The sequence below is a fragment of the Lepidochelys kempii genome, chromosome 9 (assembly GCF_965140265.1).
Source record: "Lepidochelys kempii isolate rLepKem1 chromosome 9, rLepKem1.hap2, whole genome shotgun sequence".
In the NCBI taxonomy this organism is placed as follows: Eukaryota; Metazoa; Chordata; order Testudines; family Cheloniidae; genus Lepidochelys; species Lepidochelys kempii.
This window is the reverse complement of record NC_133264.1, coordinates 81,640,296-81,712,384: the sequence shown is the minus strand read 5'-3', so window position 1 is coordinate 81,712,384 and position 72,089 is coordinate 81,640,296. Positions and strand designations below refer to the sequence as shown.

The 72,089-nt window shown below is 41.8% G+C and overlaps 1 protein-coding gene across 4 annotated transcripts; it reads right to left on the bottom strand.

Annotated features, from left to right (window-relative positions):
* Positions 1–29,729: 29,729 nt before the first annotated feature.
* On the bottom strand, positions 29,730–69,148 carry LOC140917720 (ubiquitin carboxyl-terminal hydrolase 12-like). 4 transcript variants are annotated; one of them, XR_012160960.1, is made up of 10 exons: positions 68,990–69,147; positions 54,038–54,118; positions 48,018–48,231; positions 46,683–46,909; positions 45,265–45,341; positions 44,174–44,257; positions 40,879–41,076; positions 38,231–38,309; positions 32,703–32,826; positions 32,017–32,104 (listed from the first exon to the last, which is right to left on the bottom strand). XR_012160960.1 is itself a non-coding variant. In XM_073361101.1 (10 exons), exons 1-9 carry the CDS (start codon positions 69,035–69,037, stop codon positions 35,206–35,208), a joined length of 1,026 nt encoding a protein of 341 aa, XP_073217202.1. In that variant the 5' UTR covers positions 69,038–69,147; the 3' UTR covers positions 32,017–32,104; positions 35,159–35,205. The 4 variants fall into 4 exon arrangements, 3 of the variants coding, with proteins under 3 accessions (XP_073217199.1, XP_073217201.1, XP_073217202.1); XM_073361101.1 differs by lacking the exon at positions 32,703–32,826 and adding an exon at positions 35,159–35,223; XM_073361098.1 differs by lacking the exon at positions 32,703–32,826 and having other exon boundaries at positions 29,730–32,104.
* Between the last annotated feature and the right edge of the window lie 2,941 nt (positions 69,149–72,089).

Below are 72,089 nucleotides of genomic sequence, written 5' to 3'. Positions count from 1 at the left end.
GGCCCCACTGTACTGGAAGCTCTTCAAATAAAGACATGGTCTCCGGCCTTGAAGAAATTACAGTTAAGATGACAAATGATATAGGAAGGGTGGGGGTAAAGGGCACAATCAAGCTTTTATAGACATAGCTACTGTGATCTCATCAGATCTCTTAAGCAATGTTAAGCTCTTTAATACAGGTATGGGAGCTTATCACGGAAAATCTAGGTAGGCTGTAGCAGGGGTGCTGGAACAATTTGTATAGTTGTGGTGCTGAGAGCCACCCAACCAAACTGTAAACCCTGTATCTGATGGAAATCACTTCAAGGCGGGGGGGGGGGGGCAGGGTGTGCAGCAACACCTCCAGCTGCCCTAGTTCCTATGGGCTGTAGGAAATGATATAAAACAGGTTAGTAGGTGGCATGCTTTCTTCCGAGAATACTATGAAAGCTCTGGAAATGGGGTTTTAATCTGCACCTCTCAACCTCACCAGAGGGCGCTGCAGAGCACTTCTGCTTTGGTTTAGTGAAAATGGGACATTCTGCAAGGGTTTAAGGTTATGACAGTTCTGTATAGTCATAGGAACCTACAATCATTTGAAGATTAGCTTTTTTATAACCTAAGCTGATGGCTTTTTATTTTTCATTTGCATTGACTAACATGGCAGCATATGGAATTTTGTACAAAAAGTAAGATGAGTGGGAGCCTAGGTTAAACTAGAACACAAATAATAATAATAGTAACATGAGGAATCTAGCAAGAGCCTTTAGCACTATGAACTAAACCATATGTCCTGGTTTCTTCCGTTCATCGTGGAAGTGGACTCCTCTCCATACCCTATCTCCCCCAGCCAAAAAATGTATATCCTTGGGTCACACTTGAGATTTAAAAACAACCTGTAAAATATTATCTAGCTGAAATAGCTTTGAATCGTAGATTCAGGGCACAGCTGACGAGGCAAGTCAGCAAGTCCCAGTCATCTGCCTTTGCAACCCTAGCAGACAAGTGGCATCTGACAGAAGCACAAGGAAAAGATAGGGCATGAACTAGTAGTCCCAGTTAGCACGCTAGAGTTAATAGAACAATGAGTAACAATTTTAACTCCGTGCTCTGGGATTTATCAGACCTGTCAGGCATAGGATGTGGAATCTCCATGGACAGTCATATTTTAATGGTGTAATATGACAGTGTTGGAGCAAAGAGCATTGATGCATGTAGCCACAGTGAAACCTTGATCCTTTCTCTCTGCTGTGCGTAGCAATGGGTGCTGAGTAACCAAGAGCCTGAATAATTTTTGTGTACACTGATAGCCTTGATGTTAAGTTGAAAACCTGACTGAAAAGGGTGTCAAACAACCCCTAGTGTGGTGATGGTCTAAAGTGATTTAACTTGCGTCTTTCAGTGTAACAAGTGTTGGTTATGCCTCAAGCTGAGCAAACTTACTAAACCAATTTCTTCTGCGGTTGTCCGCAAATTGCTGCCAGCTACCAGATAATTTTCTTAGGTTTGTTTGTTGTTTGAAATTATTTGCCAATTTTTTTCTGCAGACTGAAGTATTTGCAAAGATTAGTTGCATGATCTTACATTGTATTATTTGAGAAACAGCAGGTTATCATGTAATTATCAATTATGGCCCTGATTTGCCTTTCACTTTGGACTCAATCCTGCAAGGGAAGTAAGTAGGAGAACTGGCAGGGGTTGTGACTGCTCTATTTGGTGGAAGGGTATGTTCGTTCACCCTTTGCCACAGAGGTTCAGAATCTTGGGGTACTTTTGGACCTGACCCTGCTCTTGGTAGCAACAGTGGCTCATATTGCTTTTTTACTTTTCTGCATTGCTGAGGGTTTGCAGCCTTCTCTTGATAAGGCTGGTCTCACCACAGATCTAGATACCTTTGCATCTCCAGGTTGAACTGTTGCACTGAACTCTACTGGGGACAATCCCAAAGACAGCTTGGAAATTACAGCTATGCAAAGTGCAGTGGCCGACTTGCTTACGCGGAATGGGTCATCTATAAAGCAGTATATGGCATGGGACCTACCTCTTGTAGGGACCATCTTTTCCCCTTGAGTACCATTGCAACAGCAAAAGTCCACTGAAGAGCCCCCTCTAGTGGTCCGAAGAGGTGCACTCTTGAGGACTGGAGGCAGGGCATTTTCAGGAGGGGTTCCTGGCTGTGACATCCACTCCCTCTCAGAGCAGAATGCAAGGCACGTCTGCTAGTCTAGCATCGAGAATATAAACCATTGCTAGGTTAGTTACTATGATTGCCTAGGATGTTACAGGAAAGGGAGGTATTGGTGCTACCATTTGTGGGCAGTTTGTGTTCCAACCACAGCAGTGGGTGCATAAAAATTATTCTATCAGTCCAATATGGGAGCACTCTGGGGTCCTTTCAAACACGGATCTGTCTGATGAGACAGTTAAGCACTAGCAGATACTGTAGATAGTGGTTTGTCCTCTCACCAATGGTCCGACCCTGGAGCAGACTTAGCAGGTAGCAGAGTTGTCAACCAGGTGATTAGACTTGCCACACAAATGAGTTGTGCACACTGCCATACCCAGCAAATGAACCAAGAGCCCCGTGGTCCGTAAACAGTTGTTCTGCTGGACGGGAGGGGGCTACTCTCCTTGGCCAAACAGGGAGGTGCTGGTCTTTTCCTGAAGGTGCCCTCGGCATATCTCACAGAGACACATCTGTGAGCTCTCTCCTGGCTGGGGCGTTTGTAGCGCTATCTGAAGAGCTGCGCTACAGCAGTAACAAGCTTTGGCTTTACAGGGTCATCTTCCTGATCCGAGCACATCAGTCAATTCTCTCGTCACACAACTGACACAGGACTAGCTAAGCGGACAGCCATGAATAGAAACCTCTCTCCCTCCCCATAACCAACTTCCAGTCATTCTGGCCAACTCTCCTGGGACTCCAGTGTAAACGGACGTCGGAGGATGCACAGCAGACGTGCTCCTACCTGCTACCACAAGAGCCAGCGTTACCCACCTTTCCAATATGCCTGCTGGGAACAGGAGGTAATTACCGGCAGAGGGAAGAAAAACACTCAGCTAGTGCAACTGCTTTCACCGCTTTCACACTGGCTCTGGCAGACAGACTTCATTTACACTTTGCTCACACTGTCAACTATCTGTCACTTCACTTTCCCTTGTTTCTGCAGCTCTGTGCTGCCATCTCTTTCTTTTCTGAGCAGCTCCTATCTGGGAAACATCACATTTGCTTTGTATAGATGTACAATCTGCAGCAGCTCAGCTGCCAGTCAGACCTGGGATGTATGGCTGTCTGTTAGCAGGGAGGAACATTGGAAGGGCCACGCTGGGTCTCACCATTAGTCCCTCTCGCTCAGCATCCTGGTGTCAGAGGGTGCTATGCCTCCAGCTTTAATTCAGTCTCTCTGTGAGCATCTCCTTTACTGGGCCAGGCCCTAGGCTTCCACTTTTTGCAAGGGTGAGACCTGCAGCTCCATTACCCTGAGACTGGGCTCTCTGGCTTCTGCACTCCTTTTTCTCACCATGGCTCTCCAATGAGTTCAAATGAGTTTAAACCCCAGATAGAGACTTTACTCCTTTGGAGAGCAATTCCACCAGCAGGTCTGTGTAGAAACGCACAGCAGCCTTTTCAAAACAAGCCAGCATTTACTAGTCAACTGGAACACAGGATTCAAGGATCCCTAGGCTAGTCCAGAAAAGCACAACTTCACGGAGAGCCCATGTGGGCAGTGTCACCTGCCTTCTTCTCCAAAACCTCCCAGATTTCATCTCTCTCTGCCCTGGGCAACAGCCATCATGTCTCACAGTCTGCTCACACCCAGCCCTTTGACTCAAGTTGCAGCATGTTGCGCGTGTTCTGCTTCCCTTGGCTTCCATCATTAAATGTTGGTGTCCGATATTTGGCCTCCAGTGTATCTCTGAGACAACTGCTTTCATATGTGGACAGTTCTTGATAGCTCATTCATATGAGTGCAGATATCAATATCCTATCCATTATCTCAAGGTCCCAGAGGATAATCTAACTCTTTCACACCCAGTGGATAACAATACCAAGCAAGTGGGGAAACTGAGTCACACATTATCCATTACAAATATTATTAAAATGTACCAATTCTCCACACCGGGTATAGCCCTTCCTAGGGTCCTGATACTAATTGTCTCACTGGTGTCCTTTTTTACCTTCTTTTCCACTCATCGCTTTTGTTGTTGATGAGAAAAGGGAGAAAAAAAACAGATTCCATTAAGTCTCCCTAGGACCTCCCTATTACTCATCTATTTTACCTGGAAGGTGATAAGGGCCAGATCTTGTCAGATTTAATGGGACTTAGGTGCTTAGGCACTTCAGAAAATCCCCCAAGGTGCCTAGCTGCATCTTTAGCTCCTAAATATCTTCTAAATGTGGCCCTAAAATATGAGGCTGATGGGTGGCAGTACAGTCCAGCCAGCCAACCTCAACTGTTGTATCCTGTTGAATTTAGCCTGTAATCTCTTTGGGAGAAAAGGATCATCTCTTCACTTGTTAATGGGAAGCACCTAGCGTACTTTTGGGCTCTCAAAAGGAATAAAAATGTGTGGCTATGTAGGGGAGGAATGATGTGCTGGGGGGCTGGATACAGGATTTTGGTTTGATCCTGTTTCTAGTTATTGCATCTGTGCTCCATTTCCCCCAACAAGTGACGTTTCCATCCCAAGGAAATGTTTAGAGAAAGTTCTGAGAGACTGGGATGACACAGAACGGCTGCTTGCTCCTTGGCTGATTTGGCGAATGTGGGACGAGTGGGGAGGAGGGAAGTGTAGTCTACTCCTGTGCTATAGTTTTGGAAAATCTGCCTCCCTCTGTTGTAATCATTTCACTCATTCACCTGCAATCTCTGACACCACAGTGTGATTTCTCTGCTACGGAGTGAAACACACAGCCCTGTTACCTTGACTTACTGTTCTAAAAAAATGGAACTCAACTGGCAAATACATTAATAGCCATAGGTGTCCTCATGCTGATTGATGAGATGTCTGTGCCAGCGTGTCAACGTAATTGATCTCTGGGGGCAGATTCATAAATGTGCTTATGAAACTAGAATCATAAAAAATTTCTGCCGGGACAATGTGGCAGGTATTAAGGAGGAAGTCACAAAATCAGCTCAAGTAGCTGCTGCACAGATTCCCAGAGCCTTGTTTAATTTTGTTAAGTGAATTTTATGCCAATGAAAGTTGCCATATTGACAGCACCAGACTGATGTCTTTGGCTTATCCACAGAACAGAGGCATCATGGACAAGGGCAATATAAGCATTCCCTGCACCATTAGACCTGGCTTGGACAGATATACCTCTAGGAAAAGGAAAGTAGTTCAACTGTTGGCCCCTGTACGGAGACAATGCCAGAACTGTGTGTTGCCCGTGTAACCTTAATTCAGCCCCCTTGTGCATATGCATTATGATACAGTCTTAAATTGCATGATCACCTATTATTGTTTCCACAGAACCCCTGACTCATTCAGTACACAGGACAGACAGTGCTTGAATAATGAGCAGCTATTCAATAGGATTTCTCCTCATTGTTCAATGTGTGGCCCCAGGCTATATTTATGGCACACTACTCAGACCCTACTCTGAAGACAGAATTATGAACTTCCTCAGGGCCTTTTCTATGGTGCTCATCCCTATAGTATCTGAGTCCTTCATAAACATTAAGGAATGTCTCTTTACAACACCCCTGTGAGGTGAGGGAGTGGTATTATGCCTATTTTACAGATGGGAAACTAAGGCATGGAGAGATTAAGTATTCACTAATTTCAATTACTCCAAAGTATCCATTAATGTTGGGTGCCGAGTGTGAGACACCTAGGACCTGACTTTTCGGAGTACTAAGCATTATATAGCACTTTATATCCTCAAATCACAGCTTGCAACTGTCAGTGCTCAGCACTTCTGCAAATCAGATCCCTGGGTCTCAGGTAAGGTACCCTGAGAAGAGGAACACACAATTAGTTACACCTGTAAAAAGTTCGGTTTAGATGAGGACGTCTGTGACAGAGGAAGGGGTAGAATCCAGTTCTCCAGGGCAGCAGTTAATTGCCTTAACCTTGAAGCTATCCTTTCTCTTCCTGCAGTTCCCAGCCTCATTCACTACATACCTTCCATTTTTGGCAACAGATGAAGCAGGGGGTCTTACAGACAACAGCCTCCTTCAGTACACAACCCTGATCCATCCCCAGAGCAGATCTGGTTTGTGCACTGAATGAGGTACTTACAGGCTTTGGTACAATGTATGAAGGCGGGCCAAGCCCAGGGTATCTACACAAGTATACTTTTCCCCTGTAAATCAGAACATAGTGATCTTGACCTTTAAATGCACCACATGGTTGGAGATGGAACTGAAGCAAAACCCTCTGATCTGAGCACCCCTGAGCACCAAAGAGCTCCAGACCCCAATCTTGAAGCCCAGGCCCACCTGCATAGCTAAGCTGGCCATTTGAACGGGAAAGTAAAAGTTTTGTCAGGTGTCTCTTTGCTACACGGCAGAGGCATATTTATTCTCTGGGCTGTTCAATCCATCCTTTTAAATAGCCAAGTACACTGGGCAGCCACCAGCCAATGCGCAAGAGTGAAAGCGGGAAACAAACTTCACACAGCTGGCTTTTCAGCTTTGAAGGTCAGCTCTGAAAAGCAGCCTGCTGGAGATTCACACTATAATATTCCAGACAGGCTACCATTGCTCTATTTTTAGCCTCCAAGCCCTCTTAAAACAACAACATCAACATAAAAACCTCACGTATTCTGTCAAAAAGAAAAGACCCAAAATATTTCAAATCTGCTGCATATCAATTCATAATGCACCTCCCATCCCTGTGCAAACAGTGAGTGAGACCCCAAGCCTTTTCCCCAGCAGTTTCAATGAGATCGCTCTGAATTCAGTTTGACAGCACACAGCAAAACATGACCAGTTATAGCAGCTGCACTGCAATCTCTCATCCAAAGGTATTAAAGCAGTGCAAAAGTTGGAAAGCAGGATGTAGAGATAGGCCCAAACCCACACCTTGGCTCCCAACAAACCAGAACTTCAAGGAACTCACTCTGTGGCTCTGGCTATCCTTAATAATATGTGAAATGGTGGGTCCCAGATTGCACACATTATATTTACCTAGGTTAGACAGCCTACTTCTGTGTCCATCTTGATAGCTACAACATGCTCCTCAGAACAGAGGCTGTATCTTCTTCCTTGTGCACAGTGACAAGCTGTAATAAATAACAATGTGATGACAATAATGTGATGACTATGCTCACACGATAAATGGCATCTGATAAATTGCATTCATTGTCCCCTTGTGACTTCCTCACCTGTAGTTATCCCCACCTGTCAATCCCTCCCTCAGAGCACTCATAGCTTTCCAAACCCAGCAAACAGCAAAATGGACAAAGCAGAATTTCCCCAACAACCCTGACCTGGCAGAGGGGAGGTGGAGATCATGACCTAAGCGGTCATGCTCTCTAGCCTCAGGTTCCATGATGTTCTGATCAATTGCCATGCAGACAGGGACAAGATGACCTACTGCATGTCACTTCCAACCCCAGGGTGATGGGGAGGGGTTCAGTGCAAAAAGCTCACGCTGTTTATAAGAAAAGGCACATCTCTTTTGTCTTCTGAATGCCACCTGCAATTATGGTTTTTACAGCTACTGGAGGACATACACACAGCGCTGGCTGGGCTTTGCACACCAAATTGCATTATGCCAGCTGTGATGTTGTGTGACTGAAATATGACCATTTGTATCATTAATATTGCCACTGTTAGATAGTTGCAACAAATCTTGTACAAAATATGTCATGTAAGGTATCAATGGAAAAGTTACAATCTATCAAATATGATTATCCTATTTGTAGGTATGTATCATCTTTGTATCTAAAGTGATGAATATTGACTATGTACCAATATTTCCAATGTGTTTGCTCCTGGGGTAACGCCCACAAGGGAGTTTATATTCAGTCTAGCCAGCACATTGTGAATGAACCATTCAAGTCGATGGCCCCTTAAAGAACACAATAGGACATAGAAGAAGCTTGTCCCCTCCTAGTGAGCCTTCCTCTGGACATTTCAGCCAAAATTTGGGTAATGGCTGCTCTTGTGAGTCCTCAAAGCATGTAAGGGCATGTGACTTGCTCATGTGATCCTGGACTCCATCTTGTGCCTGTAATTTTCCATGAACTAAGATTGAGAGCATCCCCTCCACATGGGAGAAGGTATAAAGGACCTTGGACGCATCTCCATTTTACCTCTTCCCTGCTCTGATATCTGGACTATGGACTTACACTAAAAGGAGCATATTGACTATGGACTGAGGACCTTCCAATCTTTTGGAAATCACCAGAGACTTTATAAGCCAGCAGTCTGTAACATCAGTGCTGCAAACCTGATCCAAGAACTTTGTAATGATTGCAAATATATGACTTCCTAAACCATTTTAACTCTCCTCTTCTTTTTGTTATAAATAAACTTTTAAATTTTAGTTACTAAAGGATTGGCAACAGCATGATTATTGGGTGAGATCTGAGTTATATATTGACTTGGCTATGTGGTTGATCTCTTGGGATTAGAGGACGCTATATGTGATGAAATTGGCTTTCAGTAACCACTCATCATACAGTCCAGTGTCTGGGTAGTAAAGCAGGAAGACTGCATTTTGGACTTCTTGTTAACTAGCGTGGTGAGACAGAAGTTTACTTTTGTTGCTGGTTTGGTATATTTTATGGAAGAATAATCACCAGTTTGGGGTGAATCTTCCCTATTTCTCAGCAGGCTGTCCTGAATCTGGTATTCTCAGCTGTGACCCACTGAGGCACAGTGACACCAGCACCTAAAACTCAAGGGCTATCAGGGACCTGAATCTTGAGAGCAGGAACTAGTGTGTATATCTCTATACTGTATTATCTGTATATATCTACTGTATTATCTATGTTTCTTTAAGAAAGCAAAACGAGACCAGCCCTTCACTCTGTTTACACATGGTAAACTATCTGGAGAATGCCGGTGGCCCACCTACTGCCATGCTACCCATTCTGCTCCTTTATAATGCATCAGCTCAATAAAATCCCAGAGAATCAGAGAGGGAAAAGACCTAGTCAGTACCTACCCATGGCCAATGTCAGACTGTTCCCCATTGTGCCTTTGCCAGGACTTTGTTCAGTCCACTTTTAAATGATGCAAAAGATGGGGACTCCACTGGAGAGACTGGGGCTAATAGCCTTCACTGCTAGGACTGTCTGAGCCAAATTTGTCTTTAATGCGGTTACACTAGAGACAAATTTGGCCCTCTCCCCTGCTGTCTAGCCTATATTTTCCTTTGCTTGGCTTCATCCCAATACTCTTAGTTATATCCCACCCATTCAAGACCACTACAAGCAATGCCCTTTCCTCACCAGTGTTTACACCCTTTGTACCCTTGTGTTCACTGCTCATACACAGCTTTCATTGTCACTTGACCATGCTCTCTCTGTCAGGCAACATATGCTCACCTCTGCTGGGTGGCAGAGACAGGAGCAAATTGCAGCAGTCCAGTACCAATTGCAGTGAGGAGGCCACATGAAGGGTGAAGAGAGCTATGGAGTACATTGCCTAGGCTATATAGCTACCCGCATGCCTTCTGAACACCCCTAGTCTGCTCCCCCATCTTCCTACTCCTGGTCCTCACCATTATGGCATCTGAGTCGCCTTGGTACTCTCTCCCTTTCCCCTTCCACTCATATCCCATACTTCTGCCAGTCCCCATACTCCAAGGGACAGTGTGGTACAACAATGATTCTGCCAAAGTCACAGATCTTGCCCAAATCAGATTTCTGTGGATATTTAATGAGATAATGGTGTCTATATCACTCAGCTCCCTCCTTAGAAGTCATTCCCTCCAGCCCCTTAAATATCTGTGCTGATCTTTCCTCTCAAACCAGTATTGTTCTGGCACAAGAGACAGCTTCAGAACATGTTCTCATCCGAGTCCCCCGCAGATCATTGGGGGGATCCTGCGATGGAAAGTGAGGCACTTATACTTGCGCCAAAGTGCAAAAGCATCATAGAAATACAACTGATGAAACTGATCATCTTTTTTTTTTCCAGTTGTAGTCTCATCCATAATGGGAGTAGTTCATGTGACAGACAAAAAGTGCCAACATTCTCATCTCAAACACACGCACCAAGACAATGACCATTCTGCACACACTCCGACATCCTCAGCTGCAGCTAGTGCTGCTGTCTAAAGCACCCGGGTTTTCCCAGTGCCGTCATTGTTTTCTACATATTCAAAAGGGAAATAATGTAAAGTGTACTTCTCCTGCCTCCCCCTCAAAACTGTTCTCTCTGCCTCCCTGGAGAATGGAAATGGACCAGTCTGTAGAATGTTTCATGGCACAATGGAGGCTGTGATATTTACCAGCTGAATGATCTGGTTAGATGGATAAAAATTCCAGGTGGACATGATTATTGTTGGGTTAGCACCCACGATATGTTTGTATATATAGTATACAAACTATATAGTATACAAAAATAAAAGCAGTCTTTGACCATAAGAGCGCACAGGAAATCTCCATGATACTGCAAAATGCTGCCCAGCGGTGAACCTAAAGACACCGAGGAGAAATGGGTTTAGCACTTTTCAGCAGAGTTGATGGGCTTAAATTCAACTCAAAGAGCTGAACACCACAGCAATGTGGGAACAGATCCAAACTCTCTCAGGTGGGCTGGACCCAAAGCTCTAGCTCTTTTGGAAAGTTCAGATTTGATTTTCAACTGAAACTCAAAACATCTTTGCAGCCTCCAAATAGACATGGATTTTTCAAAATGGAGTGTCGTGGCTTTATTTTGATTTTGTGACAAAAATGGCAATGGCTGGTCATATGTTTGCATCTTCTGGGCTGAATGAGTCCTTGCATCCCTGTATGCAATCCACTGTGATTAGTCCAACTTGTTGGCTTCATTTTGAGTTTTGCCTTTGTGATCATGGGATCAACTGAACCTGAAACTCAAAACAATCCTCAAGGACCGGAATGTAAGGTGTTCTGAAATTGACAGAAGTCTGACAAGTTTTGTATGGCTGTGTTTCCAACCTTGAAAATGACAGCTCTAGTCTCCTGGTTACTGGGAACTGCAGAAATCAAGGCACCAAGACTCAGTAGTAAGGGACATAACTATGATCATGGCTGCTTTTCACGATATCCACAAAGCCCTTTCTAAACTCCCACAGTCCTGTCCCAGACTACCCTGGCCTTAGTGTAAATCCCTAGGACATTGCAATCACATTACTGTATCTTTGTTATAATAGTGGCTACAATAGATACTCCTGAGGGTATTCTGTGCCAAAAAATTAAAAATTCTGCACACAATATTTTAAAATTCTGCAAATTTTATTTGTCAAATAAGTGCGGCGGATCCAGCATGGCATTGGGGAGCATAGGCCACTGGCTGCACAGAGGTGGGAAATCACAGTGCAGCTTCCCCCAGGGACATGGACTCAGTGGTGAAGCTGCACCTAATCCAGAAACACCCCAGGGCCCTGCCCCTCTGTGCTAAGTGTATGAGGTGTAAGCAGGCAGGCAGGCTCAGCAAGGCAGGATGCAAGTGTGGAGAGGCTTGGTGTGGGTTGAGAAGGTTCTGTGTGGGGTAATCTGGGTGCGGGTGGCTCAGTTGGGGGTTCTGGTTGCAACACTACTGGGACTCTGCAGGGGGGTACAGGTGAAAGTGGTTGGGATTCAGTGGGGGGAGGGTGTCTAGATATGGGGGGTATAGAGCTCAGCAGGGGGGTCTGGGTGTGGGGGGCACAGTGATGGGGTCCAGATGCTGGGGGAGTGGGGCTCAGTGGGGTGGGGATCCAGGTGCAGCTGGTTGGGGCTCAGTATGGTGCAGATCTGGGTGCAGGTGGCTTGTCAGGGTGGTCCAGAGGGAGTGGGGCTCGTCAGGGGGGTTCTGGGTATGGGGGGGGTGGAGCTCAGTTGGAGGATCTGGGTATGAGGGGGTCTGGATGGATGGGGGAGCAGCTCCCTGTACAGTGATCCCTTCCTCTGCAGCTGAGGAGCAATGGGTACAGGAAGTGGGGGGGGGCAGGGCGGAATTTGCAGAACTTCCTACAGCCGATGGAGAAATCTGGGTGTGGGTCTGACACAGCCCCAGATGCCATGCAGGGGAAGAGGAAGTCCTGTCTTCCCCAGCCCAGACAGGATTAGCAGCTGAGCCCAGTGCAGGGTAGGAGCCACCAGCTGGGTCTTCCCCAGTCCCGCCCCCTGCCCCACAGTGATTTATCTCTCTGCTGACTGCCCTGGGCACCTGAAAAATACTGCTGGGGAGGGTCACATGACCGCTCTTGTGGCTTCCCTTTGCTTCCCCATCAGAAAGTCATTTTTCTGCGGGGAAGCAAAGAAATCTGCGGGGAACATAAATTCTGTGCATGTGCAGTGGTGCAGAATTCCCACAGGAGTAAATAGAGCCTACCATTGGTGAAATCCTGACCTTATTGAAGTCAATGGAGCCAAGATTTCACCCTTTCACCCCAAGGCTTCTTAACACAGAATTTATTTATTTTTTGTCACTACTTGCTGTAACTAGGAAGTAAATACTCTGAGCAGGAATAGAGAATATCTGTGATTGCATGCAGGCCTGGCTCCTTTGACTGATCAATACCTTCCGTACGTTAATTTGTATCTAAACTAAATCCCTAAGCTAGTACGGTGAGAAAACATCAAAATTGCATTTTAAAAAATGCCAAGCTTATACTATAAATACAGGAGATTCAGAGCTGAAGCATCACTTAGATCTTGACTCATGTCACTAGGGGCGAAGCAATTATTTAAAACTACATACATATAATCTCCATGTACCTACAAGGAACAGGATCCTCAGGCAATTGCTAATGGACAGAAAGACTGTTACCTCTAGGTTATCAGTACAAGGAGGTAGGTCCAGCTCCTCAAACAGACTCAGGCATCTAATTACCATTGAGGATCTGGGCCATAGTGACCAAGAGCCTCCGCCATCCGATGTCTTTTAAGTGTCTTATGTCCAATGGATTTTGGTGACTTCGCTCTGTCATTCAGTAGACAAACATCCACATCGTCATAATCGGCACTCTTGGGCCTGCTTGATGCCTGGCTGAGCAGATGCCAAGTATGGCATGCATCGTTGGGGATTGAATATGCTCCTTTCCCCCACCCCTCCCAGAGGTGGACTCTCTTCTCATTGGGGTGGAATACAGTGATGCCTGGACTGTACCTGCTCTGTAGACAAACTGAGGACATGGGGCCGGAGTCTGATCTCAGCTACACTGGTACAAACTGCAGAGTAGCTTGTTTCACCTCAGCAGGGTTACTTTGGATTTTGGCCAATGTCTCTCAGACTAGAATCAGCCCCTTCAACTACAATCCTGTCAGTCTTGCCCTGTTTACCAGCACTGATTTTATGCACACACATGAGAAAAATGTGCATTATATCCTGTTCACTGATCAATTCTTTAATGTATTTATTAATTAAACTGAAGTCATTTGGTGAATTCAAAAGGTACTTCTGAAACCATTGAAACATCTCACTTTTGCTGCTTCTCATTCATACAAGACTGACGCCTTCCTGGAAGATCAGCTTTAGTCAAACTCAAGTGAATGGACTCAAAACAAGAGTAACTGAATGAAATTCTATGGCCTGTGACATAGAATCATAGGACTGGAAGGGACCTGGAGAGATCATCTAGTCCTGTTCCCTGCACTCATAGCAGGACTAACTATTATCTAGACCAGTGGTTCCCAAACTAGAGTCGCCACTTGTTCAGGGAAAGCCCCTGGTGGGCCGGGCCAGTTTGTTTACCTGCCGCATCTGCAGGTTCAGCCAATCGCAGCTCCCACTGGCTGCGGTTCGCTGTGCCCGGCCAATGGGGGCTGCGGGAAGCGGCGGCCAGTACGTCCCACCCACCTTATAGTAGCTCCATCTAGGTTGCATTTCCCTAGTTTGTTTATGAGAAGGGCATCAGAAGCTTTACTAAAGTCAAGATATACCACGTCTACTGCTTCCCCCCTATCCACAAGGCTTGTTACCCTGTCAAAGAAAGCTATCAGGTTGGTTTGACATAATTTGTTCTTGACAAATCCATGCTGACTGTTACTTATCACCTTATTATCTTCTAGATGTTTGCAAATTGATTGTTTGATTTGCTCCATTATCTTTCCGGGTACAGAAGTTAAGCTGACATACAGTTCAGCCTAGGTGACCTAATAGTCTCTCAAGCTTGGTGAAAACAAATAAACTTGAATCCATGTCCCCCCGCACCCCCAATTACTTTTATACCAAACTTTAGCTTATATTTGTTAGTATGTATTTCTAGAAAGCTTTGACTCACAGGAGTTTATCATGAATCATGAATATCTTATTACAGACAGTAAAGTAATGCTCCTCATTCGTGATTGCAGAAGGTCTGTCATTAACACCCAGGCCTTTGAGAAAGAGGAAAGGATGTTACGCTTGTGATAATGCAATGCTTTTTCTTTTTATGGCTCTTCATTACCAGCCTATCTCCCCTGATATAAAAAACTGGATTCTGATTCAGCTCTAATCAGTGAATGGCATCCTCGCTGACTGCAGGGCAGGGGGAAATAGAAACAGTGCTGGTTGCCAGGTGTTTGTTACAGAGGAGGAAACAGCAAAGATGCTCTGTTTAAAGAAAATGTAGAGCCTGATTCCATTTTCAGTTATGCAATTTAAATGTGAAGGGACTCCACTGATTGCAATACATTTATTCCAGACTTATACCACTGTCACAGAAAGCAACATCTGGTTCAGGAGCTGTATTTTTCCTTTGTTTTGCTTGCTTTGACAATGCATCTTTTAAACCTTTCAATGAGTGGATGCTGATGGCTCCCTATTGGCATCCTTGGTATGACATAGACCACTCAGAAAGCCCTCCCAACCCTGAAGATCCACAGTAGAAAATCTTTTGGGATTGGCCTCTTCTTATTATTGTGTCCTGCTTGGTGAGTGTGCTCACTAGGGCTTAGCATGAAGCAAAAACCTACCTTTGTGGAAGAGGAATGATGTTTCATTAAGAAACACGAAGTGTCAGCTAATGAACAGTCTAGGACACTGGGATGTCACTTCCTGGGCTCCCAGACACACTTGCGTGAGAACTGTATTGTAAAATAAATGAAGTGGAACACAGAAGCCAAATAAGAAACCTTAGGGAAGCATATAAGCATGGGGACAGGTTTATGAGCCTAGTCACATCCACCACTAATTAAGCCTGAAAAAAAGAGATCTCTCAGAACCAGCCCTCCATTAATTTTCATTGGTCCCTCGCTTCCTTTTTACTGCCAGACAACGTCAACCCAGCTTTATTCGTGAGCTGCCAGCACTGTCGAGGAGCTGCTTGCTGCTGTACTTCCTCTCAGACAGCACCGTTAGCAGTGTGGGCACATTGGGCATATCCTACCCAATTCAGATTCACAAAGGAGCCAAAAAGGGATTGGCTGATATAGGTGACAATTATAACTCTGGCTATCATAACAACAAACATTTTGGAAGGGATGCTAAACCTCCTGCCCCCGTGCTTAAGTCAATGTTTCAGTGCAATCAGGATGAGACCTGATGTGAGGGGCAGATTATTCTACATCTGCCTACTGGAGGGTTATCTGGTACTAGCCCTCATTGGAGACTGGGTACTGAACTAGATGGCCCCTGATCCAGTGCAGCAGTGCTTATGTTTTCTATGTTCCTATCCACAGCATGATCACATTTAGACTAGTATAAAATCCCAGATAATCTCACCAAATTCAGTAGTCATCTCTAGTAGAAGCGCTCTTAGAATTAGGCCCTTTCATTTCTGCATGCTGCAGTCAACAGAGTCAGAGTGGCCCTTTTAATATGCCAATTTCAGGTCCCTTCTTAGAGTTCATCAGCCCCACTGATCTTTTTCCAACAACTGGGAGTTTACCAGCATCAGTTCCCTTGTTCTCACGTTCAATGATCCATCAGTTGTGCTGAGACTGGTGCCTTGAATGCCAAGAAGGACAAAGATTTTGGGAAAGTGGAGTGCAGTTAGAGCCAGGTTAAGGCAATACAAGGCCCATGGCACACTACGATCTTGAGTCTCCTGTAGTTCTGCACAAGGAATAATACTTTGCATGTATTTGATTAAATTCTGCCCTCATCTACATCACTGCAACTGCATGAAAGTCAACTAGCTTGAACCAACGTAACAGAGACGCAGCATTTGGCCCAGAGAGTCCTCCCTTTCGTCTGAAACTCCCAAAGCACTTTACAAACAGGAAATATTATTAATACCATTTTACAGATGGTGAAAACTAAGGTGCAGAGAAGTTAAGTGACTTATCAAAGAACAGAGGGAAAATTAATAGCAAATCTGGAGTAGCCTCCAGGTTCACCTGACTCCTGTTTGCCTAATATAGCGCAGTATCCATAATATAGCAGAGTTCACTGATGTAGTACTGTTTCTATCTCTCCTAGCCTTATGGGCATGAGCCCAAACTCAAACTGGAATTTATATGACAGATAAATCCATTTAAATATGAGCCTTTCTTATATTTTCAGCTCATCAACAACCCAACATGTGAACCATTGATTGCACTCATAGGCATCAAGAAGATACTTACAAATTGGTGCAAACTGTGCCATAGGCTAGGTAACAGGTAGTTATTAGATAGTCAAAGGTGTCTGGATTTCCTACGGGGCAGAATGTACCTACTTCATGCATGCAACAGCAGTTTCTGACACCTTGTCAGTTACACATTTGCCACATCTTTGCCAACAGACCTCACTTTTCCAAGCCATTCACTGGGGGAATCTGCCATCTCTGGATACGTAAGAGCCTGGTGTTTGTGAAGTGAAAACTATATATGAGAGAACAATTTGCTTTATGCAGAACAGAGTGCAAAGGAGAAGAACCAACTCCCAAAGTCAGGAGGGCAAGGAGATTAAAACAGCAAGAGGTTACTGGAGAATCAGTCACGCTCTTCAGACTGCCTGAGCAGAACTTGTCTGTCCCTGCAGACCCCCTACACGAGGCACTGTCTTGCCCTTGCTACTCTCTCACGTCTCTCCTTTTCCCCATAAATGTATTCTTAGGGGAAATGTTTATTCTTATTAGCAAGGCAGAAGCTAGTTAACGACACCCTAGCATTAGTGTGATGGGAGTTGTCATACGGAATTGTTACAATTGCCAACAGATGATACCATTTTGTTGATGTTACCATTATTTGAAGAGAATGGTGAGAATTAGAAAAAGGAAGCTGCTAAGGGAAGGATTAGCTTCTGTGTAGCTTGGCTTTATGAAACATGGGAAAAGAATCAGTACTAGCTTCAAACCCTCTGATCCAATCCCCAGCTCACCATCCTATTTCAGGTCTTCCTTGAAGCATCTCATACTGACGACTGCTGGAGGCTGAATACCAGATCAATGGATCATTAGTTGGGTCCGATATGGCAAGCCCTCCATATGACAACTCAGTTCTCCAGGAGTAGAGTTACCACACCAGTGGAATGATGCTCCATGCTTCTATGAGTCTTGGAGCACCTTGCAAGTTATTTCCTTTCACAGGCAGCTTGCCTTACAAAGACACATGGAGAAGTCCGCTGGTAAAGAGATGGACAGCCTGCTACTTTACCTGTTGTGCCTGGGCACCAAGGGGTGGTGAGGGGGAAACTATATGAGAGATGGGATTAGAAAATTAGGATAACTGCTTACTGCTCAGCTCAAGAGTCTAGTAGTGGATTCACATTGGACACTGCAGCCAGAGTGCAAATGAATCTGACTACACTAGCGATTAATCCATTAGCTGAACCCCCTTTAAATACAATTCCCACGCACAGGATCTAAACCTGGCTATTCTGAGTAATGTAGCTCAGGCCTGACCATTTACTGAACAGCTTTCCAACCTAGGATCCAAATCCGTAAAGTAATTAGGTGCCTAAATTGAAATCAATAGTAGACAGACATCTAAATACTTCTGAAGATCTGGGGCTGGTCTCTACCCATGGGAACCAGAGTCATCAGCCTTTAGGCCACATTAGCATGAGCTCTGTTTAAATAATGGTTTACAGTGTTTTAGCAAGCAGTTTTACCCTTGTATAGACAAGGCATTTGTGACCAGACTTCACTAGAAGGACATATCTACCAACAGGGCACCTATCACCTTGATAACTTAACTTGTCCATCCCGTGCTTTGCTGCACATTGGGCTACCCGCATTTGCCATCCTTGCCTGTCAACTTCCCTTCTCTCCAAAGCTTCCCATTTAATGTTGACATGCTTGATGTCATTCAGTTGGCTATCACCCTGATAGCCAAACAGGATTTCATACATACACAGGCCTGGTCTACACTGGCAATTTTGCAGAAGTTTCCCGACATCACTCTAGTTCAGTTCTACTACAGGTACCCAAAATGGGATGATGAAGTGAGCTGTAGCTCACGAAAGCTCATGCTCAAATAAATTGGTTAGTCTCTAAGGTGCCACAAGTACTCCTTTTCTTTTTGCGAATACAGACTAACACGGCTGTTCCTCTGAAACCTGCCAAAATGGGATGTTACTGGAAGATGCATGAGCTGGAAAGAACCCAGCTGCAGTTCCAAAGCTCAGTATGAGTTTGTGGCAGTGAAAGTTAGAAAAACAACAATACATCTCTTTACTTGTAAACTAAGCAAATTCGATACGGGAGTTACCAAGAAACCAGAGCACCTCACAATGCCACCTCATTAAAGGGTGGCAGCATTGTTGAAGGCATGCAACTCAGCTGGAGCCCCTGTGGAAAATCTGGAGTGGAGTTTTGTATGGATTGTCTGAACTTCAGCTGTTCTTAAACCCTGATCAGAGACACGGATGGGATGCGGGGGAAAGAGAATCCGTATGACTGGAAGGGGGTGAGATTCCACCACTGATAGGAGACTCTCAGAAGCTGCTGCAGCAATTTTATGACACCAGAAATCCCAGAACCTGAAGACAGTTGCTCAAAGAAGCAGCACTGGGCTTCCTTCCAGAAAGCTTCTCAAGCCCTTCATGTTATTTTTCACTGTGCTGAGATATAATTAGTTACAGTTCTTTAGTAACTGTCATTCACCAGCATGCTGGTTTTTCTTTCCTTCGGAATATGACTAACTCAGGAGTGATGATAAAGGCTTTGGTGGGAGGAGGAGGAGGAGGGGGAGGGGCATTCAGATGAAAACTTCAGGACCCACCTTTTATTTCACAGAAGAGTAAAACTTTGACAGTGTTTAAGAACCAGTTTGTGATTGGTGACGCATGCCTGGCAACCTCTGGCCACAGGAACAATTGCTGTACAATCTACAACAGGGGTTCTAGACCTTTTTCCTGCTGAGCCTCCCCTCAACATGCTATAAAAACTCCAAGGCCCAGCGGGGGGGAGGGACACCTCGGGGCTCCTGGCCTGGTGGGGGTGTGACATTGCACTCCATATGCTTTATGAATATATGCTTATGAATGTAAATATGATGTAACTGGAATATGCTTTATGCAAAAGGTCTCTTGTAAGGTATCATTACAAAGCTTATAATCTACCAAGTGTGTTCATCCTATTTGTTTGCATGTATTATTTCTATGTCTGGAGTTAGGCGAATAAGATATAAACTTGTATTACTGATGTAAACATATTAAGTGGAAGCCATAAAGGGTGCTCCAGAAACAAACAGTTGTAAATAGCCCTAGTTACTTGAAAGCCTTCCAGTGTACGTGTGGGCCAGCCCATGGAGAATGGAGTCTAGAGGTCTTACAGTGACATGTGACCATGTCACCTAATAATGAAATCCATCTTAAATCTGATACTTTTCCATTTAGAAGGAGGAGTGGAGACCCAGAGAGACAAAGATTTGTGCCTTGTGCCAAATCTATAAAAGGGGGTGAAGCAGGACAAAAGGGGCCAGTCATGAGAAAACCCTTGCTGACCACCTGAGATGTCTGCTGGAACTAACAAGGACTGTACCAGGGGAAAGGATGGGGCCCAGACTAGGAAGGAGTCTAGTCTAGTCTATGAAAGAAGTTTATTGGAATATCTCTGATGGTGAGATATTACCTATAATCAGTTTCTTAATGTATTAGGCTTAGACTTGCGTATTTTGCTTTGTGACTTACTTTGTTCTGTCTGTTATTACTTGAAATCACTTAAATCCTACTTTTTATACTTAATAAAATCACTTTTGTTTATTAATAAACCTAGAGTAAGTGATTAATACTTGGGGAGCGAACAGCTGTGCATCTCTCTCTATCATTGTTATAGAGGGCAGACAATTTATGAGTTTACCCTGTATAAGCTTTATACAGATTTATTTGGGGTTTGGATCCCATTGGGAACTGGTGTCTGGGTGCTGGAGAGGTAACCTACTGAGCTGTTTTTGGTTAAAGTCTGCAGCTTTCGGGGCCATGGCTGTGTTGCAGCAGGCTAGCGTGTCTGGCTCTACAAGGCAGGGTTCTGAAGTCCAAAGCTGGCAGGGAAAATAGGTTCAGAGGTAATTTCAGCACATCAGGTGACAGTCCCAAGGGGATCCCTATGACCGAGCCCATCACAGGGGGCCCTTGGGAATAGGCATAGTTTTACTTCTATTTGGTGTGGGGGCAAGGGCTGGTGGGGCTCGAGCCAGGTTCACACAGCGGGGTCCAGAGAGGGAGTGCCACCTCCACCCCCGACTCACTCAGGAACCACCCAGCCTGTTTGGGCGGTGGCAGGGGAGGGGTGCAACTAAAAAATATAACTCAAATGGAGAACTCAGTTCAAAAAGTTTTAAAAACTGCTCAGGGTGCAGGGAGGGGGTAGCCAGAGGTTGTGTGAAGTAAGGAGATAGCTAGGAGCTCTCTGCAGGCAGGGGATAGCTAGGGGCTGTGTGAGAAGGGGGTAGCTCAGGGTGCAGGCGGGGGGTAGCTAGGGACTGTGTATGGGCTGGGGAAGCTCCCAGTGTGGCTCCCAGCTTCAACGTGTGGGAGGGGGCGCTAGGGCTCCCGGCTTCAGCCCCACACTGCTCCTGGCTTGGGTGCTTGTCGGCTTCAGCCCCATGCTGCTTCCAGCTTCGGGGGGGTGGGAGGACAGCTTTAGCCCTGTGCTGCTCCTGACTTTGGGGGGCAGCTTCGGCCCCACGCCGCTCCCAGCTTTGGGGGGAGGAAGGGCACCGGCTTCAGGCCTGTGCCCCTCCAAGATTTAGGGCCGGGGCTCGGAGCACTGGCTTTCAGCCACAGGGCCCTGCAGCCTCCCTGAAAGGGCTCACAGACCCCCCAGGGAGCTGTGGATCCCCGGTTGAGAACCGCTGATCTACAACACTTTCCAAATGTAGTTGCTTTGCTCCAGATACATAGATCCAAGGCAATGTAACTGGTCCTCCAAAAGAGCGGGGAGACTCACATTCATGCATGAGCGCTCTTACCATCCAATCCCAACTCACTGTGTCAGTATCAAAAAAGGGTTCTGGCTCTCCTTCTGGCAAGTGACAAGGATAGGAAGGGCTCTATCCCCAGGAACCTGCTTTAAGGCACTCCTGAAGTTTGGTAGCACTTTCCCTATATCAGCCAAAGAGCCAGATACTATGGTAATGAGCACAGTGCAAATGTTAGGAAGACAGAGAGATGAATGGTGTTTTGAGCCATAAAAGGATTAAACAACAAATGAATGTACTTTGTACCAAGTTCTGCTCTCTGTTACTTGGGAAGGCATATTTGGAGGGGCGGGGGGGAAGAGTCCTATGGTTCTAGCTCACACTTAAATTACGATTTCCAGGTCTACATAGCTGATCTCTAAATGTTCAACCTGAGAGGAGTTACAGCTGCTTGGCCCCTTTCAGGATCAGGTCCTCAAGCCAGGAAGATACTGATCTCCTAGGAGATCAGAGCCGGAGGAATCTCAAGAAGGAAGCAGGACTATGACTGCTTGTAAAAGCAGCACATTGTCCCCAGAGTCTGAGGTACAACCTCTCTGAGTTTGTGTAATGATGAATCTCTCCAATTTTCTTCACAAGCCAGTGTCCTCTGGGGAACAGGACCTAGCTAGGGAATCACTTCAAAAAACCTGGTGTAATGGCAAGGAAAGGGGGCAGAAATAAGACACAGAGCCTGGTGGGACCAGTCCTTGAAAAGGGAAGTGTTCAGAGCTTATAGATAAAGTTCAGGAGCGTGGATGGAAGAGGATGGAAAGGAGAGGAGGAAAATCTTCCGAAGATCTAGGAATCTTGGGGGGACAAGCCCGTACAGGGAGGAGCTTGGGGATACAGGCCCGTACAGTCCTAAGTGACTAAGCACAGTGCCTTGCATGGTACCCAAAACATGTTACCGATGGGTACCAGATTGGGAGCACTGGGCTTTTGCAAATTCTCCCACTCTCATTTCAATGCATTTAGACATGCAGATAGTTTGTTACCTAACACAACTGCTTTTTAAACAGTTCCACAGACCTCTTAAGGGCCAGTCAGTTCAGTCTGAAGCTAAACCAGCCAGTTCTCTCTGCATGTTATTTCATGAACTCAAAGTCAAACATTGCATAATTAGTCCCAAAGCATTCCTCCCCCATTGTTCCAAAAGCCACCAAACTCCTAATAGCTGTTGACATCAGAAGACTGCAGCACTGAAAATTCACAGGCAAGCTGCAGACAACAAAAGAAAACCAAATAGAAAATACCCATTAAAGAGGATGCAGCAAAGCGGTCACCAAAATATTCAGAATGTTTGATGTCAGTTCGCTGCTTTTAAAAAAATATGTGGAAAATAAACAGCTGGACACCCCTGCATGATCACTAGAGTGACAGCAAACCACTCATTCTAGATTCCAGCTGTTGCAAAGAAGCTCCTCTAGACGGACCCACTTGGGAAAGCTCAGAAAGGAGCAGACGTGGAAATCAACTGCTCTGGCACAGACCTTATTTGCTGAGCATTGCAAACAGGTGACAAGGGGTGCTCTCATCCCCTCAAATTGTAAGGGCTGTGTCCATAGTGCTATCCTCCTACTAGCAGTGCTTTCATTCCCATTCACATGGATTCTTTTAATTACATAAAAGCACTGACATTTCAAACCTTGCTCCACTCTTGGTGAGGTTTTAATGGGAAGTTTCCATAGACACCTTCTTGTCAATCTGTTTGAAGCACTCCACGTCCCCCTCTTCTATTTGGCACTTTCACTCCTTCATACAAATGCTCAGAGCAGTGCCACTAAGGGAGCCTGAAATGCTTCCAGCAGAGTCCTTTTAATGCAGCAGGTTTCTTTTGGCTTGTCTCATTGCCAGCACTTCCTGTGAGTAGGGACACATCTCACGAGACACAGGAACAGCAGCTTTCTAATTACTGCCCTTTTAACTGCAACTCTCAATCCACAGAACAGCAGCCAAGAATTGAACTGTGGACTCCAGAGAACACTGAACTAGATCCCTTGATTTCAGAGTGATTTTTGAAGGGTTTTTGTTTTGCTTTAAAATACCTTACTTTTTAAAAAAAAAAACTAAAATACCATGGTCTTCAAATCGCAGGCTGCAGCTCTTGCTGATCTTATTGGCTTTTTGTTTGCTAAGACTGTGGAGGATTGGAGATGTAGTAGGTGGCACTAGAGATACCATATAAGGGAAACCTGATTGACTGAGAAGGAAAGTGATGTTTATTCAGCCTGCTTGAAACACCTACTCAACTTGAACAGGAGAACGCTTGGGAGAAAAGTTGTCTTTGTTAAAGATCCAACAACCCCAGTCTCTTCGGCTGAGGACTGAGACAGCTCCCAATCTCTGCAGTTTTCAGCAAAAACAAAATGTGACACTCCAGATATTTCTAAGGCAACCTTCCCCCCCCCCCCCAAAGAAAAACAAAAGCACACAAGCAGGAAAATAAACCCTTTCAAATATATTTTTATATCAGGCTTCTCTCCACCCCTCTCATGATACAGCAGAGAAATAAGGGCAAAAGCTCAGTTTATCCTCTTGCTTAAACCCACTTTAGGGTCACCTTAGTGTATCTAAATTTTGTTTTCTCTGGATATTTCACACTTTGTGAATCCTCTGCTACCTCCCCATTCTGTCTCTAAAGCCCTCTTCCCTGTGACTCTCTGAAGTCCTTTTCCCTTCCTGCTTTTCTCTAACTTTCCTTGACCTTGGCTAAGGATGTATTATCAATCTAGCTGAAGCTGGCCATCCACTCTGTATTTTCACTCTCACTTAGTATCTCATAAGAAGAGAGATGGCACTTAAACCCTTCCACCCACTTCTCTGTGGTAAAACAGTCATGTCTGATCACAGGACAATAAGAGACCACACAAGAAATACAGAAGTTGGTCCAATAAAAGATATTACCTCATCCACCTTGTCTCTATAATGTAACTTCCTGTCATTTCCCCTCCAACCTATTGTCTTAGATTGTTCACACAGGACCAGATCCCAAGAGGTGCTGAGCATCTGCCATTGTATATTGCTATAACTAAGAACATTACATGGCAGGTGGTTTCCCACTTATTAGTACTTGATTCTCAGTTTTAGGTCTTATACATGAGTTATAACATACGGGGTCCCGCAGGGATCAGTTCTGGATTCGGTTCCATTCAATATCTTCATCAATTATTTAGATAATGGCATAGAGAGTACACTTATAAAGTTTGTGAACAAAATCAAGCTGGGAGGGGTTGCAAGTGCTTTGGAGGATAGGTTTATAATTCAAAATGATCTGGACAAACTGGAGAAATGGTCTGAAGTAAATAGGATGAAATTCAATATGAACAAATGCAAAGTACTCCATTTAGGAAGGAACAATCAGTTGCACACATACAAAATGGGAAATGACTGCCTAGGAAGGAGTGCTCCAGAAAGGGATCTGGGGGTCATAGTGGACCATAAGCTTTATATGAGTTAACAGTTTAACACTGTTGCTAAAAAAAAAAAGCGAACATAATTCTGGGATGTATTAGCAGGCGTGTTGTAAGCAAGACACAAGACGTAATTCTTACTCTCTACTCCACTCTGATTAGGCCTCAACTGGAGTATTGTGTCCAGTTCTGGGCACCACATTTCAGAAAGGATGTGGACAAATTGGAGAGAGTCCAGAGAGGAGTGACAAAAATTATTAAAGGTCTAGAAAACATGACCTATGAGGGAAGATAGAAAAAAATGGGTTTGTTTAGTCTGGAAAAGAGAAGACAGAGGTGACATGGTAACAGTTTTCAAGTATGTAAAAGGTTGTTACAAAGAGGAGGGAGAACATTTGTTTTTCTTAACCTCTGAGGATAGGACAAGAGGCAATGGGCTTAAATTGCAGCAAGGGAGGACAAGGTTGGACATTAAGAAAAACTTCCTAACTGTCCGGGTGCTTAAACACTGGAATAAATTGCCTAGGGAGGTTGTGGAATCTCCATCGCTGGAGATTTTTAAGAGCAGGTTAGACAAACACCTATCAGGGATGGTCTAGATAATACTTAGTCCTGCCATGAGTGCAGAGGATTGGACTAGATGACTTCTTGAGGTCCCTTCCAGTCCTATGATTCTATACCAGCTCTTCACTTCCTCCAATCATGACAAAAATTAACCCTCTAGCACCCATTACTACTTTTGGCAGCTTATTCCATTGCCTGTTTTTGTTGTCACCAACTTCGTATATATCTAATCCAAATTGCCCCTGTAGCAATTTACTTCAGTGGACTTCATGCTTCAAGAATAAATTGGTCCCCATACTTTGAATAACCTTTTCAATACATAGGCAGTTCCTTAGAAACCTCATCTTTTCTTGCATAGAAAAGACAGAAAGGGCATTCAACAACATAGCAGTCAAACGCCCATGGCAGAGGCGCAAATGTTTCATTCCCTTATCACGTATCGTTAAGATGATGAGCAACATTCAGTAAAGACTGCCAGAATTTTTAAATCTATATGTCGAATCGCAGCTGAAGTGGCTCAGCTTTTTCATTTTTGCTCTGGACTGAAGTGATTCCAAACAAATTTTAAAAAATGATCTGGATTTTTTCCAAGCTGATGGCCTTTTGCTTTGAAAAATATTGTGACTCAAACTCAAAATGAACAGTTTAAAAAAAAATCATGTATTTGGAAACTGTTGCCAAGAATACTACTCAGTTCTCCCTTTCCCACCCTGTCCTATCTCCTGCAATTTGTTAAACCACTATTGTATGGAAAATGAGGGGCTCTTGGGTGAGAATGGAGGGAAAAATACTGAAAAAGCTTCATGCTTAAGCAATGTTTGAGCACTGTTGTATTTTAACTAAACTTGAATGGATATGGACAAAATTGTCTGCTTAGAATTGAAAGGCGCATTACAATTTAACCTTATCCCAGGTTCTCTCTGCAAACAAACATTCAAGCACAGAAATTTTGCTAGCATGAATACATGACAGAACCCATCTTAGCCAACACACCAGGGATTGACCTGCGGATATCCCAAGCTAAAAGCAAAAGCTGAGTTAAAGAGCCAAGACACTAACTGGGGCTGTAACAGACCCTCATCCTCTGCAGATTGGGCAGAGGACGACCTATGGTGGGGAAGCCCAAAAGACACACACATCCCACAAGATTACAAATAATCATGAAAAACAAAATTATAAGCTTGACTGGTCAAATATGTACCCAAAGTGAAGTTCAAATTATATGTGACTCAGGTGGGCCCACAGATCATCAGGGACCCTTACTAACACTCGTGTGGTGTTTACTGCTCAAACCCCAAAGTTATGCACGACAATATTTTCCAGCATGGTTTTGCTATGACAGCTGTAGCAGTTTCTGGACAAGGATTTGGTAGCTAACTCTTTCCCTAACTTCATTAACAAAGAATGATTCAGGTGCCCAGTGGAAATTGCTGGCAGCTACTTAAGTTATTTTATCTTATATTAAAAACTTAAAAATGATTTAGAACCACCAAAATATGCACATAACAAGCAGCTTGTATAACCATATGTTACTGTTGTCTTCCCACCTCCGTTTCCCCCCTCCTTGTTTTAGGATAAGATCTCTGGGATGAGGACCACTTTCTCCTATATTTTTGTACAATGCCTAGCATAACAGGGCCTCCACCTTGATTATGACCTCTTGATACTATCATAAGGAATAGAGATTACTGCACCAAACTAGTTTTATTCTAGGGTTTCTGAACCAGTTTACAACTGTGTTAAATTGTCAGTGTTTGAAAGCATCAAACATTGCCACATGCTCTCTGTTCAGTGTTTGTACAACACCTAGAACAGTGGGGCTCTGCTCCATGACTAGGGCTCCTAGGCATTACTGCAACAGAAATAGGTTATAGTATGGAGAGGGTACTAGGGTGCTTCCCTTCAAAGCATATATCAATGCCAACAACAGTTAGCTAAAGTAAACGGTTCAGAGTAAAGAACAAACAGTATTCATTTAAAGATCAAGTCACTTCCCTTTGCAAAATATTCAGTCTCTAAAGGAATAAGGAGAAAAATGTGTGAATCTTCGTGTTCTTAACCCAAGCTGTTGTCCGGTACGCAACTGCAATTACTCCACTAATACCATATATACCAGGGGTGGGCAAACTTTTTGGCCCAAGGGCCACATCTGGGTGGGGAAATTGCATGGCCATGAATGTAGGGCTGGGGCAGGGAATTGGGGTGCGGGAGGGAGTGCGGGGTGTGGGAGGGGGTGCGGCAGAGGAGGGGTGCAAGGTGTTCAAGGGGGCTCAGGGAAGGGGGTTGGGGTGCAGGAGACGGTGCGGGCGGGGACTCAGGGCAAGGGTGCAAGAGGGGTGTGGCAGGGAGCTCAGGGCAGGGGGTTGGGGTGTGGGGTGCAGGAGGGGTTTGGGGTGCAGACTCTGGCCCGGCACTGCTTACCTGGAGCAGCTCCGTGGTGGCAATGGCACACAGTGGAGCTAAGACAGGCTCCTTGCCTGCCCTGGCCCTGCGCCGCACTGCTCACCCATTCCTCCGAAAAACCTCTCACCTATATCTGAGCTATTGAAGTCCTCAAATCACATCCCTGCGGCACCTGGGGGAGGGGGTGCAGAGGGCTCTGAGCACTGCCCACGCCTGCAGGTACCTCCCCCAAAGCTCCCATTGGCCGTGATTCCCCACTCCCAGCCAATGGGAGCTGCAGGGGGTGGTGCCTTGAGGCAAGGGCAGTGCATGGAGCCCTTTGGCTCCCCTCCCCCAGGGTCCACAGAGATGTGGTGCCAGCCGCTTCCAGCAGCAGCACAGGGCCCACGGTGCCACAAGGGTGGCAATCCTGCAGGCCAGATCCAAAGCCCTGAGGGGCCGGATCAGGCCCGCGGGCCGTACTTTGCCCACCCGATATATACTGTAAACCATAACTATTCAACTCCATTGCAGAGAAAAATCTAATCCCGTTTTACCACTGCACATATGAACCAAGCTCAAAACAAAGCCAACTGACTGTGTAGGTGGAAGCAAATTGCACAGAAAAAGGGAGGAAGCCTCCAGAAGTTAATAGTGCACAATAGCAAATGCTAGCAGGAATTCATATTTAGAGAATTAATTACATTTCAGGGGGTTATTCCTTTCCCTGAATACCGAGGACTGGAGAAGAAGGTTTTACTTGTCTCACGGACCTTTATTATTCTATTTGCCTCCTTGTACCAGTCAAATCGGATCTGTTTTAAAGGCCTTCTAAACTGAGCTGGCATGGTCACTTCAAACTCTAGGGATGCTAACTAGAATGTTCCAAGTACAAATACTAATTCACAAACAACGTTCCTCGTGCATAAACTCTGTGGGGCAGGTACTCGTGTGTATGAACACATTGTGGGATTTACTGGAATATCAACATAATAGTATGGTGTGGGGGTTCCTATCTGTCACAGTTTGCAGAGATAAATGGGCTACAGGACCAGAATCTGCCACTCTCTCACTGAGCACTAGTTTTTTTCCTGGAGGGAGCGGTCTCATTGAAGCGAACTGGATTACTTGAGGAGTAAACCACTATTGAGCATGAGTTAAAATGGCAGACTCTGACTCAGAGTTATTTCAGCAGAAGCATATACTATAAAATCAAATCATGAACCTTTCAGACCTGAGCTATATTTTGAGGTAATCAGATATTCATTTCTCATATTTGTTTCAGACTACAATGGACCAAATTCATCTTGGATGCAAACAGGTAAAATACCTATTGAAATCAGTGGACATTACCCCCACTTGTTCTAAAATAAAATATGATTCCATTGCTTATTGCCAATATGTGACCTACTAAGATAAGGAAGGGAATTTATTCTGATTTTAAATTCTTTTTTTTTTTTAAAAAAGAACCTCCCTTACTTATATAATTTACTTATTTAGGTCCATATACTCTGATCTGTAAACTCTTACTTATGTGAGTAGTCCTTACTCACCAAGTTTTCCCTTTAAGTGAAGTGGGTTAATTCACATAGATGGCAAACTCTTCCGGGTAGGGACTTCAACTTTGGCCATTAAGCTCAAAACACATGTATGGCACCAGATAGATTTTTAATCTTTTCACTTGGGTTAACACCAGATTAGTAAAATGAAGTATTGAGCAGCTATGTCCTGCAAAGTCTACCTCAGACAAAGGATTCCTTTCATAGCCCTTCCATTTCCACAGTCATCCCTTCCAGTCTATGTGAATGAAGTCTAACAATTAAAGGACTGGGCGAAGCTGGAGATTCGTGGGTACTAGTTACCAACAAATATTCTCAGAAAATTAACATGGAGAGAAGAAAAAACAAAAGGGGCCCTGTTCACTCTTGACAAAACTAACCAATTACTTTTATTTTTTGTCTTCGAGTGATATTCACACCAATCAAGGAAAAACATTTGGGCCATGTGCATGTGAACATACATGACCTTTATTGGAGACAGGTGGGGTCATTAATTATACAGAAGTAACATCACACCATTCTCTTCCAATTTAATCCCATTTAGTTTCCTTATAAATCTGTAGCAAAAGTGCACTTTTAACAGTTCTTTTAATCTATAGTATATATTCTTTCAATATTCTCTCTCTCAAATCAGGTATTTTATTTGTAAAAATGTATCACCAGATATACAAAATACATGTATAGTGTTCTACATCACTTTTTTGTGTCGACTGTTTAGATTTGTTTTTTAAAATCAGTGCGCTCTCCTTTTTGCAAGAGTTACTGATGACAGATTTCTGTTAGTGTCACTATCCAGGGGCTCTGGGTTTTTCTGCGAACAAGGGGAGAGGACTGCTAACCAAGAGCAATTTTCACACAAGTAGGAACAACAAGATGACAAAAAAGATTTTACTGTTACTGATTAAATCTCTGAAAATGAGAGTACTTTGCATAATAAAAATCAGGAATTGACTGTCCATACATTTTCTTCTGGAGAAGGAGAGGTGGGAGGGGATGGAACTTGTACCCAATTGGAATATGCTAATATTTACTAACTTCCATTTTAAAAAGAAAGGAATTAATTGCTAACAGGAGGTTACCAGTTGTGAAAGGGAACAACAGATAATGAGTACAGCCACCATAAAGGACTGCATGTATATGATGGGTCTTCATGAGGACAATATTTTGGTAAAAATATTCTATTTATCCCATACAAATCACAGAATTGCATAAATTAAATGTCCTCATAGATAACAATCACCAGTGCGTACTACGAAGTGCTGTACTAAGACCAACAAGGTAGAAGACAGCTTTGGTGTTATTTAACAAGATGAAGAAAGGAAAATATCAATTTCCACTCCTGGTTTAGAGCCAGCTATGACAAGCTTTGGCACTGTAACAGGACTTTTCAAAAAGAAAATTACAAAGGGTTTCAGAGATTTCTTATAAATTCCCTTTAATCTTTTCTTTCTAATTATCCTTGAGATTATACTATATACATTTGTAATGGACAGTTTCTTAAATTCAGTCTTCATAAGACAAATATACCTGTCCCCTGTTAAGCAAGGCCTATAGTGGCATATCAAACCAGAGAGCATTTTCAGGGGCAATGATTCACATGACAAAACTAATGTAACCAACCAGATGAAGAGGAACTCTTTGCAAGATAGTGTGTTAACCATTGTTTTTTGTTTTTCTTCCTTAATGGAAATTTCAAAGACTAGGAACAACTGGATTAGTTATGTAAATAATGCTTCCCTTGGTTAACTCTTCACAATTAGTGCTGCTTCTGTGTATTATCATAGGCAGATACGATCCTGCATCTGTTTACTATATACTGAATGAAATGCTGAACAGATCCTGTTTCAGAAGAGGGCACTTTTGGCGTATGCAATAGCTCCAAGAAATACTGTAACTTTAAACTTTCTATAACAACTTGTTGCAAGACATGCACTTTTAAAAGCTCAACTGCTTCTTTGCTTGAATTTGCAGCATTGTGGCTTTGAGAGTCAAACTTTTGCTTAAAAAATTAAAAAGTACAACAGATTAGGTTAAATGTGGGAAAAAAAATTACATCTTCTGGAGGGGGAATAGGATAGTAAAAGTTAAAAATATACAAAAAAGAGTGCTATTAGTGTTATCTAAAACCAAGATGATACATACTGAGGGATTTATAATGCTGCAGAAATAGCTTTGTGTCTACCTTTTTAAAAATTACAGACTTGACGTTTCCAGTGTTTTAGCACTGTACTGTTTCGCATGTCTGAGTCACCAAAAATATCCAGCAACTGGCTGCTGCTCATATCTCAAAATATGTGTTCAGCTGACACTGAATATTCAAATCATTCTGCTAAAATACAGAAAAACGACGATGACAGACTCCAAGGTATAGCCTCAGGCTGACACTGAATGGTAAAGAATTCCACAATGCTACTTTTAAAACCTTTCTTCAGTTCTTGAACAAATAAGCAGCCAGGTTTCAAGTAGAGGTAACCCAGATTTTGGAAGCTAGCAACGTAAAAAAAAAAAGCCCAGAAAGAAAATCAGAGCAAAAGCTCTTCTTGTTACAGAAGACAGCACTCATCCTCCAAGAAATGGCAGAGGTAAACCTTTCTTCTCCCTGCTGGATCTCTCATGGTCCTACAGCAATGATGAGGAATTGTTTCTGCTGTCACTGATGTCCTACTTGGGACATAACCTTGATCCCTTTTTTCTTTTATTTGTACACATTTATCATTTCAGTTTTAGTCTCTTGACTGGTAGAAGAGGATATATCCGGATTCTGAGTTTTTGGAAATGTCTGATGTTAACCCATAGAATTCTTCAATGGCCTGGGCATCAATTTTCTGCAATTCAACAAGACATTCAGATTAGACCCACTCAAAATAACCAACACTGAGCACACACCTCCCTCCCCCAATGAAATACTATTTTCAGTTTAGTATATGGAAGAAGTTGACTGAAAGCTACCCAATATTAATACACCAAACATTTCTTCAATAGATTAAACTGCTTAATTTGGAGAAGATTAAATCAGGATAAATTGATAAGACTATCAGATCAAAAAAATAGTGCACTGTGAAGCTACAGTGCACAAACAAGGGCTCTATGAAGGCCTGCTCTAAAAATTCAAGCTGACGTTCACCCTCAGCTCTTTCTACCAACTGGAGTCTCCAACTTCCCTTACCCAAAGCCATGCAGCCGGCATGCAGATGAAAAATAGTCTGCTATTAACATAGGAAAATATCTCCACCAGATAATAAGGAGTACACACAAAATTTTTAGTAAATTCAACAGGCAGTCTAAATGAACTGCTACCTCGCAAGAGGTTACTGGGGCTTCAAAAATGAAGAGAACTCCTGCACTACTGGTTACTAATCTGGATCACCTATCAATAATGTAACACACAATCACTATTTTCACATTAACTCTGTAAGAGTATACCACAAATGGAGCTTGCTCTCCCTGGGATCTAGTACAATGCTGACCAGTGTGATGTTGAGAACCTCATGAGTATTTAGACAGGGAAATAGCTTCTTTTCAATTCAGGCAGGAATACATTTCTTGTCTACACAATTTAAAATTGAGAGAAAATTACTGCAGGAAAGCACAGCCAGAAAAATTAGTTTGCATTTTGCTCTCAAAGTGGCGAGGCCTATGGTCATTATCTCTTGTGGGTGTGAACTCCGCGGTTGTGGTCCGTCTTCTGAGAATGAGTCATTTCTCATTATTAGTCAATAATTTCATTGTTCTAGGGGAATGCAGCTGTCCTGAGAGGCCAGTGTCAGGAAAAGAAGTCTCAGGCAGCAAGAGCTAATCCCATGTAAGACTGAATTTGATTTGGCAGTCAATGGGGAGCCAGTACAGAAACTGAAACACTGGAATGAATGCTCATGACCTCTGTTGCTAAGCAGACAATGGTTCCTTTAGTATTTTAAAATGCCTTTAGGTCACATGATCCACCAGAATAAGAGGATGGCCTGAGGTGGGGAGCCAAGAGGAAATCAGTCTAGAGCGACTGAAGCTGTAATCTCCTCTACTATCCCCAAAATAGAAGATTTGGGAACCAGAGAGAAACTAAGAATAGGAAAGAATTGGTGGGTGACCTTTAATACTATCCCACACAGCAGCAAAGATGGCCTTGGGATACCACAGAACCAAGATTCTAGGTCCAAAGAAGAAACTTTGGGTGGAGGAAACAGGGAACATTCTCTGCTTGAACACACAGAGGAAGGCCCCAAGCTACAACTTGTGTAAGGAACCTCATTAACACCAAAATGGCTATTAGTACTGAATAGGCAGGAGGTACAGTCCTTGGTATGAAGGAGCCTCTCAGAATAGGTAACATCTTGGTTCTGAGCTCACAGATCCATATGGAATCAAATATTCAGGACAAAAACAGTGGCCTTTTCTTTTTTTCCTTTCTCTACACTTCAGTTCTGAGGGAGAGAGCAATGGCACTGAGGCATCACGGTACTTGGGCCAAAGAGAGTATTTCCCTCATCAGATCAGGGGTCTCTTGGGATTCAGACTTCCACATGGCATTAAGCAAGGAATAAAGGCTCAATGCCAACTCAAATATCATACTGAGCTGCTTTAAGGGTGTATCCAGAGCTGAGATTCCTGGTCCTTTTGAGCCCTCAGGGTTAAGGTAGCACAAAAGGCATTTTTCAGTATGTGCACCTCAGTGGGACACAGGCAGCATTACATATGCAGGGCTGTTCAGCACATTTTCACATTACAATGGGCATCATTTGAAGCTGGTTACCTTGCCAGCTATCCTATGAAAATAAAAGGTGCCCAGTACAGAGAAACAATTCACACACAAATTAACTGCAACGACGTAACTACACTATTCTAGCTATAATTAAAAGCAGGAGAGTTTAGTAACAACCTAAAACACAGCAAACAGAAAGGCAGCTGGAGAAATCTAAAGGGACTCCAATTAGACATCCATCAGGAACTAGAGTATAGCACTGTAGCTCCATATATAATGTTCAGGCTGAATGATCAGTACCACAAGGGAACTTGCCTGCAGCTCCAACCACCAAAGCTTTCTAGAAGTTTCCAGTTAAGAAAATGCAAAGTGCACAGGCTGAACCAAGCATGTGAATTTATACAGTTGATACCCAAAGAACCACCAATTTGTTCCTTAGTATGTTTATGTGCATGAGGAACAAATTGGTTCTCTGAATATTGCCTGCACAGATCCAGCAACTTCAGCAACTGTTCTGGTGGTCTACTGTGAAAGCACTAGTCATAAAAATGAAAGCTGCCTGTAGGTGCACTCAATTTTGAAGAGAATGTACATTACCTACTTGATTAGGCCAGTACTTTTCTTTTTCCCCACCCACCTTATGAGCCTGGGGCAATACACACTTGGTAAGTTGCAAGAAAGATGCAACGAACACAAAATGGAATTACAAAAGATATGATTTGAAACAAGACATGCATTATGTCGTCTGAAAATCCAAATTCCTCAAATGCATGCGTTTCAAAATGCTCTGAAGTTCTGGGGAGAAGTATACGGGACAAATAAGCGTATTTTTCCAAAGTTCTTTTCCCAGAAAGCCTTGTATATGAATATTCAGGAAAGAAAGATCAGTCATTCTAACAGAAAAAATACTCACAAAAGCATATTCACCAACAGACTTAATATAATTATTTGGCAGCTCTGCAAACATTCTCTGCTGTTAATTTAACTTAAATAAGAACTAGTTTACCATGAAATCAAGTCTATTTCCACTATCTAGCATTTTGAATATAACCTGGAAATATTCTTATAGATTCACTTATCCCACAAATATTTTTAAATTCTTTGATAGCATAGCTATATATCCTAACTCATTTCCACATTCACAGATTAACAAATTAGAAACAGAAAATAACTATTTGATTACCTTGTCTCCTCCCCCTTCCATAGCAGGATTGTTTTCCACCAATATACTCAAGAGTTTTGTCCAGCCTAGTTTTAAAGTAACAATCAGTTGATGTTTCCACCAATTCTCTTTGGGAGACTGTTCTACATCTTAACTAACCTGATATTAAGGGTTTTTTTGTTTGTTTTTTTTTTTTTTTTGCTTTGCTATTGAACCTAAATTTTCTTTTATCATTTTCTGGTCCACCCAAAACAATACCTTTCCCTCCACAGCATTTACAACTCTCAAATAATAGTAAGAGTTATTGCTCTCCCGAGTAACTATTAGCTATGCTACAAATTTGTTCTTTTCATCTTTCCTCATAATTTGGGGGAACGAATGTGGATAGACACTCTCCCCTCTATTCCATATAGACATTTACACTGTGCTGCATCACTTTTGGTTGCTACAATGTGACAGCTTGCCAAGCTAATAGCATAGAAAAGTGCATTTACCCATATTGCTTTCAAGTAATTTGGCTTTGTATATTATTCTATTTGAAGTCATTTGCCTTTGGTATTTGACATGTGACAGGTTTTCACATATACTGTAATAATACACTTTTACCTAAATAACTTTCATTTACCTGATATTTTACTTGAAACTTGAACCTTCACCCAAGCAAAAATAAAACATGACTCTTTCACTTTTATTGCATTTAGCTAATCTTCAGACTAGTAAAAGAAGAGTAAGCTGCTTCCAATGTACATTTCAGATCCAAAAAATCATAGCATTTATAATAAAAAGGTGACAAAGCTTTTTGAAGTCTTACATTATGAAACCAATAGAGACAAAAAGATTTATCCTCTGCTCTTTTACAACTTGGCAAAGCATGCACAGAGGCTTTGGAGTTATCTGTTAGCAGACTCAGGAAGACAACTTTCTTCACTTTATATGTGTTTCATACTTAGCAGGTTAAATCTCCAGGGCTTGAAAAGTCTACTTGCCCACTTGTCCCTGGTGTGCAGGGACTTCCCCTGGCAAATAATAAGGTCTATGCCTGCTACTTCTGCAGAATCTAAGCTTTATTTTTATAAATTACTTTTTCATGCCTCATGATTGTGAACATATCTTTCTGAATTTGACCTGATGAAGTATTGAGTTTCCTGCAGTTTCTCTGCGATGCTAAGCAGCAGCAACATGACGGGAAACCAAAATGGTCAGTTTCAGAGCCACAAATCAAAATCTTGTGGGGAGCAATGAAACTGACAATGATTTCAATTTCACTCTGTAGTTTCTTGGACAAGCTAGAGCAGCAGCAGCAAGGAGCAAAGCTTTTTACAGGAACAGAGGACTCACAAAAGTAAACGGGACAGGCAGAGCTGCAGACAGACCCTGTTCCTGCTGCAGTGTAGGTCACCCCATCTCACTAATCATTACAGTAGTCAGGATGATTCCCAAAAACACATTATTCGGGGCAGGGTTGCTGAATCTGGGGTTGGAGGGCACAGATGGGGAATGGACAGGAGAGACATTGCTTTTCTGGCAGAGGAGGGTGGGAGGGGAGTTTCAAGTTTAGCAGGCACCTATCAGTTAGAAGCAGATATGAAAGACAGTCATTGAGTGGAGTTTCTTGGTAGGAATATTCTACACTCTTCCCAGTGGGACTGGACTTCAACAGGACTTTCATGCCTGGACCTTACTTATGCCAAACATTTCCATCCCTAATTTTTCAACTGTGACTTTCAGAACATATGGGATAGAAACTTGTTTTAAATGAAAACTCTCATCCTGCAGAAACTGATGACAAAATCCCCTGCCCTGCAGCCGCCACTCTCCTCCCCCTAATATGGGAAGGCTTCCCACTTGCCAGGGGATTTTTCAACTGCTGAATCTCCAGCTTTACAAGAGCTACATTCTGTATTCCCAATCCTGAGGAGCACAGTGAAGATTCAAGAGAGAAACAACTCACACAGACTATACTATTTTCAGATCAGTGAGATTATGAGGTAAACAATAAAATTTCAGGTTACTTTAAAGCATGACTCAGGTAAGAAAAGTAAATGAAAATCTGGCATCTTTGGAGGAGACAAATCTACTCTGTGTGTCTTCTAGACCAAGCCAGCACACATGCAAGAGATTAAATTGTATTCTGTTCTTACTCATGGTTCAGTACAGTTGCCATCAGTGTTTTCAGACAGAGAAATTTTGCTTTGGCCCATAAAATGAGCAAATCTGACATGGAAGACGTTGACTAAGAATATATAATAACATGGCTATTTTATGGCCTCTTTAAAAACCATACATGTTTTTAAAGGGATTACCTCAGTGCTACTACTAATCAGAGTTTGGACTTATTTTAAGGAGTGATCTAAAAAGGCCAAGAGATAAACCTTCATGTTTTTACAATACAGCTCAATGGGATATGCAACAAAATGCTACCACATGTGTGTATATATTTTAGATACATATGCAAAACATTTATAGGCAAATATTTTGTGGAGTATAAAATAAGTTTATTTTAGCTAAAGTATATCTAAATACTCTGCTAAAGATCAAAAATCCTATGGATATTTTCAGTATCTAACTACCCATGTGATCACAAGTCTCTGATTTTCTAACTCTTTCCACAGTTCTTGCTACCTGTCTGCAGCAAAAATCAAGAATCCTTCTTTTTACATACTCTTAACCTACAAAAGAAGATGAATGGGTGTTGAATTTAGTGTTGAGGTACAGCCATCAGAAATATTTAGGATCAAGCCGTTGACTCTAGATAGCAAACTGGTCTCAAGAGCGAGCCTGAGATATGGGAAAAAATACCCTGGTGTTTTACATTCTTAACAGGACAGTTGTGGTTGTACCAAATAGATGTCATCCTCAGTCTTCTGTCAAGTGACTAATGCAGCCCCTCAGTTGAGCACGGTTCTACAAGTCAATTATATATACACAAATCTGCTCAGAACTTGACGAGGATGCCCCATACACAGATTTTGTTACAAATCTTTCATGGATGCAAAATGAATTCCTAGATACTGAAATAGGATCCCTGCACATAGCTGGAAAATGGTACTGTCCATATTGTTTTCACAACATAAAAGCAATCTGTATACCTACCTCTACAATGTCGTCGTCAAACAGCAACCAAAAGCCATGGCTCTTCACTATGGTGATATAATGTCCACGGTTTGGACCGCTGTCAGGAAAAATGTCAAAGATTTATTACACTGATGCCTACATATGAAAAACGAAACATTTGTAAATAACTCAAGCTATTATAGGTGGAGCTGATAGTGTCACCTATGGTTAAGGTTCACCAATACTTTCCAGTGTAAGACCTTCTTTTCAATTGCCTATAACTTTGCCCAACCTTAACAGTTTGCCAAAACCTTAACACGCTGGGTATCTACCTCAGATTTACTTAAAAATAAAGAAAATAAAATTTCACCAAAAATGGTTCCATACAATGGTTTGGGTGAGAAGCTTTAGGGTCTCTGCTCTGGAGCAAGGATTTGATATTTAGAAACAGGAATGTGCCGTTTGCGATTCTCATGAAAAAATGCCCACATCAGCCAAGTTACAAACCTTTGGGGGAAAAAAATCTTAGTTTGTGCTGGTTAGAGACCTGTTAGAGTTTGACAGCTGCAGTCTCTGAAGATTCCATCTGTGCTGAGCATGCTTCAGACCAGAGCTGCAGGCACTCAGCTAGACTTTCTGTGCCATTGCTGCTTCCTGCTGTTGTGGCACTATCACCAGAACCGAGTGCAGAGAGACCCTCTCGTGTGTGCTCTCAGTACTCTCCTGTTGGAAGTGTGGTGGAGGAAGCTGCCAGATCCGAATGCAGCGGGGACCAGAGCCAGATCAGATGGGTAAGGGTTGCAAAGGAAGTAGATTGGGACAAGGAATTTTTGGAGTGTAATAATATACATTAGCACTAGGTAAGCCACCAACTGCTGACCTCAGACAGTGAGGGAGCAAGTTAAGGATAAAACAAGAAACTAAATTCTCACTTTTTCTGGCTTTATTTTGTGTTTAATTTAGGATCTGAACAACACAAAACATAAAATAACATAGCTTTTTTAAAGGACTTTACTGTGTATCGGGAAAGTGATTCTGTAGCCCCATTCAGTGTTATGAACTTACTGGATTAACAATTTCTGCTTTAGAATGAATGTGTAAATTAAAGTGAAGTTATCAAAGCAAAATATTTTAAACAGATGTTTTAAAAAATCTAAAATATATAGAAAATAAATTTGTACCTGGTCTATCCTGATATGTTAAGTTCCAGCCTGATACAAGTTTACAATGGAGCTGTGGAACTGCTAAAAAAAGCCAGTGTTTACAAAACAGCAGCTCTAGAGCACAACTGGTGACCCCTTCAATAAGGCAAAGTCACACTAACCGCCATTTCTATATATCATTACTGAAAGCTGTATTTATGCTTATTGGAATGTGTGTCACAGATAGCAAACCTAGGAACTAGCCTTGCAGACTCACAAGAGAAAGTTTGCAGGATAGGACCCTTTTTTTTTACATCATCAATATGTTGTATGAAAATGTATTTCAGAACTATATCACAATCTCAGAACCATGTACAGCATAGACAGCATAAATAATTCAACAGATACCGGCATGTGTTTGGTTTTGCTGGCTCTCTAATTTCGACACTGATCCTTTGGAAATATTCTATAGACCTTATGCTAGATTTCCAACTAGTTAAGATTTACCCCCCACTCCAAAAAAACAAAGAACACATAATCCCCGACCATCCCATTCTAAAGCCTGGTCTAATCTGAAGCATAATATCAGCATAGCTTCAGGGTTGTAAAAAAACATACCTCAACCGACATATCTATACTGACATAACCCCCAGCATACACACAGTTATGTTGACCCAAATAGTCTTCTTTTGATGTAGCTAGCTTTGTTCACAGAGGTGTCCCTACACCAACAGAAAAACCTCTTCTGTTGGTGTAGGCTGTGTCTACTCTACAGGGCTATCCTGGCCTAGCCATGCTAGTACAGTCTCAACATAGTGTAAACATATCCCATTTTTGACTTCTGTGAGTAACATTTTATCTTTTCTTACATAATGCAGTGTTTGCAATGGCTTTTCTATTTGCATCAAGTTTTTTATAAAAAATATTTGTTTTTCAATTATTTTAATTCGGTTTTAATCATGCTGGATCAAACCTGTGCAGCTGATTTAAAAAGCAGTATGCAATCTAACCACTTGGTGGCACCAGCATTTTTAAAAAAAATGTAATGATCTAGCAAGTCACAACATACAAACTGATTCTATTTTGAGAACTTTATTATTCCAAGAATTGCTTTATTTCATTTAGCTTTCCTGGAAGCTTTAGCATGTTTTAAAGCTATATAAAAAGAACAAGGCTGAGACTGTGCATACTGAATAGAAAAATAGGCTGAAAATATTTTCAAAAAAATGTTTAAATGTAAAAACATGTAAAAACCTTTTTATTCCTTCAGTTAATTAGCTTAGATGTTGCTGAGATTGTTCTACATTGTCAGCTGCTGCAGCGGTATTCAAATGTACATGAATGACCAGGTGAGTTAATTTTCATGGATCAGGTTTCAGAGTAGCAGCCGTGTTAGTCTGTATTCGCAAAAAGAAAAGGAGGACTAGTGGCACCTTAGAGACTAACCAATTTATTAGAGCATGAGCTTTCGTGGGCTACAGCTCACTTCACCGGATGCGTTTTCATGGAAACTCATGTAAAACTCAGAAAGCACTGGAGACATACCTGCCACAGTGAACTACTACAGCCACAAGGTCATACATTCTGTCAGGGTTTGTAGCATCTCCTGAAGTATTAAAGAGCCGAAGCTCCAAGGGAAAGACTACACGATAGGAGAGTTTGGTGTATCGATGCAGCTGGTCCATGTATTTGAACCTTTTTAAGTGCAGAGCTAGAATCATGGGCAACTTCTTCACTCTCATTCTGGACCATAAAATATATTAAACATAAAACATCACATTAGAAAATACTCCTTACATTAGATAAACCTTTTAAAAGAAAATAATTAGAATTTGTGTTTAAACGATTAAAAAAAGTTTAATCGTAAATTCAGTTTTAATGAAGATGATTTGTGAAGAGCTGCTTTTTATACAAGCATTTTGGTACAAGTGGGAAAGATTTATAGCACAACTGACATCCACATGCAAGACAGCTGCTTGCCTATGCTGAACAAATCAGCTTTCATCATATCAGGAAAGTGGAAAATGGAATAAACCTCTGTCCTTCAGGCCTGGCTTCTATTAACTAAGAAATGAAAAAAATAGATTTTCTACAACATCTGTGGCTGAAGGGGAAAATGTTCTGGAGGCATCAAACTGATTACAACTAACAGGGAAAAAGGAGTGATGTCTGGTAGTTCTTTAGGGGACGAATGTGAAACTGACCATTTGGGATCTCCTCTGATTGTAGGAGCTGCTCCGAATTTATATTTTCCCTGACATTTCCCCACCTAGAATGTCAGTTATTCTGTGGTTTCAAAGAATTGCCATTGGATTAATATTGTAAATTTACTAGGGCTGTCAAGCGATTAAAAAAATTAAACACGATTAATCACACGATTTAAAAGAACTGCAATTGCGTGATTAATTGCGCTGCTAAACAATAATAGAATACCATTTATTTAAATATTTTGGATGTTTTCTACATTTTAAAATATATTGGTTTCAATTACAACACAGAGTACAAAGTGTACAGTGCTCACTTTATATTTATTTTTGATTACAAATATTTGCACTGTAAAAAAAACAAAAGAAACAGTATTTTTGAATTCACCTTATGCAAGTAGTATAGTGCAATCTTTTTATCATGAAAGTTGAGCTTAGAAATGTAGAATTATGTACAAAAAACTGCATTCAAAAATAAAACCATGCAAAAACTTTAGAGCAGGGTGGGCAAACTTTTTGGCCCGAGGGCCATATCTGGGTACAGAAATTGTATGGTGGGCCATGATTGCTCATGAAATTGGGACTTGGGGTGCAGGAGGGGGTGAGGGCTCTGGTTGGGGGTGTGGTCTCTGAGGTGTGTCCAGAAATGAGAAGTTCAGGGTGCGGGAGGGGTCTCTAGGCTGGGGTTGGGATGGGGGGCGGGTTCTGGGGTGGGGCTGAGGATGAGGGGTTGGGGGAGCAGGAGGGTGCTCGGGGCTGGGATCGAGGGCTTGGGAGGGCAGGAGGGGAAATCAGGGGTGGGGCATCGGGTTGGGGCATGGGAGGGGGTCAGGGGTGCAGGCTCTAGGGTGTGTTTACCTCAAGCAACTCCCAGAAGCAGCAGCATGTTCCCACTCTGGCTCCTACATGGAGGCACAATTCTGCATGCTGCCCCGTCCGCAGGCACCACCCCTGCAGCTCCCATTGGACCAACAACCCATGTGGTTCCTGGCCAATGGGAGTTGAGGGGGTGGCACTTAGGGCAGGGGCAGCGTGCGGAACCCCCTGGCTGCCCCTATGCGTAGGAGCTGGAGTGGGGACATGCTGCTGCTTCTGGGAGCCGCGTGGAACGAGGCAAGCCCCCAACCCCGCTCCCCTGCTGGAGCACGGCAAGCTCCGGACCCTGCTCCTCAACAGAGCTCAAGGGCCGGAGTAAAATGTCTGGAGGGCCAGATGCGGCCCCCAGGCCGTAGTTTGCCCACCCCTGCTTTAGCGCCTACAAGTCCACTCAGTCCTACTTCAGCCAATCACTCAAACAAGTTTGGTGACAATTTGCAGGAGATAATGCTGTCCACTTCTTGTTTACGTCACTTGAAAGTGAGAACAGGCATTCGCATGGCACTGTTGTAGCCAGCATCGCAAGATATTTACGTGCCAGATGCGCTAAAGATTCTTATGTCCCTTCATGCTTCAACCACCATTCCAGAGGACGTGTCCATGCTAATGACAGGTTCTGCTCGATAACTCGATCCAAAGCAGAGCGGACTGATGCACGTTCGTTTTCATCATCTGAGTCAGATGTCACCAGTAGAAGGTTGATTTTCTGTAGTTTCCACATCGGAGTGTTAATCTTTTAAGACTTCTGAAAGCATGCTCCACACCTTGTCTCTCTCATATTTTGGATGGCATTCAGATTCTTAAACCTTGGGTCAAGTGCTGTAGCTATTTTTAGAAATAACACGTTGGTACCTTCTTTGTGTTTTGTCAAATCTGCTGTGAAAGTGTTCTTAAGACGAACATGTGCTGGGTCATCTTCCGAGACTGCTATAACATGAAATATATGGCAGAATATGGGTAAAACAGAACAGGAGACATACAATTCTCCCTCAAGGAGTTCAGATTTTTTATTCAATTTGATTCAATTCAAATTTAATGAATGTATTTTTTTTAATGAGCGTCATCAGCATGGAAGCATGTCCTCTGGAATGGTGGCCGAGGCATGAAGGGGCATACGAATGTTTAGATTATCTGGCACGTAAATACCTTGCAACCACCTGCTACAAAAGTGCAATGCCATGCAAAAATTTGCCTGTTCTCACCGTCAGGTAAATAAGAAGCAGGCAGCAGTATCCCCCATAAATGTAAACAAATTTGGTTTTTTTAGTGATTGGCTGAACAAGAAGTAGGACTGAGTGGATATGTAGGCTCTAAAGTTTTACACTGTTTTGTTTTTGAGTGCAGTTATATAACAAAAAAATAATCTACTTTTGTAAGTTACACTTTCACGATAAAGAGATTGCACTTCAGTACTTGTATGAGGTGAACTGAAAAATACGATTTCTTTTGTATATCATTTTTACAGTGCAAATATTTGTAATCAAAATAATATAAAGTGAGCACTGTTCACTTTGTATGCTGTGTTGTAATAGAAATCAATATATTTAAAAATGAGAAAAACATCCAAAAATATTTAATAAATTTCAATTGGTATTCTATTGTTTAACAGTACGATTGTGATTAATTTTTTAAATCGCAATTCATTTTTTTGAGTTAATCACGTGAGTTAACTGTGATTAATCAACAGCTCTAAAATTTACACTAACATATGTCCCCACCAAGAGAGAACATTAACATTTTCCAGCATATCCTAACCTTACCTCTTCTGTGCTTCCTGTTTACTGCGACACTGCTCACAGTAATATTTATATTCACTGCATAAAGTCTCAGTATTACTGAACCCCCTGTGGAAGTTGAGAGCAAAAAAAAAAATGAATTACAAACACGTGGGAACCTTAGTCAAAACCTCTACTTAACACTTTACTATCCTGCTGCTATCACAGAAAAGAAATATACCCCAGATGAAGATTTCTCTCTTAAACAAATTTCAGAGTAACAGCCGTGTTAGTCTGTATTCGCAAAAAGAAAAGGAGTACTTGTGGCACCTTAGAGACTAACCAATTTATTTGAGCATAAATAAACTTGAGCATAAACTTGTCCCAGTCTCATGTTGTGGGATCTAAGATTCCAGCCAAAGAAATTTGGATATGGCTCCCTTCAGAACATGAACTGGCCAGTATCTGATCATCAGTCAGACCGAGAAGTAGAGTACACAGCAGTATATAGGCTGTCATGGGTTTTGGTTGTACAATTATCTAGTTCACACCTATTGTGTGATATTTGGGGACATGTACAAAAATTAAAACTCATTAACTCTGGCCATAATTTTGCCCACAAAAGCACATAAGCACCCCCCAACTCACTCATCATTAGTGCCATTAGCAGCTATTAAAAAGCTGGGTCCAATGGATGCATCTTGCAAAGTGCTGGTTTGATAAGCTTGGGCTTTGACAGGCTATCAGAGAGTGAATTCTAAAGCAGAGAGCTGTTCAACAAGAATGCCCTGTTGCCTGCCCTCAGAAGCTCAAGCATTCTTTGGCAAAGAGCAGGAGCATTTCAGCAAAATGCAGCAGCAGGATGACAAAGTAAAAATGTTTTGAAAACAAACAGCAATACTTAGTTTTGAGAAACTCTGAACACATGACGTAGCATTAACAGCCTTAGAAGACACAATTAAATGGATAATTCTTATAGTTTTGGTAGACTTTCTGTATAACAGGATCTTGAGCAGAATTTATTAGTTTACGGTAAGCTTGGGTCCTAAACTGCTGCACAACTGAATACCCAAGTAGCCACTCCATTCAGAATGTGTGCAGATGTGTTTCTTTCAACCAGATTCCTTTTCATTTACCTTAGGCAGTGTGTAATTGATGTATTTTGTTCCACATCAACCGATAGGTCCAGGAAGTCCTCATCTTTGCTACTAACCTTAAAAAAAATAAATACTTCATTGCGGCTTGGAATCTGGCAGGTTTAGAATTGCTTCAAGTCCCTGAAATGGTACAGATGTGATTGCAAGTAGGAAGCTTCAGAATTTGACGAATGTATAAATGCAGTAAGAGGCCCTTTCCTGCACTACTCAAGAAATACTGTAACAATCTGAAGTGTAGTTACAGTCCAAAAAGAGACTATGTAAAAAAAGAACCTCCTTGTACAACAACTTCCCCGTGTGCCTGCAAGTCATATCTGCCTATTTTACTGAAAAACCAAGTTTTTGCCACTGACGGCACTCAGACAGCTAGACAGGCTTTAAATGGATTCTATTCTACTTTGTACAGCAATACAATTATCTGCCATATTTCACTCTTCAGGATATGAGAGACAGAAAGAGCTGGATTTTCAGATGCTGGGGTGAGTGATAAGGCCTGGCCATTAGGAAAACAATCTTTTGACTTGTGAGCCAATCACATTTAGTCTCAAAATCCCTCAGAAAGAGCCCCATTTGGTGCCATTTTTTAGAAGTCCCTTTTTAGAGCATAACAATAATTTAGATTTAAAATGCTGACTAGTATTTGGAGCTATTTGAAAAAATGTTGCTATCCAATATTATACTAATTTTTCTTTTCCTCCCAATGGGGCTTTCATGTTTGAAATACTGTTAAACCAATGATTACATGACTAAGTACAAATTCCCAGCCCAAAAGTGGTTCTTTCAGTTTCAGTCTTTCTGCTCCCTCCTTCATTCTCAACACAGTAATTATGGATTAAAAACAAGAAATGTAATCTTTTGACTTGAAAACACGTGGTTAAAACACAAATTCATGAGTACCTTTCCCAGACTTGAAGAAGAGGTTTGTGTAGCTCAAAAGCTTCTCTCTCTCACCAACAGAAGTTGGTCCAATAAAAGATATTACCTCACCTACCGAGCCTCTAACATCCTGACACCAACATGGTTACAACACCATTGCAAATTTAACTATTGTAAGTAAACGGTGAGTAACTCTTGTGGAAACACAACATACACTATGACCGTCACAAGAAATTACAACAGGACAAAAAGGCGGCTCATATCAGCCAGGTGCAAACTGCTTTGGTGGAAATGGGGAGAGGGAAGGAAAGGACCCTGCATTTTTACTAAGGAACATACCTTCATGAGCATTAGTTTGAATGGACAGCTGATACAGTCATAAAATAGGTTAGGTTCAATTTTTAATCAGAAAATGTTCAATTTCATCTACCCTAATAAATGAAAAAATTTGTTTAGAACTAGGGAAAATGGTCCAGTGCCTTTTAAAATCAAATAAAGAGATGTTTTGTTTTTCAACATACAGCTTCACAGTTAAGACATCTGGTTTCGTTGGTTAGTGTTCCCTGGAAGATTTCATGGACCCATGTCAGATCAGTCTTGTCTCCTTCCTCACTCTCAATACTGCCATTCTGGAGTTTGCCATTCTGTTTCTCCTGTTTTTTCTCTTCTTGTAGTAAGTCAGCAATAGTGTTTAGTAGGTAGTTTAGGAATTCATGTGCATCTTGCTGCATATAATTATCAAATAACTCTGGAAAGGAAACAGAAAAGATTGGGAAGAATAAAAGAGCATAACAACAATGCTATTGTTAAGCACAAACTTTATAAGGCCACTCTGCTCTTGTGAAGCACTGCATGTTCTTTTCTATAATTTTTACATTCTTTTAGCCACTGCTATTAGTTAACAGTATTTAACTCTCTAAATCATTTCAGTATACACTATGTTAAAGATGCTATACAGAACAGAGCTGTAATTATGTAGTTTTATGTAGTTCTAGCAACAGATGTTTTGGACTTCAGGTTACTCTCTCTTTTAGAAGGCAGCCTTCTAAAAATTAATTAAGCTCCTTAAGTTAAGGGCGGCTGGCCTGGCAAACATGTAAAATTGGCTTCGTAGATTGTTTTGGGGAGTGAGGGTAAGATGAGTAAGTTCAGATGTGCTGCAAGGGACCACTGGTACATGAAGTCCAATATCTTACCTCATGAGGAAAATGAAAAAAATCCTATAACAGTAAATCAATGATATCTTTTCAAGCCAAATCAGAGATTGTAAATTAACATGCACAAAGGCTCTTCACAACTAGTCCTGGGAAATAACTACTGGATTCCCAATACAAAGAGAGAAACTGATTACCTATTACTTTTTTCTTGCCCTGAATACAGCAGAGAAAGAGGGCGAGAGTGACTTTAAGCCACCGCTGAGCTTCCCTAATCTGGCCCTCTCTATGTGTGTACCCAGTTCATTGTACAACTTAAAGCATTGCCAGTGATGCTCTAAGTTGTAATGGCTTGTTACAGATCTCTATACTGGCATTATACTAGCACAGAATAGCCAGGGCATCAAAAGCTCCCTACCCGCTGTGTGATTGGCCGACATCAGGATGGAATCACTAAATCAGATGGAAAACCCACCTAAAATAAAGATACTTTACAGGGACCATCTACACACTCTTTATACTACACAAGTGGTGAAAATTCGTACCACATAAATTGGGGCATGAACCTTTTAAAATCCAGTTAGTAAAACTTGCTAAATGTCAGTCCCTAGATACACTTGAAAAGAGCTCAGGTTACTTAAAAATGAGCAGCCTAATATCCTAATATTGAAATTTGATCAGGTACTTCAGTTATTAATTTACCATTTTCTTTCCTCAACCGGGAAATAAATTTCTTGGGTGGGATGACCCCCACCTTCTTCTTTTGTGTGGCAATGCTGTTGAAGAGATCAGAGAGGCACGTAAGGAGGCTTTCCTTCTTCCGGGGCTGGACCTTGTATGCCAAAACTTTTTCCCGAAACGGACGACAAAAATAAAGTGCCTGTAGGACTGAGTTGCAGTAGCAGGTATTGCCAAACTGGTTAAAACAGAACAAGAAATATTTCCATTATTACATCTGTTAAAAAGAAACTAACAAAGAGAGACTGGGGAAGCTAAGGACAAACAACAGAGGGGTACAAAAACTAATATGGAGAGAAATATTTTTATGAAATTAAAAAACTTCATAACTACTTTTCTAACTGAGACATTCCATCTGAAATGCTGGAAACCTAAATCACAGCAGCATGAGAACCAAAACGTGAACGACAGATCATGACAATTTCTTTGTCTGAACATAGCAAACTGCAACACAAAGTGTGAAAAATGAGATTTTTAAAATTTTGTCTATAGTTATATAATAAAGTAAGGTTTTCTGCATAAGATTTTTAGCATGATAGACCCATCCAAATTTTGGTGTTCTGAGCAATCACTTATTGCAAAGGTATTGATAACTCACATTTGTAATTCTGGCAAAGAAACAGACTAATGACCTTTCTAATTAAATATCCATGTTAAGTAGAGAGGAAGCCTATTTTTATGGAAGATGTTACCAAGGGCCTTCTAAAAAAACTTTTTACTGTTATGAGCAGGTATCCTCAATAGTTATAGTGAGGAACATTCATAGTACTAGGAACATCTTACTAATAGAAAAAAGTAAAAGGAAACACTGAAAGGATACTTACTGAATTTGCATTCTTTACAACCGCAGGAGAGTTTTAAATGAAAACTATACAAAGGTTCATCAGTCAAGATATTTTTAAAAGTGACTTTTGGGACAGAACTTGATGAACCTTGAAGGGGCTTCATTTTCAGAAGCCCTTCCAAAGTGGCTCAATTTAGACATGCAAAAGCTAAGGCAACAGAGTCACTAGTCATTGTTTCAAATCTTGGCCATAATTCCCATCGGATGGGAGTAATTGAAAGTAAACATTAGATCAAACTGGTTTCAATCTTGGAAGCCCAGATAGTGTGTAAGTAAATTTTCTCAAACAAAGTTTCAATTACCACAATGCTTTATCAAAGACCCTCTCTAAAATAGACCAGAATTACAGTATCTGGGTAAATTAGGCCAAGCATCTTACAGCTTTTAGAAAACAATGATCAAGAATGGTACATATTAATGAATAATGAGTATGTGCTGTGGATCAAATGGGAAATTTTAGCATTGATTATATGACCTAAAGGTCAAAAGATTATCCTATATTTCAGGGGATTGAACTAATACTAGCAGAGTTTCATCTGGATCTTAACACACACCAATTTAAAGGTGGCATGATTGACAAGAGCAGCAGCTGGGTGGAACAGATTCTCCATTATGGGTGCTGAAGCAGTATTGCTTTCTCTCATTTCTTATGTAACTATGTTAATATAATACCTTTATCAAACTTACCAAGGATCTGGATCAAAGCAGCTATCTTATCTACAAGTTTTTTTCTGGTGGTAATTTAGTTAGTATTAAAATTCTATTTTATTTCACAAGCAACCACCATAGTTAATTTTATTGAGGGGAGGGCTATGTGTATGGGGGATAATCCAATGAATGTCCGCTAAGAGAAGGCTATTCCAGGGTTTGCCACAGGCAGGTAAAACTAGCGAGTGACAGCATGGTTATTAGTCCTGCACAGGCCTGAAGCTGCAGTCACTGATAGGTCTCTCAGTGGCACCTAAGCCCATAATGTGGACATAAGGAGCAAAATGACAGGATGGTAACTGGTAGCATCACTGTATCCCTTGTGATCAGTTCTATTACAGTATTGTAACAAGGTCACAATAGGTGGATTCAGATTTTATGTTTGCCTGTGTCAGATACCAATATGCCTTTTGAGACAAAAAGTAACACATTAAGTATTTCCTGTTTACAATGAAATATTGGCAAAAACACATGATGCAGAGATATCTAAGAGCAGCTGTTTTACATCTGCCATATCTGAAGGCTGTGTCATTAGAGGACAGGGCTGATGGTATGTAATGTCTAGAGGCGATGTGTCCCAGATTGCTTAACAAGGAGAAACACTTAAAACAGTGAAAAGTTAGATGCTTTTATACAATGACATGAAATAGTTCATTTTGGGTGGTTTGGTTCCTTCTGTTTATAGTCATCTGTGCAATTTATTTTATAATAACTGGATTACATAACATTGTTTGTTTGGCTTTTTTGAGTAACAATGATTTCAGGTCTGCCTGTCCCGAGGATATTCTTGTAAATGAGCTCTGCATCTCAAGAGCATTCTGGGTGAAATATTTTAAACAAACATAATTAACATACAAAAAAACCAATTGTAGAATACTGATAATCACATTAAGTGGTACTCTGGGAATATGGCTACAGTGTACACCAGAATTTTGTATAATTACTGTAGCAGAACAACTGCAAGTTAATAGTCAATTTTCTGGCTGAGAGAAATTTAAAATTTAATCTATGCAACTCAAAAGGTTACAGCCTTATCATCGTTACAGTTGCATTCACATCACTTTACATGGTACATGAAATGAGAAACAATGGTTCAAAATTGTTAGTTACATGATCAAAATAAATACACAAGCTGAACAAACATTTAATTTATGTTTATTCTTAGTCCATCTCTTTATTAATAACCTATAAGACTGAATAATCAGCACATTCATGAAATCTGTAGATGATACAAAATTGGCAAGTTTTGGCAACACCAATGATGACAGAGAAATAATGCAAGGGTACCTGGAAAGATTAGAAACGCTTGCAGAAAAGAAAAATGAAAATCTTTTGGAAGAATATTAGCTCATATATTTGGGGGGAAAATCCCCAAAACATATTTAATGGCAGGCAGGATCCTAGAAATTAGCTATACTGAAAGAACAGGATGTTAATAGTGGACTTGCTGTCCATTACTAACCTCCAGTTCTTTCAGCATTGCTAATTTCTGGGTTAGAGTGTTTATGCTGTGATATGGCAGCAAAAAGGTTAAAGTGATTTTTGACGGTACACACAGAAGAATCAGGTCACAACGTGTGGAATTAATAGGTCCTGCGTATACAACTCTGGTGTGATTAACTGTGTTGCATCCAAAAGTGTGTTAGGTACTTTATAAGCACAAAAAAGCACATACCTCAAAGAGCTGGTATTAGAATCTCAAGGCCAAAAGTAATAAAAACACCAACAGTGAAGTCCTGGCCTCATTGAAATCCATAGCAAAACTTCTACTGACTTCAAGATGGCCAAGATATCACCTCAAGTGTACTGAAGAACCCAGCTACTGACCTTGCCCTCATTTGTATTACAAAGACCACTTTCCGAAATAAACATTACAATTATAACATTTATACTATACAATTTTAAATAAAATATCCTTTTCAGTTTGTTCATGTTGTGTAACAGCTCTTTATAAAGAAGCAACAGTGAAACTGACTAGACAGTCAATTTCCCCTATATGAGCCCACACAGCAATAGGAAAGTTGTTTGTGTTTTTTGAACAGGAAAATGTCATTGTATATCCACAAAAAATGACTAGAGGATTCAGGCCAGTAAATAACATGAAATTACTTTTAACTAATTTTTTTAAAAAATCAAAACACATGATTCATTCAGTTAACAAATCTTGCTTAAAACAAAATATTTAGCTCAAACGCTATCTAATTAATTTAAAATAATTTTAAATTACCCATTTACAGAGAATTCCCAACAGATGGCACTTTGAGGATAGCAGCCTCTTAAAATTGAAAATGTTACAGTTTCACAATAGATTAAAATCTGCAGAGGTCAAAACCTGTTCTGCAAACCCTTTTAGGTGCTCCAGCTGCTTTCACACTTTACCAAGAGGGTTGAGAACAAGCAGAGGAAAAAACATGAGGTAGTGGGGAAGGAATTTTTGACAGAGAAGTAAAAATCCAAAAAAATTATCGAAGGAAACATATTTTGTCCTTTTGAATATTGCATGTGGCCGGTAAAAGGATTTTTCTCTACTTTTAGAAGGCAATTTTTTCTTCTTCAAACTATTTATCACTTTGGTATATATGCTACAACAGAACATGCCTTCCATATTTTCCCATTATGATACAAATCTCAAAACCATTGGAATGGCCATTAACACAACACTTAATGAAGATAATTCAGTGCGTTTAGATCAGCGGTGGGCAAACTTTTTGGCCCGAGGGCCACATCAGGGTGCGAAACTGTATGGAGGGCCGGGTAGGGAAGGCTGTGCCTCCCCAAACAGCCTGGCCCCCGCCCCCTATCCACCTCCTCCCACTTCCAGCCCCTGACTGCCCCCCTCAGAACCCTCCCCCGTCCAACCCCGCCCCGCTCCTTGTCCCCTGACCACCCCGTCCCAGGACCCCCGCCCCCAACTGTCCACCGGGACTCCATGCCCAATCTGAACCCTCCCCCCACTCCCCGTCCCCTGACTGCCCCCCCCAGAATCTCTGCCCTATCCAACTGCCCCCCGTTCCCCGTCCCCCGAACCTCCACCCATCCAACCGCCCCGTTTGCCCCCCAGAACTCCCTGCCCCTTACCCAACCCCCTGACTCAGGCCCCCTTACCATGCTGCTCAGAGCAGCACGTCTGGGAGCCGTGTTGCCTGGCTGGAGCCTGCCGTGCTGCCCTGCATGAGTGTGCAGCCCTGCCGCCCAGAGTGCTGGCAGCGCGCTGAGGCTGCGGGGAGAGGGGGAACAGCAGGGCAGGAGCTAGCCTCCTGGGCCCAGAGCTCAGGGTCCGGGCAGGACGGGCCCGTGGGCCGGATGTGGCCCGCGGGCCTTAGTTTGCCCACCTCTGGTTTCGATTGTTGAGTGTCTGACAACATGATCTGCTACGGACAAAGCAAAGATCAATTAAATCAAATGAGCTCACAATGTGCAGCTGGAGGCAAGCAATACTTTAAGTAACTATATTAGCACTATTCAGTACATTAGGTTGTTTCAGTTCTGACGTGAAATAAGTGTCTAAATGATCCACTAAGGGAAGAAGGGGGAAGTTTAATTTACTGTGAATGAAGTTAACCAGAGCCATATTTTCAACATGAAAAATGAACTATGTCCTGTGACAATTGTAAACATTTTACTTTTTTACATCATATTATTAATAAAAGGATGTGACAGATTGAATGTTACATTTACCTTCCTTATGTTTAGGATGTCAGATTAATGCTTCTGGATAAGTGATGGAATAATGTTGCATTCTTTTCACAATCCTTAATTTAGTTCTATCATTGCAAATTAGGCAATTTTTATGGCCTTACTGGCCTTAATCACACTGTAAACATGAAAACTGACTGAAGTTATGGCAAACAGTTGTTTTAAACAGGAGCTCTCATGCTGATGCAAGCCTGAAAAAAGTACATTTCTACACAAAGGGAATTGACGTAGCTGGTATTTTTCTGTATTCTCTGATCTTTCCTCAACACGACTGTCCCCTCTAAGCCCATATGAAAAACATGAGATTTGAAAAGCAAACAGATTGTTTTGGTTTGAGTCTTTGGGACTAAGACCCACCAAAGTAACAGTTTAATATCTGATACTTCCTCTCTGTTGGAGGACCATACCCTGCTTTTATCTACCCTATGATCTTATGGGCTTTTCCAGCTTTAATTACTCTGATCCTATATTTAAAAGTGTGCCCAAGTATGAATGTCCCACGGAATTTTGTAATTATTAACATTTTCTATTTCACTACAGTTAACTTTTAAGATTAATCTTTTAGTTAAAAACAAAATTTAGCATGCATGTTACAGGATGTAGTGCTTAAATAGATTTCTACTTTGTGCCAGAACTACCCATGGATAAAGGTCTAAAAGAGAATCCTGTCCATTTCAGAAGAGGAGGACTGAAATAGAAAACAGCATTTTAAAAATAGTAAAGCAAATTCACTCACATTGACCAAGCCAAAATAATGTTCATTCACAGGAAACTGTTCAGGACCAATCTCTTTCTCCAAAGCAGAGGCATTGGCGCCCTGGGGAAAACAAAAACCCCCACATATGACTACTAGGAAAAAATTCTCTAAAAAAAAAAAAATCTGTAATATTCATGCCATTTCTGGTAAAACAAAGAGAGTGAGAATGGAACTGTTAATTAACATTTTATATTATACATAAAGGTGATGTGAATGTAGATGTGAAGTAATACTTTAAAATAATGCCCATCAGCCTGTAGCTTAGATTTCAGGGTTCAATTAATACAATTTTTTAAAATCTCTTTCCAGGATTCTTAAGAAGTTGTGGGATAAGACAGCTGGACCAGAGCTAGCTGTTAATGTAATAGGTCCCCTTTTATCAAAAATTAATTCAACATTAGACTATTTGTGCATTTCAGATTTTAAAGAAGGATGGCAAAGCAAGTTAATATGTACCTTAATGAAAGACAGATATTGAACTTTGCTATACAATCTTTTAGTGAGTCTAAAATTAAATTTCAACAATTTACAATTTTACAGAGAATTTATTGGACTCCTGCATACTAAGTCAAATGTTATCTATTCTACAAGACAGTGATGTGTGCTTGCAAGGCTGGAATCAACATGGTAATGAGACACATTTTTGTTCAAATGTTCGATTCTATATCATTTCTAGAAACTAACTACAAACTATAACACAACCTTAACAATGCTGGTGCAACTAACTCTAGCGTAGTAAGCTTCCAGCAGAGGTGCTGGGGAGCATGGCGGTGAAGAACAAAAACAATTTATTAATGCTGGACAATGGAAAAGCAACATCTTTTTTGGTTTATGTAATTCTTGTAGCATTAATTTTAAAAATCAAAGAAACTTTAAAATTTAAACCAGAAATGTTGCTCATTTTCAATATTTCCAAAGATATTACAAATACAAAAAAAGTATGTGAAAATTATTGAGTACTGACTGGTCTTTTTTTAAAATCAAACAGTTGCAGTTGCCATATTTTCATAACAAATTTTAAATGATTTTGAAAAAATGATTTTATAACATTTGAGAGTTTCAAGAGTGTAAAAATATAATTTATCCCTCCCTCTCCACCCCAATCCCTCAATGTACCTGCATGGACCTGCTTGTAGGAATAGGACCTAAAACGTTATTTGCAGTTAGCTGTACAACTCCTAAAAGAGCAACACAGTATGGACACTTCATTTAAATTCATTTCATATTATCAAGATATCATGCTTTCATCTTAAAAACTCCACTTTATAATACCCCACTATGGGTTTATATTTAAAAGAAGATACTGTCTTATCTTGAGGTGAACATCAAAACTACAAACTACTGATCAAACTGAGAGATTTTTGCACTTGAATCTATACAAAAATTTGCTAGAGAAAAAGAGAGTTTTTCCACATTCACTAAGGAGATCTCAGATTAGTCAGTCATCCAGGAAGGTCATTTAAATTTAGTGGATCATGTGCTGTAAAAATAAACAAGGAACTCAAAATAAATTCGCTGTGTAGATGGATTAAAGAAAACAGACTGAAGGGCAGGAAGAATGGTAGGCAAGATGGGTGCCATGAGAGAAAATAGATCTTTAAGTGGAGGAGTGTGCTAAAGGAAAGGAACAACATGTCTCCCTGAATCATCCATTGAAGGAGTCAAACTACTCAAGAAATTGGATTACCAGAAGACACTACCTATGAAAATGTATTTGAAGACTGCTGAATAATCTAGAATTGTGCCTATCAGTTGCCAGGTTCCAATTTCAAGTCTTCTGTTAGCCTCCTATTTATAGCTCAAACAGCATTTTAAGGCATCTGAATCACTAAAGAAGAGTACTTTTCCATAGCTCTTTTTTTAATCTAAATATGCTTAGACATGCTTTGAGTACTTTTAATAATCTCATAAAATCTTTTCAATGCTGTTCCAGCTTTTTAAAATAAATGTAACTGAAAGTGCAACTTAAAATATTAAGTTAAAAAAAACGATGTTAATGAAATTTGACATTTGCATAGTGGAAAATCATAAAAAATTAGCAAATGCAAAAGGTGATGTTCCAGCAGAAATATTCATTTGGCTATTTTGCACATCCTTTAAGCTTTTGATATGTGATGAACAGTGATAAAAAAAAGTGGCCTGCAGAGGAGAAAAAAATTAGGATTGTACCTTTTTTGCATCTTTATGATGTATAAAAGAGCACAGAAAGGATTCTCACCCTGTAGCTTCCAAGGTTTTAGTTTCTGCTCATATTTTACATTAGAAATTCAATCTTTTCTGCTCTGTTGTTCTCGTAAAGCATTATTGAGAGCTGGAGAACAGGTAGGATTAAGACATTAGAAATCCTACAGCTCTGGTGAACAGTCTTTACACGGTGGGTATGTCTACATCGCAGGGACTAGACAAACATATCTACGCTATGGGAAATATACCAGTATAGCTACGGCACTGTAACTATGCTGGCATAATCTGCTAGCAAAGATGCCGGCTATGCTGATGTAAGGGATTTTTCTGTCAAGGTAGAACACCACCTCCCTGAGCAATGGTAGGTAAGTTGACAGAAGCACTCTTCCATCAACCTATTTGCACCTATACTGGGAGTCAGGTCAGCATAGCTGCATTGCTCATGGGTGTGGATGTTTCACACCTCTGACTGACAAAGCTATGTCAACCAAAATTTTAAGTATAGACCAAGCCTAAATCACTGAAACCCTGAAGAAGAATTAAACAAAACAAAAAGTTTAAGTATGCTATAGCTCAGCCTTGAAAAGTGCTATTCACCCATTTCCCCACAGTTAGTAATGTTTTTAATGAACAAGTAAATACTATAAGCATTTTTACTATCAATCACTAGGACAAATGATGGTAACTTTGTAAAGCTGATATGACTAGTTATAAAAGGTAGAAAACTTACTATAAAAAAAATCTAGTTTAACTAGAGGTAGCGAAACGCTGCAGTCAGATTTCTTATTTCAAATCTATAGGGAATGACCTAGATTGAAGAAATAGAAAGGAATCACAAAACATAAGAAGCAACATGATTTGTGATAAAATTAACTAGGTTACTGCTGAGGTGTCACAGCCCAAAATTTAATTCCAAAAACTCATCAGCAACAGTCCTAGGTAAAACCATGCCTATGGGACACCAAAATGTTTACACTAAAATCTTCAAAATGTTAGAGTGCAGAGCTACAACAGACAGACAAAGAAGGCTGAAGATTGTACAATAACCTGGGTCATGATGTTATTAAAATATGATGCTTCTGAAAAGCTGAAATGACAGAAACAGTCTGTCCCTTTAATGCTCGGATTTCAGAGCAGAGATCATGTTGCCACTACTTCTAATAGTTTGCAAATTAATTCTACTGTTAGATGACAAATTGGACTGCTTAAAAGTAGCCAAATTTCTACAGCACACATTGTTTGTGGCATAATTGACCTCAATTAGCATAGCAATTTGCTACACATTTTTCAAAGAAATGCTCTTTAACATTATCAGATAAATTCAAATGCTACAAGTTTCAAACATCATAAAATTGTGCTAATCAGCTTTAAAAATGTAATCTGATGGAGCAAGCACATAGTCATGCTCACAATGGCAAACTGGGGAAGGGGGATGAAAGAGATCTCCCTGGCACTCTTCCCCCCTGCCCAACAAAAGAAAAACAACCTAGGCTGTGCAAAAGTTTAGAACTGTACTTTGAAAGAATAAGTAAAGAGGCAAGACTTCAGTTTTATTTTTAACTAGAGAGCTGCCTTAGGACAGATAAATATAATCTGTTAATGAAGAACAGTACCTGGTTTCCAAACGTAAGTGCTGGAATTAGGAAGCTCTTTACAATTCAAAATTGAACTAAAGGGTTAAAAGTGCAAAAAGTATTACTAACTCTTACCATAAATTGTCATTTGAGAAGTCATAACTGTTTGTGCTTGCAGTAAATCTACATAATGGAAAGTGTTATATATTCCATATATAGACAGCAATACAATAGCTTTGAATTCTACGGTGATAAATACAGGAAGAGAATTTACATTTGACCGGATGGCAAGCTGTTTGCTGGAAAACCAACAGTGACTGTGTCACCTATAATGCAGACATGCAAGATTTTGGTTTACTTAACATACATGATTCAAGCTGTGTATGGGGGATTAGGTTTGAATAAGCTATTACCAGCAGGAGAGTAGGGTGGGGGGAGAGAAAACCTTTTGTAGTGATAAACACCCATTTTTTCATGATTTGTGTGTATAAAAACAAACATTTTCTGTATTTTCCACAGTATGCATCCGATGAAGTGAGCTGTAGCTCATGAAAGCTTATGCTCAAATAAATTGGTTAGTCTCTAAGGTGCCACAAGTACTCCTTTTCTTTTTGCAAATACAGACTAACACGGCTGCTACTCTGAATCACCTTAGTACTCAAAAGCCTACGGTTAAGCCTAGTTAAATCAGATTCAGGATCTTAACACTGGCAATTCACACGTATCATGTTACCTTTTAGAATAACATTTAATGAAATACTTTTATTTAAATCTGGTTCTCCTTGCTTTTTGCACAGGAACTCTGTCTCCCACCTCTGTATCTCTCTCACTTCTCAGCAGGCTTGTATTTCAAAGTAACGCCTTTGTAGTATAAATAAAGCTGTTAGGTGTACAAGATTAGAACTGATTCATTATCTACCACCCCCAGGGACAAATTATTCCATCTATAAAGCTTCCAAAAGGTACATCCATGAGACTTAGAGTATGTCCATGGAAACTTGTAATATAAATACCTTATCCGTAAGAAACTGTTCTGACACAGTGGTTCAGAGAGGAAGTACTGTGTAACTTTCTATACGTAGCTATTTGAGCAGAAACTAAACATCAATTATAAATTCACCCAGTCAGCATAAATCTTCCATCCGAAAGGCTGCCTGATTCTAAGAACACATCCTCATGGTTTTGACTAAAGTGGTGATACTATTTACACCACATGACAATCAGAAACAATCCACACTCACTTGTGCCCAGCAATTTCTAGCATACTGCAAATCCTACGGAGCTCCAAGGAATGGTGACAATCTGTCCTGATTGAGACCTCCACCATTCCATTCTATTCTGTTATAAGAGCACAAATATTGTCTTATGGTTGGATACAAAGCCCGCTGAAGTCAATGGAAATCTTTCAACTGACAGACTGGCTTTGGATCCAAAAATGGACATATAAAATATGTGATGATAAAATTAATATGCTGCTCTGAATTTAAAAATTATTTTAACTTTGTTACCTTAGCAGAATGACACACGGTCATATATCCACTGTGTGTGTGGAATTATCCATGGAATCACTATTTTAAATTAACCAATTGAGCTTCCGTCTATTAAGAGTAATCTAGGGAGGAATAATTAAAGCCTTTGAATATATTATAAATAGGGCTGAAGTAGTGAAATTTTTGAAAATTATATATTTTTAAAACCTATGTACGTGTATATGTGTGTATATATATATATATATATATATATATATATATACACACACACACACACCTAAACAAACTGGTGTGGGCTTTTTTTTGTAGCTCTGAGAACATTGGGGTATTAGGCTGGAGAGGTTTCTGAAGGTGGATCTGACCTAGCCCTGGCCGCTCCTTGCAGGGGAAGAGGAAGTGCCTTTCTGCCCAGCTGGGACTAGCAGCTGGGTAGCAGCCACTGGCTGGGGCGTCTCCAGCCCTCCCCCGCAGTGATTTACCTCTCTGCTAGCTGCTCCTGACACCTAAAACCATGCACTCGCACTGCTGGGGAGCGACACATGATTGCTCTTGCGGCTTCCCTTTGCTTCCCCATCAGAAAATCATTTTTCTGCAGGGAAGCAAAGAAATCTATGGGGGACATGAATTCTGCATGCACACAATGGCACAGAATTCCCCCAGGAGTAATACCAATCGTGGTGTTATAGACCTCTGTCATATCCTCCCATAGTCATCTCTTTTTTCAAGCTGATCAGTTCCAGTCTTTTTAATCTCTCCTTGTATGGAAGCTGTTCCATACCCCTAATGAGTTTTTCTTGCCTTTCTCTATCCTTTTCCAATTCTAATATATCATTTTTGAGATGGGGTGACCAGAATTGCATGCAGTATTCAACATGTGGACATACCACGGATTTATATAGTGGGTTTAAAATATTTTTTGTCTTATTATGTCTCTTTCCTGCTGCACATTGAGCAGATATTTTCAGAGAACTAACCACAATAATGCAAAGATCTCTTTGAGTGGTAACAGCTATTTTAGAACCCATCATTTTATATTTATAGTTGAGATTTTTTCCAGCGTACATTACTTTGCATTTATCAACACTGAATTTCATCTGCTTTTTTGTTGCCCATTAACCTGGTTTTGTGAGATCCCTTTGTAACAGTTTACAGTAAGCTTTGGCCTTATCTTTCTTAAGTAATTTAGTATCATCTGCAAACTTTGCCACCTCACAGTTTACACCTCTTTCCAGATCATTTACAAGTATGTTCAACAGCAGAGGTCTCAGTACAGATCTTTGCGGACCCTGCTATTTTCCTCTCTCCAGATACTCCATGATGGATTTCCAGATGTCAGTGCTCCTAAATCAGTTTTAAAGGCTCTCATGACTTCACAGGAAGTGGTCCTTATTTACTGATGTACAACATGCAGTAATTTGGAATGGAACTGCCAGTAATTCACACACATTGATGATATTCTGCAATTTACTCCTGGGGAGATTTTGCGCCACTGCGCATGTGCAGAATTCATGTTCCCCACAGATTTCTTTGCTTCCCCACAGAAAAGTGTCTTTCTGATAGAGAAGCAAAGGGAAGCTGGAAGAGTGGTCATGCACTCCTCCCTCGCATTGCAGGTACATCGTTTCAGGCACCAGGAGCAGACAGCGGAGAGGTAAATCACCACAGGATTGGGGACACCTGAGCCGGTGGCTCTTACCCTGTGCCGGGATCAGCTGCTAGTCCTGTCTGAGCTGGAGGCAGGAGAGGATGGGGCTTCCTCTTCCCCTGCAAGAAGTGGCTAATGCTGTGTCAGATACCCTCCAGAAACCTCCCCTGACTACAGGAAGCTCAGCATCCTCCCCTGCTTCCTGCCCCATCACTCCTCAGATGCGGGGGGAGGGGTCAGTGTACGAGGAGCTGCTCCCCCATCCTCAAAACCCCCATGCATCATAACCTCCCATACCTGGAACCCACCCCCCCGCCAAACCTCACCCTGTACATTCAGACCCTCCCCAGCCCTCAGACCTGAACCCCACCCCACTGAAACTCAACCCCTGTATCTGGAGCCCCCCCACATCCAGACCCCCACTCCACTGACCCCCAACTAGCTGCACCCAGACCCCCCACTCCCTCAGCATCCAGACCACCCACTAAGACCTCCACACCCAGACCCCCCGCCGAGCCCCAACCACCTTCACCTGGAAGCCTCTGCAGAGTCCCATTCCCCTTATACCTGGAACACCGCCCTCCCCCGAGCCTCTGTGCATCCAGATCCCCCCACACCTAGACTCCCTCACTGAGCTGCCTGCACAGCCTGCCAGACTGTCCCACACAGAATCCTCTCACCCCACACCTGGATCTCTCCACACTGAGCCCCTTCACACTTGGATCCTGCCTGCCCCACACCTGGTGCACCTAGTGCACAGGAGCAGGGGCCCAGAATATTCCTGGGGCAGGCCCAGCCCCTGTGCTGTGTCAGAGTCGGGTGCAGCCTCACCACTAAATCCGGGAAGGGAGGAGCTGCATGGTGATCTCCCATCTTCATGCAGCCAGTGGCCTGTGCTCCCCACTGCCATGCTTGAACCTCTGTCTTTATTTATTGACAAATAAAACTTGCAGAATTTTAAAATATTGTGCAAAGAATTTTTAATTTTTCAGTGCAGAATTCTCTCAGGAGTAGCAATTGTATGCAGTCCTAGAATAAGGTTGTAGTCCTAAAGAGCCCACCTAAGGAGGAGGTATGAAAGAGACTGATGGATAAAATGATAGGAAATATAGAACCCTCTGTTCAGACTCAAACTTTCACAAATTTCAGGAAACCCTTGCTCATTTAAAATACGGCATTGTAAACTGATGACCTGATCAACCAGCCAGGGAAAGTGAACTCATGTCCCAAACAATGGCACAGTTCATGGTGTGCAAGGAGGAGAGGACATATATACCTTTACACTATGTTTACTACATCGTGACTACTCTAACTTTCACACTTGTAAGCAGAACAGGCAAGGAAGAGGCAGCAATACATAACACCACTTGAATCACCTCAGGTACATTTTGCTATTTTAATGGCTCTCCCTAATTACAACCCACTGTTTAAGCTGTCAGCATCTCATAGCACAATGTCAAAAAGGTTCTAATACACAAGTCAGTGAATGTTTCGAACAACAGATTCATATGCCACCTCAGTGTGAGTTTACCTAGGTTTCCCATGGTTCCCTTGGGTGAGGGTAATAGTGCTCCACTCCATGGAACAACCTAGGGGTTTGGATCCTTAAACCAGTGGCTAGCTTGAGAATAATGGGTATATCAAGATTCTACATGTTACAGAAGCATCCCTGTGGAGACCAAGGGATTACAGTATAGCTTCCAAGGCTCCCTCAGGATCCACATTGCCAATCCTTGTTGACAAGTGCTTCAAAACCCCACCACCTGAAAGGGATGGTGCAACAGCACAAACTACAATTAGAAATACCCCGCTCCCCCTCAGGCAAGCATGCTAGAGAGAACAGCTACTCAACTCCATTGTTTTTCTCTGTCCCTATGTTGAGCTCCATAGCTCCCTGGGACTTCTGAGGTGTCTGGAGCCAAGGGAGAGAAAGTAACAGCTGCTGCTCTCCCTCCTATTTGAGTTCAACCACAGTTGCTAGCTTCTGTGCTTCACAGCAAAGGGAGCATGATGAGCAATGATCTGACTTACTAAAACACAAAATCAGAGTGTGTATCTCTATCTCAACTTATTTAGTTTGACATTGGCCAAGAAGATATGCATATTTTTATTTTTTCATATACCCAGAAAATCTTATGGCTTCACTTTATAAATCCAAATGGAACAAATGATGCTTTTATGTGAAAGCATGGAAAGCATGTTAACATTTAACATAATGATCCAATTACAGAGACTCAGCTGACCTTGAATAATTTACCAGATATCTACTAGCCACAGACCAATTCAAATGACTGGTGATGGACCACCAGAATCGTCCAGGGGCCTGTTGAGAAGCTCAGCCCAATCCCTGCTAATGGAAATAGGAAAAGAATTAGCATTGGTACAAGGTGATGTCTCTTGACCTTCTATGGGATTTCAACCTTCTTTCATGACAGCCTCTTGTAATATTAGAGGACTCCACCATGCCGACTTAGGCAACTGAAGGGAGTTTCTGTTCTTGCCCAGCACCAGTGGATCCATGAATCACATCACATTCACTGGCCTCACTTGCAAATCTCCACTTCACAGAAGCATGCAGGGAGGAATGCACAATGTAGAGAGCGCATGCATGTCCCTTACACAGGCTCCCCAGATTTCACCCACTGTAATAGATCTATGTGTTGCCAAGAGGCAATTACTAGATAAATCATATGCATCCCTTTGGAGCTGGGACTAAAACCCCAGCTCCAAAACTGCAAACTTCTACCCACTTGAGTTAAAGAAGTTCTCCCCAATTGGTGGCAATAATTGGTTCCTTATCCATCTTTTTGGGCTAGCCACTACAGGGAGAGACATCACATGTGTAGAGCCAAACTAGACAGCACCACCAACTGCAAAGTAAAACTACACTCCCAGACTACAGAGGAGAAGCCTAGAGTCTTCCCTAAGAAAGGTGTGTACTGAAAGATGTCAGTCATCTTGTTAAACCACTTTGTGTTTTGGGGTTTTTTTACACCTCGGAATGGGAACTTCCACAAAGAAAAGGCTATTGCCAAGCCTGGCTTCAAATTCAAGTACTAATGGCAGTAGCATAAATCTTCCAGAAAGGACATACTATATGATTTGCCAAGAGTTACATACAGTTACAATTTTTTCTAAAAAGAGTAATATTTGTTAGTGTTAACTATCTAATCTCTGATCTTAGAGTGGGGCTAACTTTTTGTTTCCTTTAACTGAATTTTAAGTAATACAAGTCACACAATTGGAAACAAAAGTCTGAGTTAAAAGTTGAACTATTTCCCCTCATTATTTACTATTTTATCCATAGATGTTACCTTCCCCATAAAGTTACCAGTATAACAAAGTTTTAAAAATATGTCAGTGAAAATGCAACAAGACAATTCAAAAGCTTCACTGATGTGGATCGTGTGTGGCTCATATGGCAACTGACATGTTTATTTGCAAGTGAACTGCACAAAATGAATAGTAAAAATACTAATTTCATTTCTTGCAAGTTGTTTTCTATGCTCAGTATTCAGTCTTCCCTTGCACCAGTAATAAAGATAATAAATAGGCCCCATGCTGTACTGATCTGGGAGACAAAAATAGGACTACCATTAATGTGTATGCTGAATTTGTGTTCTCCAGGTGTGCCTTGCTAGCTTTGCAGAGCAATTAGATGAGGCTCTAGTGGGAAGTGGCCTTAATTAGCATACTGTGATACACCAACATTACTGTTAAGTCCTTGTTAAGACACATCACAGGAATCTGAAATAGGAAAAGTTCAGATCCCTGCTTCATCACTCATTGCTATACAAGTGTTCTGCTGCAGTTCTGTCAATGCAAAAGCTACAGATAAAGCAATAAAACAAGCTGATTTCCGATTCAAAGGTTTCTGTGTTAAGGCTCAGTTTTATGACTAGCAGAGGGAGGAAGCTTTTCAGACTGGCTGTACTGCCAGGGCTAATGAATGTCCTATAATATCTTGTTTCTTTCCTTGAAGGCTGTAGCATATGATTTAACATAATTTTAGAGATAACTGGGACCATACCTGCTCAGGTATGAGATTTTAAAAAACTTCAGCACAAGATCCATGTGTTTGTCCAAGGGACATAAGGGGATGTAAGGAAATGTCACCAATATCCTCTCCCATACATTCTCCTAATAAGTATCACAGCCATTTACACAAAAATTAACCTCATGGAAAATGTGACAAAGACATCTGTTGGTAGGAAGGGAGTTAAAGTCAAGCAGGCCCAGCACAGATTTTGGCTATGGCCTATGGGTAAGGTTGCTGGTCTGTCATGGAGGTCACGGATTCTGTGACTTTCCATGACCTCTGTGACTTCTGCAGTGGCTGGCATGGCTGGCTCAGGGGCTGCACAAGTCGGCCAGCTCCTGGGCAAGCAGCAGTTTGGGTGTGTGGCAGGGGGCTCGGGGCAGGGGGTTGGGGTGCGAAGCAGCGCTTACCTGGGGGGGAGGCACAATCAAAGGCTGTTACAATACATGAAATATTTTCCTTACATCCATTTCTAATGTTTGCAATAACTGTAGTTGGCCCAGGATGTTCTAAATTGTGAATGGGAAGGAGGGTGATCACACAGAGGAAGGAGGGTGTCCATGAGACACTTGAGATATGATCCACACTACAAAAAGTTTGTGATCCCTTTAAGGAGGGTGGTTTGGTTAGGATTGAAACTCAACAGTACAAAGACAGAATTTAAATGATCAATTTTAATCTTCTATTTGTTTATTTTAAAGAGGTTGTATTGTCCATTGGAATGAGACTGGGAGTCAGCAGCTCCAATCTGGGAGCTATACATCCTGGTTCTACCACAGACTCATTTGAGTGACTATGAGCAAGTCATAACTTCCTCATGCTTTAGTGTCCCAGTCTATAAAACATAGATAACACCACAGAAGTGTTGTGAGGATTGCCTATAGAGTACTTTGAAGATGTAAAACATGTGTCACATCATTAGACTCCTAAAGAAAAGTTAATTCCCAAACATACCTTGTTTAAGTAATTAAATAGTTTATTCAGAGTCATTTTCACATTATGGTAGAAGAGATTATAATATTTTGGATTTACTAGACATTAACTTAATCATCAAAGGTGTAAACTTCAGTATATTGGTTTGAATTAAATAAAACCACTGCAACCAGCATACTGTACTAATGTTTCTGTATTAGTTGAAAATAAAACTATAGGTGAACTTGACAATAAACTCAGCCAAGGCAAATCAAATAACTTTACATTTTTGTATCAATGTTTACCATGAAAAATGCCATAACACTTTATGCTGTGCATAAATTAGGGATCTTTAAGCAAGCAGTCCTCTCTGGGGCGAAGCAAAGCAGTCTGCACCAATAGCACCGCATAACAGTTTTTGTAGACGTGAAAAATAACTTCTCCGTCTGAAACAAAAATGAGCATTCAAATAGGCAGAATCTACCTCCCTAAAGTTGGAATTTGCTGAGGACACAAAGGGTTAACTACCTACTCTTGCAGAAAGTTGTACCTCAAGATGAACACTGATATAACATGGGCATCTGCGAGTCACTAATCTATTACACCAAACAAAAGCAAAACCAGGACAGGAGTAGAACCAATCCAAAAATGCATGCTTGTGGCCATAGTTACCAAGAACAAACCACTGAATATTGGAAGCATGACCTGAAGTTGGCTGCATGATCACAGGATCACTCAACCTTACGTTTGCCCTCCTAATCCTCTTACTCTGATGCTCAGCCTGTTGAGCTGGGGAATTTGTCCAGAGTACTACCTGGGGCTGAGTCAATCACATGCAAGGTGGGCAGGGAATTCTTCATCAAACCCTGCATCAAAGCAACTGTCCAACCACTTCCCATGACCTTATTTTCACTTGTGTTTACGGTGGGGAAACATAAGTGCATGCATGAACATGTGTACTTTTCTATGGACTTGTGAGGAGTTTTCAAAACCTGTAGCTGGGAGGTTTGTTCTAGAAAAACTAGTAGCAGAGATTACTCTGTTATATTTATACTTTTAATTAAATCAGGCTCTTAGCACTATAAACCGGCAACCATACCACACAGTATGATCCAGGCAGATCTCAAGTTAAGGAAAATTGGGTAGTCAGTACTTCAGGAGACTACCTCAAAATGCTGCAGGAAGCAGAACTGGCTAGTTGCTAGGAAAGAAGAGTGGTGCCAAGTCAATAGTGAATTGACATCCCAGGATCATGATGCTACTAAACTTACTGTCATTTGGATGCAATGGAAAATTGAGGTTCTGACCACTTCCTGGTTATTAAGATCTATATGAAGAACAAGATCATTGAGCTTGAACACTCTGATCAAATTCTAGTTCATATAATTATATCCTGCCAACCTCAATTCCAGCAGCTATTTCCATTGGATAAAAGATTTTTCTGCACGAAGAAGAGTTCTTAAATGTTGCAGAGTTATCGTGTGCTATTGTGTTACAGGTGCAACGTTTTGCAGCAGAGGCAACTGTGTTTAGTGGTAAATTAACTGGCGCACGATTCATGTATTAGTTTTAGTTTATTAAAGGCGCTGCATAAATGTAAAATCCTTAATTACTGTACAGTCTGATGAATCCTATAGTAATAATACATACGAAACTCATGCTACTCTTATTCAACACATTAACCTGAGTGAAGGTTTGCAAATTTATTTAGAACGATTATACTAGCTTATGGGAGCTTCCCTCTTGGGACTAATGATTGCAAATGCAAGTGTGAAGTTTGACATTCTCCAGTTCTCTTAGTCCATCCCTCCTCACTTTTAAACACTTTAAAAGGTTCATGTGGGACCAGGGCCTAAGCAACTACTCAAAGAACTGACAAACTGGTTGTTTAAAGGAGGCATGTTTCTTGAATTGTGGAACAAACTACTATTCAGATTTGGCCCCATTCCTAAACTGAGAACCACCATCATGTGGTGCACCAAGTCTCGTGGACTTCAGTGGTCTCTACATGGGAGCAGGTCTGTACTGGTGTGATTCTGGGCCTATGTTTGGGGAAATCTCTTTGGGCACAAAAAGGGAGGCCTGTACAGCCTTTCCTGTCCTAAGTATTTTTCATCAGAGCTATCATGTAGTGCCAGAGAAGCTTTCCTTCTACATAGTTTTCCTATTACACACCCCTTGTTTCATAAGGGTGTGTTTATAAACATGTCATCCCTGTATTTTGCATTATAAAAACTTTTTTTTAAAAATGCACGCTGTTGAAGGCAGGGACTGCACCTCCTAGTGTGGTTACAAAGCACCTTGCACACAGTGGGCGCACTCACAACCTAAATAAATAATAGTAACTATACAACGCTCTATACAGTGTTGGGGGGTGAGGCAGGAAGGGGATTATTCTAATAAAATGTTTTAATTCTTGATATCTACTCTGATAGAAATGGGTATCAGCTGGCTCCTGCAATAAGGGAAATTTTCCTAATACCAGGGAGAGTGCATGTGTGTGTGTGAGTGTCCTGATCCTTGCAAGGGACGATATCCCTTGGGGGTCAGGAGAAAGGACAGGGCACGCTCTCCAGGAGTGAGCACTGGGGAAAGGGCACGGGGGGGGGAGGGTCTCTTGGCTCCCAGGGAGCTGGAGGCTCCAGGGTAAGGGGAGCCCTGGGGGAGGGGCAGCCCTTTGGGAGAGGGGAAGGGGAAATCTCCTGGACGCCAGAGACGTGGAGGCTCCAGGAGGAAGGGCCCCCATTAGCCGGTCGGGAGCCCTGGGGGAAAAGTGAAGAGATCTCATGGCCCCCAGGGAGGCGGCGGCGGGGACCCTGGGGGAAGGGCAGCCCTTTGGGAGGTGGAGGCTGCAGAAGGAAGGGCCCCTATTACGCCAGGCGGGGGTCCTGGGGAAGGGGAGCCCTGTGGGGGAGGGGAAGGGATCTCTTAGCCCCCAGGGAGGTGGCGGCTAAGGGAGGAAGGACCCCACCGCGCCAGGCCGGGGGCCCTGGCGGACATGAGTCTCCTGCCACCTGGGGAGAGAAGCCCTGGAGCGGTGCCTCCGGGGGCCCCCAGCCGCCGCCGCCGCCCCGGCCCCACACTCACCATGGTACAGCTGGAGGCGAGTCTCCGGACTGTCATCAGTATTTCCATCCGCCCGACCCGGCCCCGGACCCCGCAGCCGCCCCCGCGGCCGCCGACGCCATGTTGGGACCCAGCCACCCAACTGACAGCGGCAGCCAGAGCCGCAGGTGGCGCACCAGCCAAAGAGGTCCGGGCGCTGCCGGTGCGGCAGCGAAACGGCGCCGGGTACCCGCGCTGCCCTGCCCGGAAGGCCCGCCCCCCTCCGCCCTGCCCGCCCGGAGGTCACCCCTTCGCCTGGCGCGTGGGACCAGTCCCCCGCCTCCCGCCGCTGCTCCAGGCCCCGCGGTCCCGCCTGGCGGGGCAGCCGACCCAGCAGCGGGAGCGGCCTGGAGCCGAGGCACAGGGCTGGATGTCAGTAGACGCCGGCTTTGCTCCTGGCCCTGCTGCTGAGGCCCGGGATGCGCCCAGCAGTTACTGCGCCTTCCTTCCACATGGGAAGCGCCCCTGCTCCAGCGCTTTAGTGGTCTGGGGCGAGTCACTTAGCCCTGCTGTGCCTCAGTTTCCCCATCGGTAAAAAATACCTACCTCACAGGTACCTACTGCGTAAGAAGGTGCTGTGAGTCCACTGAATGCATCCGATGAAGTGAATTGTAGCTCACGAAAGCTTATGCTCAAATAAATTTGTTAGTCTCTAAGGTGCCACAAGTACTCCTTTTCTTTTTGCGAATACAGACTAACACGGCTGTTACTCTGAAACCTGAGATATTATTAATCTCTGTGAAGCACTTTGAGATCCATGAGCAGAAGGTACTCAGGAAGAGTGTTCTTAATATTTATTAGTTGTTCTGGCATATGCCCCCGGGGCCCCCTTCAGGATCAACCTATTGAACTGTGCCTTGAACAAATGTAGAGAGAGACACTGCGAGTTTACAGCTATGCATAATTATAAGGAGAGGTGTACATGTTCATGCCTCATGGGGTGGACATTTTTCGTCATGAAACTAAGAGGGGACATGAAGGACCTTATGGAAATTTCTTTATTAGGATTTTTTTTCTGTATGCTGGACAAGAGACCGGACCACCAACAAATTGGATTTTAGAGATAGATTTGATTTGATAAAGAAGCTTGACAGTGATTTTGCATTAAGTAATTCTGTGCCCTTCTGCAGCATGTTTGTCTATCTCAGCAGAACTACAAAATGGATTCTTTTAGTGCACAGTTCTGTGAGTGATCACAATGGTCATTGTACATCAATGGGAAAAATCAGTAAATGCTATTGCAGCTTTGCCTGATGGCACATTGCATACCAGGGACATTGCCTGAGTTTATCTGGACAGTTAAGTTTTATGTAGAATTCTTTATCAAACCTAGAAATAATCTGATAACTTTTTATTAGCTACATGTGTAGTTCAGTTGAAAGGTACTGATTAATAATACTAAAGACTAGGAGTACTTCTGGCACCTTAGAGACTAACAAATTTATTTGAGCATAAGCTTTTGAGAGCTACAGCTCACTTCATCGGATGCTGTAGCTCATGAAAGCTTACGCTCAAATAAATTTGTTAGTCGCTAAGGTGCCACAAGTACTCCTTTTCTTTTTGCGAATACAGACTAACACGGCTGCTACTCTGAAACTTGTCAGTCTTTTTAATGAGGCCCACAGGCTTCAGCTCTGGGTTGTTTGCCTGCAGCTATTTTCCCTCTTACATGTTGCATTTTCCATGTCATTTAGTACTTGCTCTCATGGGAGAACATTCAGTTATTTCAAAAGATAATACAGACATAAAGAAGGCTAAGTACTATTTTCAACATTCCCATAGAGAGTGAAGCAACTAAACTAGGAACAGGAAATTGACAATGAGATTAGCAGAAACTTTAACTAGTTTTTTTAATTAGTTCCCTCTCTCCTACACCAAAATAGAACAAAATCCTTACAAATATTTATTTTTAGTATGGTAGCATCTGGAGACATCCATCAGAATCAGAACTCCCACGTGCTAGGTAAAACATGGAATAAAAAGAACAGTCCTCTGAAATAGCATTTCCTGATGTAGCTAGGTCATACACTCTACTTTTACCCCTCCCTCCAAATCAAAAACAAAAAAATATATTTCCCACGAGTCAAAGTGAATGGCTGACCAGGCAATGTAAGGGTTGTTTCATACATACACAATATTTGATACTGTTCTATTGTTACATTTTCTTATATAATGCAAGAATATTTTTGTACATTTCACAATTATGCTAATTTTAAGCTACAGTGAGCAGAAAGATCACAAAAATGCCACTTTTGTTTAGTGCAGAAGCACTGTATGGTATGAGAACTGGCCTTTGGGCTGCAGGGCTGTTACAAAGCACAAAGAAAGTCAAACAAAGCTATAAAGAGCAATCTATTGTTGTTTAAAATGTATTCAGAGTCAGAGGAGTTATACACAAACTGCCAGCAGCTAGTCTTGTCGCAGCATCAGCTAAAGCCTACTACAAGTATATTTTCTCTTTTATTTAGCTTTTTTTCCCAAAAATGGCTCATCTGAATGTACCAGTCCAGAGACCGTTTGCTACAACTGAGGATGTACAGTATATAAATTAACCGTTGTTATCAATACATTTTCAGGGAAGGCAGAATAGTCTTGTAGTTGAAACACAAGAATAGGAGACAGGTCTGACTCTAAGCCTGGTCACTGACTTGTGTTACCTTGAGCAGATCGCTTCACCTCTCTGTTCATCTGTCTCTCCCACCGTAAAATCTGCAAGGGTTAGTTAAAATTTTAAAAGCACTTTGTCATCCTCATATAGAAGATATGCTAGAAATGCAAAATATTTTTTTTAGGATGCTCCCTCCCTGAATGTGTTTGAGTGCCAAATAAAAGAAGTAAAAACACATATTTAAAGCTATAGCCAAAAGCAACATAGACTAGTAAATAAATATGTATGAAAGTTGGATCAGAAATAAATAACACAATCTCCCCACAACATGCACACACATAGAACTTGGGATGGGACCACCCTAAGGGTGTTTTGTGAAACATCTAGAACTATTGAAAAAAGTTTTGGATTTTACTATACTTAGAGTTTTGCAAACATTTCCCCCCTTAATTTAAGCCATTGTTTTTCCAGGGA

What these genes read in the sequence shown, in the direction of transcription:
- LOC140917720 (XM_073361098.1), bottom strand. Translation starts at nt 69,037, where the DNA reads ATGGAAATACTGATGACAGTCCGGAGACTCGCCTCCAGCTGTACCATG. An exon ending in ATTATTTTGGCTTGGTCAAT is followed by an intron (nt 48,232 to 54,037) that starts GTGAGTGAATTT and finishes TGTTTTAACCAG; the next exon opens with TTTGGCAATACCTGCTACTG. An exon ending in AAACAGGAAGCACAGAAGAG is followed by an intron (nt 41,077 to 44,173) that starts GTAAGGTTAGGA and finishes TTTATGGTCCAG; the next exon opens with AATGAGAGTGAAGAAGTTGC.